The following is a 72,089-nucleotide window of genomic DNA, read 5'->3' as shown; positions in this document are numbered from 1 at the left end:
TGTATGGACATCCAGTGCACACCAGAGGATCCTGYGTTCTGCTCCTCCAGTTCATTATTGTCTAAATTTTTAATTGACTTACTAGAAATTTGGGTGTTTGTGTAATTATTTATACGGGGTGGGGGAGGTTTACTGGTTGTGTATTTTAAACTTCATGTTGGTTGCAGGCCCTGTCTACAGCTGATCTGAACATATCACTGAGGCAAGCCAAATGAAGCCAACAGTTTCGTACTACAGATGTAATGACTTAGTTTCTCCAGCCAGCCTCATGGTCTATCACTTGTCTCTAGCTGGTCCCTAGCAGCCCTCGTGCTGCCAACTAGCCTATCCTGATGTTCAAATAGAAAGAAAAATGTATTAAATGAAAARAGATCTGTCTCTTTCCACTTGCTTTCCTTGTATAGGTTGTAAGTACGCATAGTAGCATTGAGGGCAGGCAGAGTGGGACCCAAAGCAAAGTTACGAGTCACTCAGGTCTGAAGTTTATACATTAGATGATCACCTATTCCAGTAATGAGGACACTGTKAAATTCTTACACAGATATTTCTCAATGAGTGAACAAGTTAGAGTAAGGATTTGTAAGATCAAATGCTTGTACGATACTCTACAAAGGTCATTCRATCCAAGCAGCTTACATTGCTTGGTTATGATCTAAAATTCAACTCCAGAACCTTCATTTATTCACATACGGGCCAGGTTGACAAAATTCATGAATACTTACTATTATTCTAGCAAATTGCAAGCATATTTGTTTCCTCATTCAGTTTTAATTAGGACAAGACCACTGGGGATCCTTTGAAAGGTTCTGGGACCCATTTTAATGACATCCTTTTATTTGTTTTTCCATGCAAGCTTTAGCTGGTCTACTCATGGAAAAAATAATTAGCAAATACCAATACACTTCTCAAAAAGCAAAGTTGTTTATGTTACTTAGTAAAACAAACAAACAAACAGATCTTATTTAGTCATGGCAATTTTCTACCTAGCATGTACAAAAGTGAACAACTGAAGTGAAATGACAGGTATCTCTCTTTCTGATTTCTCACTTACACATGACACAAGGATTGAGGCAAAAAAAGATGCAGAGGGCTCTTACCTATCATGAAAGTGCAACTGTTGCTTCCTACCTGCAGTAGCTAAAATGGAAACAACCACCCAAAGTTAGTTGAACCGGGGTCTCCATTGCACAGCAGGTACATGGCATCCCGTGTCTGCTCAGAGAAATGTCACCAGCTATTGCCCAACTYTCAATTAGCTTTATAAACCAGAACTTTGATCCACATTTCTAAAGTGTTCATGGTTGTGATACACAACAATGCTTTCCGTAAAGAAAAGTGTGTATGTAGGTATAAGTGAATTGAAACTGTTTAGAATGGACCAACCACCTTCGCCATGCCCTCCGGTATAGTCATTGGCCCCATCACATAGTGAAATAAGCTGCTCATTTATCTTTTGTTCAGATAGTTATGAAAGTGTTGTATGGTCATGTTGAACTAAAGGYAGCCAGGTGTGGCTTTTCTTGAACAGAAGTTACAGCCCTGTCAATGCATTTTTCTAAGCATGTTCCAGAAGCAGATGTTTCAATTCCAGACAACAAAGCACAGCCCTGTGTCCTCCTACTTCAAGACATTCTTTATTAATCAGCACAAGAATCATCTGCTCTAGAATAATGTCTTGCTACCAGGGTGGTTATATCCCTTTCCAGCTCATTTTCAAGCTGGTCTGTTACTGTGGTAGTAGCTTAGCATTTCACTGTAACTTTCCCCAGCAGATCTGTTTTATTTTTCTCAATCTTGTGTGCAGAACTATCCGGATAACAATTCTTCCTTGTTTGCTGATGATTCACAGCACTGTTTTACAAGCTAACTTTTCTCGTTATTTCTGCTTTTTTTTCTTTTTTTTTTCTTCCAGCATGAATTGCTAGAATGCAGGAATCACCAAAGTTTTCAAAAATTTCCACTTGGCTGGGGGATGTTCTGCAGGAAGGAGAAGTGAGAGAAGTCACCTTTTATTAGTGGAAGTGTCTTGAATCCAACATAAGAAAAAATTGCAGTAAGTGAAAGCTTCTTTAGCTGCTGATTTTTCTGCAAGAGTGACTTCTTTGTCAAAGGGTCAAAGCGAGCTTTATACAAATTTATAGAAACTTGTTAACTCTTGAAATGCTGGAAATATCCTGAGATGTGTAACAGACTTTTTCTTTGTGATTTTGCACCTCTTTAGATGTCCTCCTATGTTTACATACGACACATATGTACTACATCAGCCCTTTTCTTCAAGCATTATATCAGCCCTTGAAGAGAGCTTCTGATAGAAGCTCTTCCATGATGCAAGTTGACCATCTGTTCAGGCAGGATCCTTTAAATATGTTACTTGTTAGTCATCTTGGAGCCTCAGTGGGAGAAGTGGGAGGCCTGATCCTAATCCCACTGAAGCCAGAGGAAAGACTCCATTAACTTCAACAGGCCCTTGGATCAGTGCCTGTGAGAAGCTGTTTTACGAATGCCAGCTTGCCTTGAGCAGCCTAATGATGCCTACATTTCTTCTGCCTTCCTAGGACATGCTGTGATATAGAGCCCCTTTTTACTTTTCTAGACTTAGTTAGGAGGAAAACATCACCTTTTTGAGCTAAGATTTTGAGTCTTGACGGTTAGGAGGAGAAACTGGTGATAGGACTAGTAGTTTCTTTGATGCATCCCTGATTATTTGTGAAGAAAGAATAGCTCTTTTTTTTTCCTCCGAGCACAGCTGGGATCAAGAGGTTACAGCTTTCTCACTTCTAGCACCAAAAGCTTCCACGCCTTTTAACAAATGCCTGCCCAAAATGCTGCCACAGTCTGACCAYGCAAGTACTCTCTTGTGCAGTCTTTTCCTTTCACTAGCAGTATCTCTCTTGCAAAATCTCCACTGACTTACTATTTCCCTCCTTATCATCTCCTATTCAGTCTCTATTTATGCTGAACATTTATACTTACAGATTTAAGCTTCTGGGGGATGCAACCATTTGGGGGTCTGTGTTTATATATATGTGATCTCTTGGTCCAAGATCATGACAATAATAATAAAAATAAAAAACAAAGCACAGTGCTCCCAGTTTCCTGTTATTCTGCAATCTCTCCAGTACTGCTCTGTTAACTGTGTCTCAGGTGGTTTTCCAGCCCAAAAAGAGCTTAGGGCATGGCTGTTCTCACCATCATATGTTCCAAAGAAGGAGTCATGTGGAAGACGTCAGGAAAGTAAGGAGACGGGACAACAGAAGGGAAGGGCCTGAAATGRTACCTCTGGCCACTTCATTCCCAACTGAAGCCCACAAAAGGCTGAGACACATGATTTAGGTCTGGGGGCAGGAATTCAGGATTTCTGAGAGAGAAGGAGGGAAAAGCCCTGGCCAGTATCTGTAGAACTGTTCCTGTGCATGTGGGCAACTTGTTTTGAGCAGTCAAGTATTTTCTGAGCAGGATCAAGTTATTAATGAGAGTGTATAAAAGAAAATATTTGTCAAGGTTATTGCTGACAGGATTTCCCATCTCAAAGTTTTGTAAGGACGGGGAAAGACTTTCTGGAAACAAATTCTTCTCCTTGAAGAACTACTTGGCATAAGATAGGAATTTTGTGTGTTTGCACTGACCTGTCAGAAGGTGAATTTGGACTTGTTACTGTTGCTTATCCTGCTGGAGCGTGGGCTTGATTTGTGAATGTGCAGTGTTTACAGTGGGGAACGTGAGCTGGGCAATCCAAAAACGAGAGTTACAGTTTGTCAGCATACTATCTCTAAAAAGAAAGATTATATGCAAGCACTAGTAACGTAGCTTGGGTGCCAGCCTAATTCTGGGGGCCTGTTGTGTTCATTATAATGACACATTGCATTCCTCAGTGCTGGGAGATCATTTTATCACAGCATTTAAAATATAAACTGAAGTCAAAATAGAAACTGGCTTTTTTATTGCTGGTGGGAAGGTCACATAATGCACCCTGTAGAAAGCAAGCTTGGAGTGCAGCAGGGGGCACTATTAAATACAGGCACCAACCAACCTTCTGAAGTGACTGTGCAGGCAGCAAAAGTTAATTTAAACCAGGCAATTTCACTGCTGCTTTCCATGTAATTGCTGTGCTAACCAGGACTCCTGCTCCCCTCAGTTCTTCTCGTGGTAGGGTTATGTGACATGGGGCAGTGCCATGCTGAGATATGAGCTCCGAATGAGCTGGCTTGGCTCCTGTGCGGTTATAGGCACGTTGATGCAATGTTTGACCTGAGTTAACTGGCCTTTATGGGAAGCCATATGCATTTGTCCAAGAAGAGATTCTGTGTTGATATATCAGTTTTGTTTCTAGCCCTCACACTACCTTGAGCATCTTTTGCTGAGCAGTACAGACATACTCCTGTACCAGCTGTAAACAAGTCATCCTCTCTGGTCCTGGGTACTGTGAGAGGTGGTTGGTTTCAGCATCTTACAGACATGAACTAAAAACTGTTACCCTTTTCTGTAATTTCAGAGCCATTTTGGCCTATTGATGCTTTGGCAGTATTCTTCTAGCATATTCAAAACTCTGAACATTGGAGGTAAGGAAGAAGAGGATTACACTGAAAATACAGGCCGCTAGAGAACAGCTGTGTTGTGCCTCTCTAGCATTAAATAAAGAATAGAGCTCTAAAAGTGTTTACAGATTGTAAAACAAAAGCAAATTGAATATGTTTAAAATTCTAGGAACTAACCTAAATTTTGCTATAAAACAAATACATGGCTTGCAGCTGGAAACCTGTCAAAACAATCAAATGATTTCTCTGCACTGTCTGGAAAGAGTTTTTGTGCCCAAAGACTTCAGAACAGTAACAGATGTACTATTGCATAAGAGAGACACCCCTGTTTTGAATTTCAGTGTATAGTGCAGAAAGGCATACAATATAAGTAAAGTTTGTTTCATTTTATTCAGGTCTCTCTGTTTCCTCCTTAACATCTTGCTCAATGTACTTCTGTGTTAAAGTGATTAGCAGAGATATGGAAAGATGAGAACGTATATCATTATAAGAAGAGAAAAAGCCATCTGGCTCACTGCTTGTGGCTGGCTCTTAATTCAACCATGTTGTTTTTTTCCATGCCCCTCAAGCCCCTCCTTTTCCAGAAACAATCTATGTGATCCCACATCTCTTCTTCAGTAACTTGTTCCAGATGGTCAGCTTTGCACAGAATAGATTTGCCCTAGCTTCTCAGTTTATTCCTGGTTTCCTTGGTTTTAGATTGCTTCCCCTTTCTTTGAAATTCATCTGGCCATTCATCTAGCTCTCTTTATCTCTCTTTCCTTCTTTTTAAACATAATCTGAAAATAGTTGTGTCCTACAGACATCTTTATCAAGGACACAGTCCTTGCCACACAAGGATAACGAGGCTTTTCTTGTTTTTCAATAAAGACGTGAAAAAGAGGTTGTGGGAGGCTATGGAAGTGGATAGGTTTAAAGACAGCGTTCAATTCATCAATATGAATTCAGCATTTTTGTTGAATATTCTGTTTAATGGATTACATACATAATATCATTAATATCAGTCATCTTCTATTGGATAGCTTGCTTTAGGTGTAGCATCCTCACTTTAGAAAGCTTTATCTCTGCGGTTCACCCCCATCTCCTGGTTTCCTGATCCACATGTCACCAGTCTGACTTCGCTCCTAACCTCTCTTTCGGAGGAAACCAGCTGGTTCCCTCTGAAATAAAATGTGCACGTGGTTCTGGAGGTGAGCCCCACTCTTGGGCCCCCTCCCAGTAGCCAGGAAGGATGATACTCACTCAGCCTGGCCCCCCTTCCCCTTGCACAACCATCCAACAGTCTCCTGAACAGAARCCTTTGCACCAGCAGGCAGCCTCACTTGCTCTCATGCTACAGCCCAGAACATGCAACATCTACCCTTTGCTTCATGCCATAAAAACACATAAAMTATGCAGCACAATCCCCAGAATTTTTTCAACACTTTAAGTTGAAATTTAAAAAAAAAGGGGGGGGGGAAGAGAGAGAGAGAATTTGTCGCTGGGCATCACACTGGGTCCAGTGGTCTGTGTCTGTGCTAATAAATGGAAACCCCAGGGCTTGCCTGTCCGCGCTGAGGGCAGGCTGCACGGCGTGGCAGGCACCGCCAGAGCCCACGCAGCTAAACCGTCCTCCTCCTTAAGCAGAGTGGTGCCACCCAGGCTGGCTCCCAGGCTCCTTCAGGAGAGCATGGTATGGTCTGCTGCACCAGGCTGGCCCCAAAGCCAGCAGGCATTGCCTGGCAGGCGGCTGCATGGCTTGGGCCAAAACTGTGCCAAGCGGACAGCTGAGTGCCAAYGGCCAAGTCCTGTTTAGCCTGTTAGTATTGGTGCAGCAGAGTCTGTTTATACAGAAAATATTAGAAACTGGAAATAATGCTGACAGTACACAGAGGCCTCATAGGCGTTCAGTGATGCTGAAGGTGGAAAAAGAAGGTCTTTTGTAACTGGAGYGTTATACCCTCGATCATCTTAGCGAGGAAGCAGCTGGATTTCCTGGACAAGAAGTAAGACTGGGGTCATTGAGGTAAGATGATTTCCCAGATTATCCATAATTTGCTCCTCAAAGTCTTCCCTGAAAACAGTGTGATCTCTGCTAGGGCAGTGCACTTACCCATGGGTTTCTTGCTGGGCTAAGCATGGAAAACACACTGTCATCTCAGGCACAGCTCAGTTCAYGGCTGCAGTCACTCTACCACGCAACACTATATGATGCACTTAATAGATCATATTATTACAGTAAGATGAAAAGCACTGAAGTAATTGAGCAGCAACATTGTGAAACCACCCCAGGCATAGCAATGGGCAGCAAAACACACTCCTGAGCTTTGTATGCAAAAGCTAAGTTAGTCACCTCCATCTTACCAAGCTGAAAAGGTTCCACTACACCCTCTCTCCACCACATAGTATTTAACATCAATTAAAGTTAAAGGCATAGTAAAATGCAAAATAACAGAATCCCTTCTATAAATACAGATTAAAACAAATACGCTTTTTTAACATGGAAAAATACTAACCTAAACAGTGGATATCCCACAGCTCTTATTGTTTAGAAACAGGGTTTTTATTTTTCCAGTCTGACTCTTAATTTTTCCATTCTGTCTTGATTTGGAGCATAGTGCAAATACAGTACAGCTACATTTCTGCTTTCTATCCTACACCTTGCAGATCACATTGACAACAATTTAAGCAAAAGGATTGCTTGGAGTTACAAGGATCATCTGATTTACGGAACTCTTAGGCTGGAGACATACCATGCTCTCCTGAAGGAGAACAGAAAAGAAAGAATGTTATATAGATTATGTTACCTATTTTTACTAATATCTCTGCCGTCTCTCTGAGTTCATGCCAGTTATGAAGGGGGAAAACTTAATGTGAAATCTTGCTAACAAAAGCTAAGTCAAGCTCTGTTCCACATCCTTAAGCCCAATGGGAAGAGCACTCAGTCAAACCGTCCTTTTACCTTTGTTTTCACATTCCCTGGTGGGAAAACCTTCTGAAAGCTAATTGTGTGTGTTGGTCTTCAATACAGGCATTAAATTAAGACAGCTTCAAATAATAAGGTTATTCATAGTAATTTCATATTCCCGGGTATTATGTGGGCAGCTATATCCAGATAAGTGTGTCGTACGCACACGTACATTTTGAAGGAYTGCCTATGCCTTTTGCTAGATAAGTAACTGAGCAGCAAAGTCTTTCAAGCACATTCATCTGATTTGAAATGGGATCTTGAGTGAACTATGTTTGCAATTGTTTCATTTCACTTACAACAGCTTTTGAGTGACTAAGCTTACCTAGCCCAAATACTCAGRCAGTGTTAATGTTAATCTTACCTGTTAAAACAAAAAGGCAGCTTCAGGAAAACCTTCTGCTCTCCTAATTAGTTTTGTCACTCTGTTGTGGCTGATGAGGATGTCTCCATTCAGCAATGGAGATCTTGTAACTTTGCCCTCTGACCCTCCCTCTACACATTTTGGAGTGTGTCCAAATTGTGAAAAATCCATGACTCGGTTACAGCCAGACTGCACCTAAAGCACTGCAGGATCAGAGTTGTACTTTTGTGTGCTGTGGTAGTAGCTAGGCACCACTATCATGCAATGGTTGCCTTCCAAAGTAGCTGTTTCTCTCATATTTAATTCCTTGATCCACTATAGGATTGTCTCAAGATTCAGACTCTCCCTGGTTTTGCCTTTTGCAGAATTTTTGCCTCCTACACACAGGAGGATGATGGAATTTGCAGCTTGTAAGATGCTAGAGCGAAGCTGTGATCTGCTTRTTTTTTGATCTGCAGTCAAGATCATGGCTTTGCTTTGGGGTGTTTGTCTTGTTACATATACGAGCAATTTTAAAAGGTAAATACCATGATATTTTCTCACAAAAACTAGATCTGTTCTCTGATCTGGCAGTTCAGCTGAAGCCACAGGGATAACTGCTATCTGTTAGAAATGCACTTTTTCCATTCAGGAGGACAAGGAGGTTGTGGTAGGTAGATAAAACTGCCGTCATGCTTCAGGGAGCAGCRAACTGCGTGAAGATGTTTTCCTCTTTTGCCTAGAGGCATGGAAAAATTAAGAGTCCAACTGGAAAAATAATGTACATTTCTTCTAMTAGTTTAAGTAACTAGCTCTGGGGATTGTGCCTCTTGTAAAGTTGTTGCYTTTCCCTAACATCTTTCATGGAGGTGATGAGGGAGTTGCTGTGGACGTGTTGCCTCCTATACCGTTAGCTATCAGCAACACCRGTAGAAGTGAACTGTGGTCACAGATTTGGCATCAGCTTAGTCTGGGGCCCAAGGCAGTGGGATCCAAGGCACACTCTTCAGGGAAAGGGCAGGAGGCAGCAGGTCCGTGAGCTGGGCACTTGGGGGTAAATGCGCTGGAGGAGTGACCAAAAGCCGAGGAGAGGCCAGCGTGCTGCAGCCCACACACACCCACAGGTCTGCTCTGGCGGGACCTGCTGCGGCAGCTCGGTGGCTGCTCTGGGCTGGCAGTGTTGCCACATCCACATGACGTGAAGCTTTTTGGCAGGAAAAGCTTTGTGGAAAAAGCAAAAGTTGCACAGAATCTTGTTTCGATTATTTGCTTCTAACCTCACTGCAAATGGAAAAAATTTCTCTGGCGAGTGTCTGCTTGTTATTTTCCTATTGTTTTATCTTTCTCCCAGCTCACAGTGAGGATGAATAATCCTCAAATGCCACTCTGAAGGCTGACACTTTGGCCAGGTTACAGRGCTGAAATACTGAAAATGGCTCTTTTCCTTCTCTTTTCTTTTATGAACTTCCTTTCACTTTATTCTGCTTCTGCTCCATTCTCTCCTTCTYGTTTTTTTCTGCCATTCCAAAAACAAATTGCAACCATCAGTCCCTTCAACAAACAACCCCCTTCATCTTCCTCACACTTTTTTAAGGAGCTTCTGTTTGGAGGTGACACTATAGGTTGGTTGTGATAAACAACCATAATAAGGACAAATAAGGTATCAGGAGCTCATCCAAACACACAGGCAATCAGTAAAAGTAGAGCATTTGCTGAATGTTTTTCACAACAGCTTTTAGGAGTATCAATGTAATTTGTAGTAAATTTTCACCTCCTGAATCAAACTATGCAAAGATTATATGTAAATTGGCTTGTCTCAAACGTATATGACGTTCTGAATTTCAGAGGCTGAATAGAAATCTCGGATAATCATGGCCAGTAACCAAGGAGAAAACTTGCTATCAAAGAACAGTTTTCTGAGTTCACTAGTTGAAGGTCAAAATTTCACAAGAATATGGGTAATGAGGAGACAAAGGAGAAGGGACCAGGAACAAGCGAGCTTTCCTGCGGCAGCAGTGATGCTAGTGCGACTGCATGGCCCTAGCAAACTAGAGCATGAGCAGTTCTTTTTAAAAGCAAAGATGTTATTKCAAATCCATAGGATTTTCCATCAAGTAGTAAAGTTGTTCAGATTATAACCCATAAGAAATTTACTTGACATTATCTTGAGAATTAAGTTTATCCCAGGCTTACTTCCAGATCATAAGACTTATTTTACAGAGAGTTATGAGATAYGTTAGAATGCATAAGTCATGTGGAAGGGGATTATGTGATACTTAGTTATATCTAGATCTAAATTTAGGCCTTTTTCTTTCCTCACAGTTTAATGTTTCATTTCAATAAAAATGTTTGTTACTCTACTTGAAAACAGAAACATTAAAAATAGACTTTTTTTCTTTGTTTTTTTGTCCTTGTGCTAAATCTCTGTTTGAAAAATTAATTTATAACAAAARCAAATAATGTCACTCCTAAACTCAGTTGCTTCTACCTGTTCTCCACCCGTTGGAAATATAAAATAAGCATCCAACAGTATAAGGAAATAGAACTTACACTTGACTATTGTTACTTTTCAAAGCATCTTACAACACGTGCAATCGTTACTACAAACAGCAACAAAAGGCCACACTGGAAGGAAGCAGCAGAGCTGTGATGATACCCCGAGCCTCCCAGCTTGCCTCTCTGTTGGACCTTACTATTGACTCTGCTACAAGGTGCAAACGTTTAAACTCGTTTAAAGAACGAGTTTAGCTGTTGTTCTTCTCCGGACGCGCTCGCCCAGCCCGTCCCTGACGCTGGCGCCCGGGTGCTGTGAAGTCTCCGGCTGCCTTCGACTCCGGCAAAGCGGTTCTGTTTCAAGCCTGTATCAGCCAACTTTGTTAAAGAGACYGAGATCTTTGCAGTCCTTCTGGATCGCAACTTCCTTTTGAATATCTAAGCTGCAATGATACCAAACCATGCTGGTTTTTACTGTCATTCACACCTGACATGCCGTTTATGTTTTGTTCTTTCAGATGAAGGATGGTGCTTGCTTTGTCATTTACGCTGTGACGTGACTTTGTCGTGTGTTGCAGTGTACTCTTTATCAGCTAAAATCATTCATAAACTGTGAGCAGGGCAGACGGCAGACAGACAAGCAGGACAGAAGGTCAGAAAACCTACGCGTGTGCCTGGAGAAAGGAAGGGGAGAGATCTAGTAGGCRTTTCAAAAAGTTTGTTAAACAATCCACATCTTTTCAGCCAGATCCTAAACACTGAATTTTTTCTGTTTATGCCCAACAGGCAGAGGAGCAGTGTTGGTGCTTCACGTTGCCTGACCTGCCATGGACAGAGTCTCTCACCACATCTCATCTCACATGATGCAGCTTGATGGCTCCTCCGCTGAACCTCCCCGGAGAGGCCAGGGCAATGTCCTGCAAAGTCCAGACCACAGGGAAGCTCCAGCTCCACTAACTAATGTAATACTGTAATAATATTTCAAAATAGAAAATACTTATGGTAAAAATGTGACATGTTTTCTGGTGTTTGGTTGTTTAATGACGTTAACATTTCCCAGTAACCACCTGATTTTTGTGAAGAAGTTTACTCAGTTGAACCCTCAATATTCTCATTAATTTTGGAGAGTAGAAGACCAATTCCAAAATACGTTATGCATGTTTACCATCAGCTGCTTTATTGCTCTTTGTTAAATTTAGAGGGATGAGACTGTTAAAGTGCAAATTCAATCCCATGATTGGATGGCGGCTGCCATACTTCTGCCAGGTTTCTCCAGCCACATCCACTCTGCGTGGATGCCCTGACAGAGCAAATCATGCACGGCTGGTTAGATGGATTCATCCTGCCCTATAGTGTGGAGACCCCACTGCACATCTGCACCAGGTTTATGCATCCTCACTATAGAAAGACATCTTTAGATACAAGGTTTGAGACGAAACCTCCCTACATTTGCTATGTGTCACACAAAATTGAAACACATTTTAGATGAGGAATCTTAACATCATACAAGAGCACTAATGACTCAATGATACTTTTTCTTTTCTCCACTGGGAACAAAATCGTCTCCCCTCAGTATGCCTTTAGACCTCCTGTTCTGCTAGTCTGATTGATTGCAGGAAATTTAATAGAACATCAACATCTTTTAACAGCAATTCCTTTCTTTAAAAAGCAAAACTCTTTTTCTTTTTAACTTTTGCTGTACACTAATCTTGGTAAAAAAAATAGCACTCATAAAACTGCAGCACTGCTTTAGGAATTTTTTACAAAATTGACTTATTTCTTCCTGCTGATCTTTAAAATTAGAAGAAAAATATCCTTTTCTTTTCTAAAAATAGATTTTTTCAATTACACTGAGAAATAATTCTGTCAACAGGTTTCCTGACAGATGCAGCCTTTACCATTATTGGCTGATGAACAATCAGTCTGTCTTTCTAAATCTTCATACAGTAATTTATAAATGGTCTGTTTGTTTTAAATTTACCTAATAAGGCAAGTTCATTGTTCTGATGTCAGATAAGGAATTACAATTTCCTTATATTTTCCACTGTATGTTTTCCCCCAAGATACTGATTTTTGATACCATGGTGAGGGCACTCTTGCATACACCTTCTTAAAAAATACAGAGTTGAAGCTGTATAATTTATATATATAAAATACATATTGACCATTCATTTTATTTTTTTAAATTGCAAATATATAATTAGCATATAAAACATTGTGTTGTCTGAACATTACTATGTTTATATCTTTAGGTAAGATTGATTGTTGCACATGTTAACATCTAGCAACTTCCATTTGCACGCTTTCCTCCCAAATCTGAAATTCCCCACCCACAAGGCTTTTAAATATAGTGCTTTTTCTACGTATTTTATCAAAAAGGGACAATATTATTTGAAAGAAGTATTTTACACGTAAAGAAGGTGCCTACCTGAAACAGACACCGATGTGAATTAGGTGCCATTTGATATTTCATTTCTTCCGCAGAATGTTTGCATTTCTCTGTTCGTAGGGTAGCTAAGCCCGCTCTCTTTCTTTCTGTCTTTCTTTCTCTTCTTTTCCCTCTTTCTTTCTCTCTCTCTCTTTCTCTTTTTCTTCCTTTCTCTTTTTCTCTTTATTTCTTTTTCTCTTTATTTCTTTTTCTTTCTTTGGACAAGGACAAACACTGCAGAGCTGTCAACACTGCTTCGGTCTATTCCACTTGGGAATTACCAACAGGGAAATCTTCAGCTATCCATTTAAGGTAATTAATCATCTTTTTACAATAAATACTTCCTTTTCTTTTTCTTGCAATAAGAGAGAAAGAAAAAGTCAGACTGAGAAACACACCCTGTATGAAGCGACCATAAAATGGTGCTAAGTCACATTTTCATACTCAGTGTTTTTCATCTAAAAAACTGAGGGGTTGTTCTTTATTTTGGGGTGRTGATAATTAAACCAAACAATTTCATCAATTTGCTTCACCTAATTTTTCATCTAAAGATTTTTCCAGAAACTACAAATTGCAAAACGTTTCACAATGCAAAAGGAGGTAGCTTGAAAAATCAATTAAAGCAGTTAAACTGGGCAAGTGTAATGTAAATATAGAGTAGAAGGCTTGGAAATTGGAGGGAGAGACACCTTCTAGGATCTATTGCATCTCCAGAAATGCAAAGCTGCATAAGGCAGACCCTGAGATCAAACCCACCCTTCTTCTAGCTGATTTAACAATCTGGACTTTTAATTGATAATTGAATAAGCCTAAGGGAAAAATGTCATTTTTCTTTGAATAAGAAAGGGGCTTTTTTCTTTATAGTTTTTTAATGAAATCTTTKGGGACTTTTTTCTTTGTAGTTTTTTAGGAGTTCTTTTCGGACAAGTTTTCATTAAAAGTGATTTTTTTAAAAAGCACCTAGCATTAAAAATAGCCTGTTGTGACACACTTGTTGCTTCAGTCTGTCAATATGGGTCAAAAAAGCATATTTCAAYTACACTTTCTTATATGATCAGATATTACAAGGAGGAGCATCAGAAAGATCTGAAAATGCAGACATTTTTTATCCAGACCAAGTGTGAGACAGAGACTCAGATCTTCAAGGGTGAAAAATGTCCCTTAAAAATCTTTTCCTTTCTCAGTTTTGCCTTCATTCTTTTCCAGAGCCGCTCTAAAGATCAAGATTCATAGTTTCCTCCATGACTGCAYAGCACAGGAAAACAATTTTTTGTCATCTGATAAAGCTTATGAAAATGTTGTCTACAGCACTATTTTTAGGTTATTCTTTTTCAGATGCTATGTTACACCCTTCATTTTAAATGATTCCCAGGGGAAATAATGGCCACATTTTTCAGCCGCAGGGATACGAGAGAAAATCTCTCTCATTGCAAGCCAAAGGAGATGATACATTAATCAAAAAACAATGAAAGGGTGGCCTGATTTTCACTAAAATAAGGCCCCTTTTCATTGTTCTTCTTGGTAACAGTATCTGATTAAAGAATGCAAGACTTCGTCTAGTGAACTTCCAATACGTGAACACTTGCACAGCCAGTGACCTCTAATCCAATCTATGTTTCTGAGTATATCAACAGGGGCAGAATAGCCTGGAACTATGTGTGGTTGATAATTTAGCTTAAAAAAGAAAAAAAGAAAAAAAGAAAAGAAAAAAAAAGAAGAAGATTACAAAAGACCAATAAATGTTTTATTATTGGTCTTCAGCCATTTTTACTATTTGAGCCCAAGAAAGTCACTACAAGTGGATTCAGGGGATCCTGCCAACTTGGACCCAGGCAGACTTCAAATGGGATGGGGGGGGAGAGAGTGGGAAGCAAGGTTCCTCACAAGATCCTATTTTGTTAGGTTTTGTTCTTAGACGGTTAAGTCAGAATGTCCTAAAGTAGTGTCTGTTTGCCTTCATTAACATAAGTCCTTGARGAAATAAACTGTGAGCCAGAAAGCTCGTATCCTAAGTGACTTTCTAAAAAAACACCCAAGAACTGAGTGTACAACGCCACTAGTTTTGCAGTCCAGACTTCTAAACTGCAGGTCCCACCACTAAGGACTGGCAAACGTGCACGTGCACTTGGAGCATCCACCAGGCAGCGGAGACCAGAGACAGACTGAGAGCTGGCAAGCCATGGGCACGTGAAATTAGGTATGTGGATCTTATTGCAACAATCTGTGAGAGCCTGGGGAGAGCRAAAAGGGGAGCTCAACCAGATCTCTGACAAAGGACTTGTTCGTTCCAGTGAGATTTAATGCTGATGTCTACCGATGTTGTGGTTTTCATCCGCAAGTGTGTCTTGATCCGGGAATACATTTGGTATTGTCAAGTTTTAATGTCAAATTAACTTGCCTGAAGTCGAAGCCAGGCTCTTGCGGTATCCAGGCAACTGTTCCAAAACAGTGGTTAACAAGAGGCTCGGGTGAGTGAAGCTCCAGGCAGCAAATTACGCGACTGCAGATCCCCCGTCTCACTCGAGCTCTGTTTTGAGCAAGGTCATTGGTACACACGCACCTGAGGGATTATGTGACCATCTTTGGACTGGAGTCAGTGCTCTGCTCACTGCAGCGGTTTTTTTTCTTGTAGCTTCCCGTAACAGCCTTTTCATGACAAAGCACATTTGAGAAACGGTGCTTTAAAATACAACCAGCCACTGAATCTAGGATCAGAAGCTATGAACCAGGAGTAGGTCAAGTTTTTTCAYCGATGCTGTACTCAATTCCTTTGTCCTTTTTCCTGGACGTTGTCATGTTCCTCTCTTCCCTTCAGTTCTCTGCTCAACCAGAAGAGCCAGAAAATACCTATAAACTGTCTCTGATGTTGGAAAGTCAGCTCTCATCCTGACAACCTGGCAGCTGGCACAGCAAGTCAATGCAAGCTTCTTGTTTCAGCATCCTGGTGTTCTCTTCAGAGATGATCATATCGCCTCACTTCCAGCTCCTAAGTAAGGCTGTTTTCCTTAGAGGGAACTGAGGCCCCCTTTTAATCCATAGAGAAGGATGACACCTGCAGAGGGTAACTGAGATGCCCAAACCATGCTGTGGTGCTGGATTCCYCTCCAAAGACAATTGTCTCTGAACATTGCCTGCATAGGAAACCCATTGTGCAGTCTCTGGTGGTCAGTTGAGTTTCCCAGTAAATCCCTCTTGATCTGGTTAGCTGTAGCCCCTGGTTCTCCTTGCTGACTTRTCCTACAAAGGTTCTCCTCAATCCACAAGACTGATGATGAGTTTTATTGTTTCACTTAATCCAGACTTTAAATTGGAAGTGGGWCTTTGATATATATGTGAGGAAGGAGAAATCACTAGCTAGACYATAGCTTGCAGCCAAAATGGCCCTATCTGCCCGTTCAGTTCAAGTAGTCCATCTTCATAGATCATACACAACTGCAAAATGTCATGATATTTCAGACTTTGGCATCTTGGCACTTTATCTGGGTTCAGCAAAGTATTCTTATGTTTCCAGTAAACACAGAAATAAGCAATTCAGAGCTCAGCCTAAATGGAGGAAATAGCTTACATCAATAAAATCTTTCAGGATCATTTAGGAAGGGAATAGGACTAAAAGCTGCAGGCAATTATGCTTTCTACGTAGCACACAGTAATCTTTTCTAATAAGAATATTGAGCTGAAATAGATTGACTCGACACCTGTACTTTGCTCAATACACTGTTTTCCTGCCTGGCGTTTAAAAGAAAACACAACTCTCCTGCAGAATGGCAAGAACACTAAACATGACCATGTGCCATTCCTTACTGCTTATGTTCAAGTTAGCCTGCATGATGTGTTGGTGGATATTAAACCACATGCACCTCCAGCAGTAATTCCCGATGACRTGGCTCAGTGGTGACTATCGTGGCCTCAGCAAGTGCTCCACAAATCATATGTTCCTCATGTTCGAGGAATCTACTGGCAGCAAAGCAGCATGGCAGGYTGCCCCCTGCCACAGGAGCCAGCCGGCAGGCCAGGAGCAATGCAGAAAGGTCCCTGAAAAAGCCTGAGAACAGTGTTTCTCTGGCAAATGTGCCTTTGRCACAGAGGCTGGCCACAAAAGAAGCAGCAGGCAGACTGCTGTACCAGCCTGAAGCATTGCTGTTCCTAGTGTAGRAACTGCAGTAAGCCCTGCTCTTTCTTGCAGACGCTGGAGCTCAAATTTTGCTTTTGAATCTGATTCATCGAAAATAGCTGACAAGGGCAGTAAATCCTAGATTTGTTTTTCTGATGTATTCTCAATGCTGCTGAGTAATTCCCTTTTATAGAGCTGTCTTGTTGAGATATACAAGGCTCGCTCTTTATTTCATCCCCTTCCTACTTCTTCATCTAACTGTTTTCTTATAGAAGATGCAAGTGAAGAAGATTAGAAGAAAGGATGGATAAGGGCATGACTCACAAGCAGAGGTAAAAAACTTCTCCACTTGTTCTAACTGAAAATAACTGAAAGAAAGGACAAGAAACCTGATTTTACAAAGCACTTCTCAAATATTGTTAAGCTCCCACTAGTTAGAGTTTATGGCTGCATTCTTTTTCCTGCTCTGAGTTTAAATAATTTTCAGTGGGAGTCCTTTATAGTGGATACTTCAGAACTGTTGGCACTGATTTTGCTATTAATATATTTTACTCTTACACTTATAACAAAATATCATGTCCTCAAAAAATTTCTAGGTTGTCTGTACCAACTTAGAAATTTCTAGTCTTGACATATATTAGTATCATTTTCACGTATCCTGTGTATTCTTTTCAGTATTTTGCTTCTGAGATCTGAATCTTGCAAACCCCAAATCTGTGCCTGCCTGAAGTTAGGCAGATGAGTAACTCCAGAGAAATGCTTGCAGACCTCAGGCCTTGCTTTTTAAAATGAAACTTTGTTCATCGGCCGTAAGTGATTTTTCTGTGTGTGTGTCTCTTGTAAGGCACTCTCTTTGGTGATCCTAGTCACTAAAGGATGGATCCTAGATCCATCAGGAGCTGCAACATTAGTAGAGCTCATCACATCTGTAACTGTCATGACATGAGCTGGCCTTATGGCTCTGAAGACGTGTTACTGCTTCTTGGCCATCAGAAAGCAGAGTCCGGCTGCCTGAGGCTGTCGTTAACATGATACTCATGTCGCCGCATGCTCATGAATCAAAACCACAGAGAGAACGATGGGGCCTCAGCATCTGGGAGGGTCTCTGGCTTCAACCCCCTTCCAAAAACCCACTTCATTGGTAACATTTTTTTTTCTCAGTGAAAATGCTCAGAGGCCATTTAGGGCTTATAGTTCTGAGTAAATGGTAATACTTTTTGGGCTGAGCTCATAGAAACATTTCAAGAAAACAGCTTTAATCCAGAAGTTACTACTTTGTCTTTAATACCAGCATCATCCTCAGTTTTGCCTTCTGAGCTTGCCCATCCAGCTTCTCTTCGGTTTTTCCCTGTGTTTTGAACACCAATAGCCACATACTTTGCTGAAAAACAGAATTAGGGGTCTGTGTCTCTGAGCACTGAGGACAGGCYTCAGATCATTTTTACCCTTTACTCAGAGCACAAAGAGTCATATTAAGCACAGTAAATGATGCCAGTAATGAAACCTTCACAGAAAATGTTGCATATGAAGGTAAAAAGTACAAAATCTACCATGGACTGACTGTGCCCATCCTTTTAAGGACTGATGTCCCCCAGGACTGTAAGTCTATACTCCTCCCCCCAATTTCTTTCCATATGATGATAGAAAAGGTCTAGTAAAATGTTCTTGTTTTAGTTAATCATTCCTTCAAGCTCTCCCAGCCAAGCTGAGTTTCACTCCATGAGGTCAATATGCTCCTTGTACTCACAGCCAATGTTCCCTTTTTTATTAGTGTATCGACAGTGCAGTTTACTCCAGTAAACTCCAGTGTCAGAGCCTCATTTTCCATGGCATAAAACTATTCCCCCTTCACCTGCTAGTGAACGAGGTTCTGTTCTTTTTCTGAGTAGACAGACTGTTCTTAACACATGTGCCTTGACTGTGTCTTGAAAGCTTCTTCAGACAAGGCACAGTCCAATTTGTGAGTTATTACCCAATCCCCAGCGTGGCTCACTGCCTTTCCCACGGAGAAGAAGGTAATTTAGAAAAAAATGCTCTCAACGCCAATTCAGCTGTAACTGAGTTATTACCTACAATCCTTATTATTAGTTTGTCATATGTGGGCACCCTGTAAAGCTAACAGCAAACTGGGAGGCTGGAGTTTAAGATATGTATGTACTGTCAGTGTCTAATGATTTTTTAAAATATCGTGACGGTTTCGAGACTGTGACCCTCTCAGTCTGTACACTGATTGAGGGAAGCGATGGGACTGCAGATTCGGAGGCGCTTCCAAGACAAGGAGAGCAATACGCGGGGAGGAAACCGAAAACAAGAAGGAATTTGAAGAGCAAAAAAAAGAAACGACACAGGGGATATCTATATTTAGCAACAGAAGGAAAAAGAGATAAAACCCTAGGGGCTCTAAGTAACCCTAGAAATGGAAGGGGGAACAAGAGGTTTGACCCTAGCCCCTGCAAGCTGAAGTACCAGAAGAACTAAAGAGGAGCCCTGCTGCTAAATAGGATCCATAAATACGTTTTCTTACGCAACAGTTCTTGCAGTTGCACAACTAAAATGTCTCCCTTTGCTTGCTGATGCAGAATAAAACTCGCTAATATCCACTGAAACACGTCCAGCATTAAAAGCAACTTCAGGGAAATGTGACCCACACTCGGACTCCCAGGAAGTGATTTACCCGAAACGCCAGCTTTACAGAGGCATTCACAACCAAGACAAGTTTGAGGGTCCCCAAATTGCATGAGGTGTTGCCCAAAAATTGTGCTTGAGAACTGRTGTTGTCAAATGTCAAAGCGAAGGAGAGAAGCTTTTTCCTCCCTCCTCCTTTTCACCCTCACTTGTCATCACTCCTTTTGCTTCACCAAGRGAAAAGTAGAGACATAGCAACAAAAACTTTGGAAATAACCTCTTAGTGTCACACAGTATTACAAAGGAAGAAAGAGAGGGATTTTTTTCCTTCCCCCCCSCCCGCCCCCCCGTCCCAGTGTTTGGGTGCGGGTTGCACGCGCAGCTGCTGCGGCTCTGCCTTTGCGGCGCTCGCCTTTCCCCGCGCCCAGGGCGCCAGCGACGGCGGAAGATGCCGCCCCGCAGGGAGCCGGGCCAGTGCCGCGGCTGGCAGCCACGTGCCCGAAGCGGGGTCAGGACCACGACCACTGCGCCGTTCTGGCTCTGCCCTTGCCAAAAATAAAGGCAAGGAAAAAAAAATGCAGACACTGAGCTGAGATGGAGATGGTTTTAGAAGCCGGGAGATTCATGTGATCCAGAGAGTTTGCAAAGCTGATGAAAATGAAGGCCTGAAAAGAAAGTCATACAATCATAGMATGGTMAGGTTGGAAGGGACCTCTGGAGACCATCTAGTCCAACCCTCAGCGTAGCCCGTAAAGGAYTGAACCTGCAACCTTGGCATTAACAGCACCACGCTCTAACCAGCTGAGCTAAACCTGCCCCCTAAATCATAAGAATGAAACTTAAAAAAATAGGATCTGTGGGGAAATCTGAAATCAAAGAGATGATTGTTAGATTTTTTTTAACTGCATTCCTAATTAAAAGTAATGCAGGAAACTGCCTCAGACGGATGGCAGAGCCCTCTTCAGCCAAAACTCCCCGAAGGAGAAAGATATCATGTTTCCGCAGGGCAAATGTAGAGATTTAAGAGCAGGAACAATGTGTCATTCCTTCAAAAAGGCATGGAAAAGTTACCTAGGGGCAGCCTTGCTTTTATGTCTTCCTTTGAATTTAGTAATGGAATTCAAAGAGCCAATAAATATTGGGAGGAGAAAGCAGAGTATTCTTATGTTTCCAGTAAACACAGAAATAACAAGAACTCCACAACAACCTTCTTCCAAACTAAGCGAGCAGTGTTGAGCATTTTTCACGTGCTAGATAATGAATCTTGAAATAAAGGAAAATACTTGGACTAAGTTTCTGAGCACCCAGTGGGAGGACGGTTGGCTGTTTATGTTGTTTATGTTAAAATTCTTCATATGGGTTAAATATTCCTCCCTCAGCACACTTTCTGTCTGGAGGAGAGCTGAGAGTAGAGTTTTCTACTGTATGTTCTTCTGGGAATGTATTTTCAGTATGGGCAACAGTCTCTTTAGGGAAAGGTGTTGCAAAAGCATGGCAAAATTTAGCAAGATATCAGAAAAAAATCTGCAATTACTTGATTTTGTCATCTCCGTTTTTAAGTCCCCAAATGTGCCCCTAACGTGGGCATAGTGTACAGCGGTGGGGGAAGGAGTTTCCCACCCTCCCACCTTCCCGGCRCCCCTGAGCACGGCGGGGCGCAGGGACCCCTCCGCCGGCGATCGCGCTCCGGTACGTGCCCTAACCCGGGACCGTTCAACCCCCTGGCATGGCGAGAGCCGGCGTGTCTCACCCACCGCCGCGCAGAGAGCAACGTGCGCTAGGCAGCGAGCCGGGCTTGCAAGCGGTGCTAGATGAATACCCAGCGCGGCGCTTGCGTGACTGGTCCCTTTAAGTTCGGTTCAAATTAGTTGTGCGCTGACGGCGGCAGGTCACTAGTTTCCATCGAGATTTCGCTGTTGATCAGTGAATGTGCAGAGTAGCCACAGGGTAATTTCTTCTCCTTATTTAATCAAATGGAAACTTTCAATCCATTTTTGCATTTGCACAACAGCCGTTACAGTTTATTTAAGTAGGTTAAATATGAATTGTCACCAAAAAACACTCTAGCACTGTAACAGCCCCCTCCCTTTCTTTGCARTATTATCTTTATTTTCCTTGGTTTTGCAACTGCCCAGAAATGTTACTTTTGGTGTTTGCTGGCATTCGTTTGCTAGTGCACGGAGCTCTTTGCTTTAAAGGCTTTGACTTAGYGCTGGGCTTTCAAGGGCAGCAGCCAACAGCCACAGATCCAGCACAGGCAGAAGGAAGCGGCATCGTCCTTTCCRTGGTAAAGTCAGCAGCAACGCTCTCCACAGTTTTTAAATGGAGCACGATGAGAACAGTTTTATTTTTCTGCTGAATATACCTAGCACATTCTGGGCTTTGCCTCACTAGAAATAGGCAAAAAGAAGACATTGCTTTTGCAGGCAGCCGCGGTTGGACCCGTTCTGAACGTGGTATGCTGGAAGGAGGAAGGTGATTTTCACAGGAGCACTGAGTAGCTCCCCACATGGGTCAAGGCCCCGGTGTGCATGTCGCAGGAAYGCAGGAGAGGGACACGGTGCCAGCCGGGGGCTTACGCCACAAATACCGTCTCCTGTTGTAACTGGTTTGCATTGCGGTAGCCTGGAGCGACAGCAGCTGAAATCCCGGAGCTTGGTGTGCCAGGGGYTGATCCTGCACAGAGCGAGTGCCCTTCCTTGCCAGAGAGTTTGCGTTTGCATTAACCTGATAAAAAGTGAAAGGGAACCRGTAGCACAGAGCAACAAGGTGGCCTCATGCTGCAGATGAACCCGGGAGTCCCCAGTCCTGCCCTGTTCCCTGTGCTCCTCCAAGCAGCTCCTCTACAGCACTGCTCCCCCATGCAACGCCTAAAATCAGCCCTTCGCTACCGAACACAGATTCCCGCAGCCCGAATACGGCTGGGCCTGAGCTGTGCCCCCGCTGCCGCGCTGCCGCGGTGCTTCCCAGCCAGTGCCCGTTTGGCCAAGGCAGAACCACAAGCCAGTCAAACAGCTCTCTCCAAGGCTTATCAGCTCGGAAAGGATTATACTAAAAGTATAACCTGTAGAAGGGCTGTATCCATACGTGCTCTTTCTCTCACAAAATTTGATGTTTTGAAAGTATTGCTGCCTTTTGGAGTTCTCAGTGCTTCTGCAAGGTAGCACAGATTCRTCGTTAGATCACAGAAATTGTGACCCTGTGATAATTCTTACCTTTGGGCACACTCAGGAGCGATTGCTAATGCAATAGCTGATGCTGGAAGCCCAAAGGCCTCGAAATAGGAGAGGGTATCAAAGACAGCTATCTGACTTCGGTGGCAGTATGCCCAAGTGTTCATACGCAGCTGGATATGTGCTGAGTGTTCATGATATTTTCTCTAAATACACAATTTTATGACAAGATGTCACTCACAAATGACGTTATAATGACATAAATCACATCATAAAAGTTAGCAAAATGTAGAAAGCTGTTGAGTATGCTGCTAAAGTCTACTGACAGAATGGGCAGTATCTGTAATCTCTAGTCTATTATCTGTTGATAAATTAATCTTATCCGAAAGATCTTTATAAAGCATCTAAAACCAGATGTGTTTGTATTCAGCTCTGAAATCTGCAGTCCACAACAGCTTGTGACCACTAGAATTTAATATCCTCAAACACTTGGCACGTTGTGTGCTACACTGGAAAAAGTCCATTAATACAAAAGAGCAAAGTATGAACAAGACTAGACACAGTGACCTCCTTAGATTTGACATACTTTTTATCGAAGAAAAATATACTTTGGATTATCCTGCCCTTCCRTAATATTTTCTTCATCCAACTTCTTGGATATTTATTATCAGTTCCGATATTTTGTAATGAGGATTCTGTGTATACTTTAGAAAGTTTTGCTCTTAATCTGTTAGTAAAATAACAAACTATGTCATTAAGCAAATTATGTTATTAGAATAAAAATTATTAATAATAACATCTTGATATGTGTTAAATAAGTTGTTTTGATAGATATATAATGTATGAACAATCTTAGCAGTTAAATATCTTGCTGGAGAGATCTATGCAATAAGATTAATGGGATAAGTAAGATAAATGATATGTAGTTAGAACTGTACAACTTGCAAGCTTTCACRCAGCCACTAATTTTAATGTAGGGTATAGGGAAAAATAATTATTGTTCCAAACATAGAGATCTCAGGAAAATATAACTCATTTCAAAAGTGACTTTCTGTATGAAAAGATAAACAATCTATGTTTCCTCTTAGTGTTTTTCCATAATGATACTGCAATAGTCTAGAGATAAGGACAGTGTGCTCACGGTATGGTTAACGTCAGATGGAAGGGGGTGAGAAGGAGGAGACTTTTCATGCCAGGTGGTAAGACAGTCAGTGGTCAGAGGAACATTTTAAGGGGCTTTGTAATTCAGCAGGTATTTCTGAGTGGCCATGATGATGTAACTCAGCTAGGGAATGATGAACCCAACTCGATTAGGGGTGGATTTAGGAGGCTGAAGTCAAGCTCTGAGAACTACAGCAACGGATCTGTCARTTCCCTGCCTCAGTCTTTTCTAAGCACTTCTGGGATGTCAGCATACATGACTACATGACAGAGCATGTGACTATGGGCTGAACGGACACTTCTCCCATAGAGGTGAAGACRTGTTTTGGACAATGTTACAAGAATTCACATTCACCCAGTCAAGCAAAGAAAATGTCCCATCCCATGGTGGTATGGAGCTCTTATAGCTTTATACGGTCTGGAAGCTTTATAATAGACAACATGATCTGCTTTGTGAGAAAAAATGGTTTTGTCTACCCATMATCACCAAATCCAGCTTTCTCCTACTTCAAACAGTCTTACCATTCAGTCTCTTTCCTAATCTCACCAAGCTTCATCATAAAATTAGCCAAGCATTTTACCTCTCTTCTCCATCTTCCTCAAACCAAAAAACAGCCATAAGTATATTACCAAAAGCAACCAGCTTACTGTGGTTTAGCAGGTTGCTGTCCCCCAGCTGACCTGAAGTCATAGGCCGCATGAATCTTCTTTGTTATTCTTAGCAAGATATGTTTGATTAAATGGRCACCTACATGCACTAGCAACTGTTTGCTCAAAAACCATCAAGGGCCTAATGAGGTATTTCTCAACTCTAGCAAGCTGAAGACCTACAACTGGGGACCTTCACCATTTCCCCCCTATTAAGAAAGCAGAAGAGTCTCCATGGAGAAACTTCTGCCATGCCTCGTGATTAATGTATGCTTATGATATGACATTCTGGATTGCCGGCTTTTATAAAGACTTGTCAGCTGGCAGCAGCTGCRGTAAGGTCTTTGTAGAGAATAAGCTAGAAAGGAGGCTTGCTACAGCTATAYCTACCTGTTACTATTCTGAAAAGTGACTTTTTCATTTCCTTTTTTTTTCCAATCCAGCTGGAGGCACTGAAAATATATTTGCTTCACTGGATTTGGAGAAAGCTGAAAAACATAGTATATGTCTGAAAACCCCTATAAACTCTTTGAATTCAAACATGTGGCAAAACAGTTCTCATCTGCATGATGTTAATATTGAGCATGTAATGCATCTTCAAACAGTCTGTCTCTTTCTACACCATATGTTAAGTCACCATTAAAAATGATGATCARTAACACACTAATGAGCTACTTATTCTCAAAGTTAATGTGGTGCTGCTGAGATGCTGACTTCAGGAAGATTAAAAGATGAGAATAATGTTGACAGCAACAAGATCCCCTTTTTTCATTCTCTCAAGGCACACATGCATCTGCGTGCTGTGGTACCTCCTGCTTTTCCTGTACTGTAAATAGGATGAGGCAATATTCATCTCTAGGGGTCAGAGGACAATTCGTTCTCCATCTTCAGTTATTCCTTGKCAGCTGTCCCTATAGACATGCCAGCTTTGATGGGGGGAGCAATTTTGAGCTGTAAACATCTATTTTTCAAAAAATAGATTAAGAGCAATGCATCTCTGTTCATTAATACTTCTGCATAGTGATTAAAGTTAACAACTTCTGTTCAACACTACCCTGAGCTCTGTTTCTCAAGGAGAAGGAGGTTGGATGTGTCCTATTTTGTCATCAATCTTGAGCTAACCATCACTTTCTAAACAAAATTTAAATTTGTCCATAAATTGCTTAGAGAAATATAGCAAAGGAGATGAGGGGGAAACATGCCATTCCTGATCCTACTCATAATCTTACACAGCTTCCTCCACTTCCTTGTTGGTTAGTATATTAGGGATAGTTTCAATGCTTCATGGCTGTTCCTGTCCCCTTCCCACAGTATTTCAGATTCTATTTCTTAGCTACTACAGCTTGAAAGCATGATGTTCGAGAAGCTCTGTCTCCTGCTGGCTTTCCATTCCCTCTTGTGTGGCCAAATGTTTTAAATGAGATTAGCTAATTGATTATGGGGAGCACTATGAATTCATACTAAACACCACAACAGCCGGATGATAATATCCAGCTGTATTATAGTCTGCCACTGAGGAGAGGAGAGCTGAATGATGGAAAAGCTCTCCTTCAAAGATAGGGCCTGCTGAATGCTTTGTTAGATGAAATTTTCTAATTAGACTGAGAAACCATTCTCCTCATTGTCCTATGTGAAGAGATGAGAAAGAGCTGAAGAATTAATTTGGTTGATTGGTATAAGCATAAAATTAGACAGAATGTGCTTTCCAATGCCTGCTTTTGCAATATGCTTCCTGTTGTTGTGATTGGTACACTTGACAACACGCAGAGATGTCTGTTGTTCCTCTGAGGCTCTTTGCTCCCTGGAAAATGGTAACCAGATTTGCCTCAGCTGGGATCCCACTGCACTAGGCCCTGTACAAACATGCAGTTAGGCATTCCAAGACCTAAAAAGTTCCTGTTTTAAGTAGATCTACAGAAGTAAGAAGGAAAATAGCAACACAGAGGTGAAGGGATTTATTTTCTTCTGCCCTGTATTGGTCTAGGTTTCAACAACCCACTAACAGATTCCATTTTTTAAAATAATATAGGAAGATGATTCTGCCACGCTTTTTCAAGCAACTAAGCACAATAAGTTAAGCTTGACGTCAGTATGTACATGCAAAGCCTCAATTAAACTCTAAATCAGATTTTGTTTACAAATATTTTTGCATATAACAWTTTCTTGGGTTTTTGTTTTCTTCTTTAAGAATGGGCCACACTGGAAGTATTTCTGGTTCCTTAACGGAAACATGCAGAGCCCCAACACCAACTTGAGGATCAGCAGGCAAAACTCCCTAAACTACCTTGCCTGTGAACAGGGGCTACAGGGCYTGCCAGCAAGTTGAACCACTTTGCAGAGATTTATGTTAGAGGAAAGGTCTCTGCATCTGTCCCCAAGAAACCCAGACCTGGGACATGATGTACAAAGTGACCAAATGGCATTTGCGGTCTGATAGGGAAGAAGATGACAGGTTCTTCTCTTTCTGTGTACATTATACCCACATAAATCAGTACCCCAACTATAAAGCTTCAGCGCCACCTCAACAGTGAGGACTTCTCCCTAAAGCCTGGGCCAGCTGGTGCAGTGTAGCTCGCTGTAGTCCTCACCACCCCCTTACACTGCCATGAGAGCCCAGGGCCTGAGTCAGAGGGAAGCCTRATGGAAGGGAGGCGCACGGCAGGAATCTGTATGCACCAGCACAGCAGGACTGCATGTAGTTATCCACATCAGCCCCAGGAGCCCAGAGCAGGGACATGAGCCATGGCTTTAGCCCCTCTTTCAGGATCTGTGTTTGTATATCAGTGAATTTTTCTATCCCACTGGCAATTTTCTGTTTAGCTTTACTACATTACAGTTCTGGCTGTGCCATTGCTAGCAGTGGTATTTTTCTATCAGCAGCGCACTGAGGATTAATCCTTACCACTTTACAGAACCGAAGAAATTAACAGCCGACATAAGAAGTCCCCAAAATAAAAGTAAACTAGAAAGACAGCAGATATTGTAGTACAATATCTTAGAAGACTCTCACCAGAGGATGAGCTATTTTAYATTAACTGTGTTTATCCAAGCCACAATCCCTTTGTTTGGAGGGGAATTAGAGAATACTTTCCACTTTACACATTATTGTTGGTGTTGGTGAACACACATAGTAGACARGTGCAATATCAGCCTTGTTGCAAAGTCATGGGGAGGATCCGTATTGCTCTTGGTGAGCCCAGTGTTCCTTGTTCTCTTAGGGGTTGGTATGGTTGGACAACAGAGTGGATAACTACACATGCTTATCATTTTGGTGGGTCCACTGGAGATTTTTATACAGGGAACAGAGCACAGCACTACTGAAACATAGTCGTCTCCTATTTGAAGTTGCTGAGCAGATGCAGGAAGCCTAGCGCATTGCGATACAGTTTGGATAGGATATACCCTGGTAATCTCACAAAAAAAGGCCATGGAAGCTTTAAACTTGACRTTAGACAGACAGCACTGGGCTTGATAAACTTTCCAGAACTATCTTGTTATTGCAGAAGGATGAAAAAGCAAGTCAGTGATGACTGGGTGTGAACTGGATGACTAAGAGGGGTCTGTTGCAAAGGAGTCCATCTAGTAAGTGATGGTTGGTGCTGCAAAAGTGCTATGCTAGACACGACCAACAGTCTGATGTTAGCTAGCCCCAGGCACAGGCCAGCATTGCTGTTCCTCTGTGGAAATCACGTTCTATTATCAAAAGGAATATGAGGACAAAAAAAGGAGAAATTAATTTACTACACTTAAGGCTAGATTTTGTAATGAAATGAGCAGGGTGTTATAAAACAGAAATGATCTGATGATGCACAGCAATGATTTGTCTGCTCGACAGAGATTACAAACAAAAGAGACCTCTGACTTCATTGCAGTTGCTGGCCAGGGCCAGGATAAATGGTGATGAACATTTCCGTTGACACAAAGAGAGAAACACTTGTGTAAGGAGRAGGATTTGTAAAGCTTCTTTCTTCTTGCCTGCTGAATGCTCTTGCCAGCAGCTCTGAGTGCAAAGAAACACCACAGGTTTTACCTCTGTGCTGTGCCACTGCATGTGTAATTGCAAATGACAGACATGTAGTTCGGACTTGAAATCACATTCAGGCACTGATGAGCCCAGTACTGTCTGCCAAGAGCTCCTCACAGCCTGTAACCCCGAGCTCTGCCTTGCTGGTTTTGATATTATCCCTTTGGTGGATGATGTCTGTTGCCTGTCAAGAACTGGAGGAATATCTCTTCTAAAGTAGCCATGTTTAAGCCCTAAAAATAACTTCTTCCTCCTCCCAATGGCGAGGATTAAGAGCACCTTCCCACAGAGCAAGTACCCAGTACTTCTTGGAAGAGGTGATTAGTGTCACACAGGATCCCACTCACACAAGCAGGGTTGTAGCATCTCAAGGGCAGAGATCTGGGACACTTTCAGAGTACATGACCAAAACCCTTGATGGTGATGGATACCTCTGGTGCTTGGAGAYGACAATGACTAGGGAGCGCTGCCCAAAAGGAGTGCCTGTGGTGGGGCACCAGTCCTTCAGTGTTGGGCTTGCAGCCAAGTTCCAGCGAGAAGTTACGTTACTATGCTTGTTCTTTCCACTCAGTAAGATTTACAACTCCCTGACCATGGCAGGCACCACCATCCACCACATGCCACCGTGGAGGCACCTCACGGCATACCAGTACACAGCAGCAGCTTGCTGGACTAAGCTGGGCATTACAGCAAAGCATCTCACCCCAAAAAGCATCTCACCCCAAACTTGACCCACCTGCATGTTATAATAACTTGAAGGCAAATAGTAGCTGGAGTCTGAGTGATATTTAGCTATGTTTAATGTTTCAGTAATAGAAGTGTTCAAACAAGTGCCTGYTTTCAATGTAGAGTTGAAGATAGTTTAAATATCATTCAGGGGCACTTAGTTGGCAGGTTCCCTCCTYGCTCACTTGGCTTCTTGGGATACAYGAGGCTCTTTGGCATGAGCTATTTTTCCACTGTGTTTACTTGAACGCCCTCTTCTTCACTGGTGCCTCCTTTAATAAACACAAGTAATAACAATAAATCTTCCTCAGGCCCTGAATTTGCCACTGAAGCTGTGAATTCACCTGTCTTGGGATTATGTAGAATTAATGGCGAGATATAMTGTGTGCAACAACCCTTTTTTCCTAGAAATACCTTTATGCAGAGAGTACATTTATCCACATTTAGAAATCCTCTTCCCATGCTACAGATAAATACCAGCCCTGCCTCTGGCCTCTGTATTCAGTGCTGCTGTCACACAGATAGCAGCACCAGCGAGACCTTCTTGGGTGTCACGTTTAGGCACCTACTGCACATTATTTACTTTTGAGACAGCTGATAAGAGAGGACAGTGAATGTGCAGCATGACAAAATCTACCGTGCTTACTGGACGAGCCACTGCCCGCTCTGGCTGTGGCACTCTCGTTGACCATCCTGAGATGTCTTCTGTGTGATGAGGGGAGTTCAGCCAAGCTCCATATTTTGTTGGACGCAGTGCAGGCTTCTTGCATTATCTTTGCTATAACAACACGGAGCTATGCCAGAGGGGATCCTGCCCATCGYGCTAGTCCCAGGGGGCAAACACAGAGCGGGACGCAGAGGTTGCTCTGAGAAATCTGCAGTTAAGACGAACTAGACTGGTGAAGAGTTGAGGTGAAAGAGCATAGGACATTTACAGCAATGAACAGAAGAGCAACAAACATACTTTGCTTCTTCTTCTGAAGGGTGGAGCTTTTTTGKCAGGAAACTAACTGATCAAAACTGAAAAAAAATATATTGAGAAAAAGAAGGGTGGGGAGGGCTACACAAGAATGGGTCAAAATTTTTCCAGTGGAACTCTTGATTTTCAGTCAAACAATGCCAGGCCTGTCAACATTGAAACTTTGTGTGGAAACATGGCTCCGTCAAGAGCATTTTATTTTGGAAAAAGAAAACCTCAAAAAGTCCTTAAATAGAATGGATTATTCCAGTCAATTTTTTATGTTTAAATAAACATGTCAACTGCAATTTTTAAGAATTAGTTGTTTTTCTTTTACTTCAGAATAATCTTTTTCTCAAAAATTCTCTTTTTTTTCTTATCGAAAAAGCAGAAGTCGGTCTGAGATATTCTCATGGCCTGGAAATGGCAAGTTTTCAACAAATATATTTGCTTTGTGAAAACCTCAAGGTGCTTTATTCAAGTTCCAGGCTAGAAAATGAAGGAAATTTCCCCAAACAGAAATTCCGGTTCCCCCACCAGCATTGAAACACGGAGAGTGGAAGGAAGAAAGCAGGTGTTTAGGGAGCCAGCAGGAATCACCTCTTCAGCACCCCCAAACTGCCTGCTCAGCCCACGGGTGATGAACGGCTCCGGGTTGCTTCTCCCAGTGTTGTTTTTCCTTTTGCACTCATGGGAAGGAGGAAGGAGGAGTGAGTAAATCAGCTCCCAAACTGAAGATCACTAATCGTTACTCCATTACAAATGCAGGTGTTGTCTGGGTGTTCAAGGCATAATATTCTTTTTCTGTTCTTAATTTGCCTTCTGTCCTAGGGTGGGAATTATGAAAGCAATTAAGTTTGTGCTTAATTTAAACCTACTATCTTCAATGCATGTAAGTGTGTTTTAAGTTTAGCGTCTGCTTTGCAGAGTCAGTAAACTGCTTCTTAATATTTCTGTGATTTTTTTGTCTTCTTGTTTCTCTTCCCATCCTATTCCTGTGGGTCAATGCTTGTCTCCTTGAGTAACTATACCAGCTSCTCCTGTATTCACTGTATTTTTATTGCTGCGCAAGCTTGCTCAGCTAGCAGAAGCTGAGCTGCTTCCTCTCCTGTCCTGCATTCTCCGCCACAAGCATTGATTTTCTCTTCTTTATTTCCTGACCCTAGGCCCAGTGAATCCCAAGTTATTTATAAACTTCCAGTGAACAAGGAATTCACCTCAGCACCCTGAGGTTTGGAGACAGCCTCTGAAGCCAAGAGAAGGCAGTCCAGCAGTTATATCTCCTGGGCCGGGGGTGCGTACTTAACCTGGTCAGGGAGCTTTAGGTTGGGTCCTATTCCTGATTTTTTTCCCCTCCCCCCAGGAAAAACCTGAAAAGGCTTCAGTTTTGTCTCAAAGTGGAGTGAAAGTGTTTTAAGTTGTGAAGAATTTCTGAGTACAGGAACGCTGCTCTCTGATCCACTCAGTGCAGACTCTGAGCACAGACTTGCCTTGATTTATGATAAAATAATGTACACTTCGTGACTGAGGATGAAAACAGGAGCTCTGATCAGAATATCTCCAACTGCGCAGCATGCACCCAAAACCTTCGATCAAAGCCTTAACTCTGAACATCTGACTTCTGAGATCATGTGCTCTGACCTGGGCGCTAGAGCAAACCTGGATGTTTGAACACATTCCTGCCAGTGCAAGATGAAGGATTTGCAGTAGTCCCATTCCCTGATGCCAGCAGCGTGTTTGCTTAAAAAGGCACAAACTCTAGGGCAGCTGAAATGTAAGAAAAARTTACACAGAAAGAAAGAAAAATGATTGCTTCCTGTGCAGATTAGCTTCATCCAAGCTTAGACTTCAAACAGATTTTGAAAGTTTTAAACAGAGCAGTTCTACTAATTRTATGTCTATGATAGAACTAGGGTAGCACTTAATCCACTTTATGCTTTGTTTCATTTAGACACTAACTGTAGACTGTATTTATTATACTTCACCCACTGTACTACTGAAGACATCTCCTGTTACAAGCAAAATACATTACAAAAACATGTAACAGCTTATAGCTTTTTTATATAACTCATGGCCTACATATATATGATTTTTATGTAACTTAAAGAGAGATAACCTTCCATCGCAAGAAGTGCTGAAGAGTCTATATGGAAATATATGTTCTTGGCAATCAAGGGAACTGGCAAGCCCAAAAATGGAACACAATATAGGGAATGCATTCTTCTACTATAGAATATTATCAATGATGCATAACTGACGGGTGATATAGTACGATATATGTTAAACAGTATAGTTTATATAGTAATACATAAAGCATAAGAGCCAGATTGATGTGGACAGCTTCTGATTCAAAAGTGAGGAATGAATTACATTGTCAAAGCAGAATTGGAGTGAGAGATGCTCTTGGCTGCGGGAGATGAGTTTCTTTACGTTCACTCTTATAAAACATTTAATTCTACATGCCTGTGGACTAAGGAGAGGCGCAGAGCTCGRGTTAAGCCAGGCTGGTGTTTTGGACCTAGGACCATAGTTTGGACCATAGTTTGGACTGGTTGGCAAACTAGCAGATACRTGCACCTGCCTGCTCCTCCAGCACAAGGGAGTGCTAGGTGCAACCTCCCACTTCTCAGGCAGCCATGCCACGTATTTGCCTTCCCATACTGTGACCAAGCTGTAAGCTGATATTAACAAATTTTCTTGTTCCACTGCTTCTACTGGAGGCTGTCCCACAACTTCACTCTCCTGATTCATAAAAAATGTATTCTGTCTTCTAGATCAACATTTTTTGTAACTAGTTCAGCTATCCATCTTATGCCAATTTCCTTAATATAGCTGTTTTTCTTCTCCTGGTGTTTACTCWTTCTTGATATATCCATAGAAAGCTTCTGTATTCCTTTTTACTCTTTTCTGTTCCTCGCAAAGTAAACTAAGCTCTGTTTCCTCAYGTAGGATAGTTTCTATCTCCTGATAACTGTCTGCATCGGTTCCAGTTTCAACTAATCCTTCTTGACTGGGTATGCAGAACTATCCACAGCATTTCAGGTGAGGTCTCACAGCATCTTGGAGAATGATATTCACACTTTCTTRTCTGTATGAAAGTATTTCCTCTGATACACACTAGGAATATGTTTGCTTTTCTCATAGCTGTATTGCAACTGTGGCTCAYGCTCATCAAACAGCATAGTATTGACCATTACAGACCACTTTGTGTATCTAGCAAATGTCATTAATAAAACTACATTTTTTGTTGAAGTCTCAAAGGAAAATATTTAATTAGAGGAAACCGAGACTGATGTTTGACAAACTGTGCAAATAACATGCCCAATAGCTTCCTTTTCAACATGGTCTGTTTTTTCTTCCCCTTTGGGAATCCTTATATGCCTTTAAATTCTGGTGCTCTCCTCCAACTTCCTCAGTTATATTAATCATTTCCCATTTGACAATGTATCAAAATATTGACTGATGCTCAATAGGATTAGATCTGTTGCATTCCTTTTCCARAAGAAATTTATTCTTCTGTCAGTCTGGGTATGTAAACTTTGTAAACCAGTATTGTCTTTTATCCAATTCTGAATTTGTCTGCAGGTCTTTAATTATTCTTTCTTTCCAGCTATGTTTGCTCTGTAAAACCACACCTACTCCTGAAGTCAAATTTCTGTTCCTGGCCCAGAATGCTACTTTTTACTTCCTGAAATTAAAGGTATCATATCTGCTTTTCTCCATTCATGGTCGTACCATTTTTAACTTGCTACCAAAACTGAGGTTTCATGTACCTAATACTTCCAAATTTAGATGGACCAAAGCCAACTGTTAGCATACCTGAAATTCTGCTTCAGCCTCAAGTTCATAATTTCTTTTAGATGATTTGCCTTTTTCCATGTTCAACTTCATTTTTCTTATTGTAAACTAAGGTAAAGTATGAATTGAGTCAGCCATCTAGTCCTTGCTCTCTTGTGGCTCCACTTTGTTCCTTGTTCTTTTTTCTTTATTATACTGCTTGAAAATGTTGTTTTGTTTTTTAATTTCCTTTGCAGCATCTAAATCTGTTTTGAATTTTGAATTATTCTTACTTTATCTCTGTACTTCCTGATGCACAAAACTTAATTTTCTTTGCTCATAAGAATTTGTTCGCATTCTTTGAGGACTCTTACCGAAGTCTGGGCTTTAGGGCTTGCAAGTTTTAGTTACAGGCCAAATTTTAAATTTCAGTGTTGTTGCTAAAGTTTTACTMTAAAATCAAACCTTGCATAATTTTCTCCCATTTGCCAAAGTCAAGTCTAAAAAAAGATATTGTTTTTGTTTGTTCAGTAACTTTTTGAAGGCATTTTCTGGCCATCTCTTCTTGGAACATCTAGGCTGTACTAGCCCTAGTAGRGTTAATTCTCCAAATTGAACTTGGAAAGTTAGAATATATTTGCATGATTGCATCTGTTTGAGTCACTATGTCCTGAAGATTTATGTTCTGCTTCACTAGGATGGCTGGGACATGATCTGCTGTTACATTTCAGCTCAATTCCTTGAGACTGTAACAAACACACCACACAGCTCCCATGACATCAGGGCTGTTAGTCCAAATCAAAATCTGATTCTGGAGACACAAGACAAGTTCATAGCTCTAACCATATTTTTTCTGATTTTYCCCTAAATGGCTTTAACTGAAATAGATTGCTTTATCCCTTTTATCTCTTCTTGTTTCAGTAGTCTCTTGTTTCATTAGGGCACAGGAGAATATCTGGATGCCACCATTAGACTTTTATTTCTACCTTTACACATAGCCCTCAACATGTATAAGATATTGCTATTTGACCATGCTTCTGCCATCCTGTCACCATAGTCAAGACATTTGACACAGGACTTGGTCAAGGATGTTCCTGGGCCTGCCCAAAATTGTTCTGGGAACATGACGGACTCTACTTTGTTTAGAAACTTAAAAACACAAAACAAAAAAAAAATGCTCAGGGGTGGGAGGGAGAGTTGCAGATATTCTGCAGTATCTTAGATGAACAGATACCTTGCCATTCATAGCATCAGTGGTTCGGTTGAATTAACAATATTAAGAGCATATCCACCTCGCCCCCAYGAATAAACTCATAATACTTTCTGCTAGTGCATCATACTAGAACACTGCCTGAGGGTGCTCTGGAATTTGCTAGTGAAAGACAAAGTTCATACTGAGGGCAAACCCAGGCTTTTTCTCTTTTATGTAAACCACTGRATTCTGAATTCAGTGAGATTTGGGAATTTATATCTTCTGTTCTTCAGAAATGACTTATTTCAAAGACAGCAGAAGGCACATATCTTCATTAAGCGGGTATTCAGTGAACACAGCTACATCTATCAGAGCACTGACTGGGAAACTATATTGTACCTCTGATAYGAGTCTTTGTGCATCCTGAAATACTTAGTCTTTCAATGCTCGAGCAATGTTCCAGGATTTTATCATAACCTTTTAGCAYTGTACCTGTGTATAGTAACATGATACAATGATGATTCCTTTCTTGGAAACATAGAGCAATCCTCATGTTTCCTTTGTCCTGAGACATCTTTATCAAGCTAATCTGTCTATCTAATTGGAAAGTTTGAGTCGTAGTATTTCTGAGTTACGTAACGTCTTTAAAGGGACTGAGTATGTTCCACTTCTGGATTACTGTTTTGACACCAGGAGCTCATTTCTTCCAAATAAGTGAAGAATTTATGCTTCCATGCTGTTTTATATGACAGATTCATTAAAGGCTTCTCAAGTGAGTGGTCTTCCTAACTGCACTCTCCCAGAGAAGCCCACTTTGCTTYGGAGCAGCCAAAGTGGATGGTCCTGCATGGTCACTTCACCCCTACACTGATACACTGAAACCCAGCAGACTCTTCTTTGTAGAGGCAGATGCTTCTAACTATGCTATTAAGGCTGTGCTATCAAAGCAACGGGAGTCATGTTCCTTGTTCTCCTCACTGTTTAGATTTCTGTAACTYACTTATCAGCCAAGTAATCAGAACAGCAAGGCAGATGCCCTGTAAAGGCAAAATACAAGTTATGCTATTCTGAGACCTCCCAGTCTCAACAGTGAAAAAAATGCTCAATTTATAGAGCCCATTCAGCTGGAACTATCCTAGAAAAATCGTTCCAATAAAGATCCTAGTAAAGATCTGCCCTACTTGACAGGCAAAAACAGCTGTCTTGGATTTAAATTAAGTCTTGAAGGCTGTCTGCTCTGTCATAAAAAGGTGAAATTTCATTCTGGAGATACAATTTGAGTTGGAAATACTGGAATATCAGGAATTTCTAGTGGTCAAACATATAAACCTGAGATCTGAAAATCTGTGAACTCACATAAACTCTCACCAGTCCACGAAGGCCCACAGCACTTGGTTGCTCCAGACTTTGGTAACCCTGTCTTTAGCAATATCTCTGACACGCCTTGCTCACAAGACTCTATCTAGCAACCAGTGTCCTGCAAACTAGATGGCTTTCAGGAAGGCATCCCCACTGCCCACTGCTCTTTAGAGCAGCTGCTTCCCTGCAACATCAGTTAGAGACTTTCAGGCTGAGGCACACATTCATTTGTTAATCTTTAGTCCTCCAGATGCCATTTTCAAATCGCTCTATGTAGCTCTGTCAGTTAGTCCTCTGCAAGGGAAACTGCTGTTAGGTAACACCACTGTCTTCTCAAAATTCACGAGAGTAATGTGGTTTACATCTAACTCTTAACCATGCTTGCTCAGGATGACGCCCTCTGTGCCTCCGCATTGCAGGTCTGCTTCTTTGTCCATGGAGGGTTTCATCCCTACTTCCACCCCATTCATGTTGGCTCTGCTGGAATCCTTTCATCAGCCACCACCAAATCAAGCCAAGAAAATTTGACAAGAACTTCTGAACTGTTGCTTTGTGAAAGCCCCTCATTTTTCATCTGACACCTAAGGTACTGGAAGTCCTCAGATTACAGATGACCTTGCCACTGTTACCTTGTTCTCTTTTCAGCTAAAGTACTGACGTACACCATGTTCTCTTGCCCAGCACTAGCAAAGTCCAGGAAAAGTGGTCACTTTTCACTACTTAACTACTTTCTATCTACTCACATCCTCTTCATTTCTCTCCCTCATTAGTCATTATCCTTGGTCATGAGGGGTTAAAACACGAGGGGTTATACACATCTTGAGCCTCAGGAGGTCATGCCACAAATGTTGATGTTCACAGTCTAGGAAGGCTGATTACATGTTGTTTCGGGGGACCAGGAGAAGGTGACCCCTTCCCTGACTTTGTGCATGCCTTGTATCAATAACATAGGGAAAAATGCAGACAACGGATACCCACCATAATGAGCCTGGGCTGCCATGAGCTGTTTCCCAGATAGCCATGGCTCAATTTAGCTGCCTAAACATGGGTGTCTGCTGCAGCTGCACAGTTTGTATGCCCTGGGGTGTCCAGACATCTGCCTGGGTCTTGCAGACGTGACACAGGATCTATGGGGGACCTGCAATATCATGATCCAGCACCTACAGGCCAGGCAGGTTACCCAAGCACATTTTATCTTGTTGGCTACAGACTGGTCAGTCATGGGTTTAGGACTCCAAGGCAGACACTGTGTCAGCATCTATTCAAAGACTCCATGGGAGTTTGTACACTGACTTTACATTTCTTGGGTCCTAATTTGTCTCTGAGATCCTTAGTTCCTCATGTCCCTTTCCTTATCCTCTGTTTTTCAACGTATACCCTTGTGAGTGCTCCTAACCATACTGTTTATGGTGCTTCAGTCATTTTTCCTCTACCCTCCTTGTTTTTGAGTTTTTCTGACATTTTCCTGATTCCGGACTGCACCCTTGCTTCCCTATTTGATGCCCTTAGGTCAAGGTTTACTGATTTTTGGATCATGACTTGGCCTTTTACTATGGGCCTACCTTGTCTATTGAACAGAAACTTCCATAATCTCCCTAGTTTTGACTCTCGCCTATTTTGATGCAAACTCTGCTTTCTACTTCCTTTTACTTCTTCTGCTTTCCTCTGGTTTCAGCCTGGTCCACCCCACATTCTCAATAACACACACCAGCTGCAATATGGTTGCCTGCCTCTTCCTTCCTTCTGAAGACACAGGGACCTTGAGAAACAGTAATGCCCTTGACAGATTCATTATGCTCATTCCTCTGTGAGTTGATATAAACATAAAAATGGCACAAGTAGAGGTGGAATAGGGAACGGCATGATGGCTGAGAACAGCTTGTCCCTCCATTCGTGCTAGTTTTGGGCAGACGTCTCTTGGAGAAGTGGGAAGACTTGCTTTGTTATCTCTAACTAACTCCAGGTAACATTGCCACATGCAAATCTCTGCAGGGGAAGAGCATCTTTAGCATATATTTGAGCTGTATGTACATCACATTTTATTTCTATTGTAGCATGTTCTTGTGGGTACACTTATGTCTGTTTTGGAAAGAGAAGGCTTGTTTTATGCTGTGGTATGAGAAAGGTCGTTTCGCAGTGGGTATTTGCGAAAACTCCATTTTCAGGTAAGTGTTTTAGACAGTTGTAGTGGTGATGGTGGGTAATTCCTGAACAGAAGCTATAGCTCTTACTGTGGGAATTTTAAAATTCTCTGACCACAGTAATACTCTGGTATGCAGTGCAGGAGAAAACTAGCAGTGTTTGTTTAAGACTCTCTCAGTGATATGAAAACTACTGACACTGTTTGAATAGCCACAGGCCTGACAGAGAAGCTTTCTAGCAGCAAACGAAAACACTGCAAAAGGAAATGAATGTGCTTTGCGTGTATGCAGGAATGCACATCAAAGGCAGTCGGAGGCTGGGTGATAGGCCTTTGCAAATTAAACAAGCTCTGGAGATTGCTAATATCAGTAATATTTAAATGTCCCCGGTGTCTTTCACTGCAGATACTCTGGGAAAGTTGCTATCATCACAGCTCCACTGCCGAGCCCCCGGGGATGCAGTCTTCCCTGGTCTGGGACTTGCCTGCCCTCGGTTTCCCACTGCAGCCTGCTTTGGTGTCAGGGCCCTGCAGAGCTGCAGGTCTGTTAGTGCCCAGGAAGGGAGGCAATGAGTCACTCGGGTCTTTCTCCAAATTCCCTCCTCAGGCCAACTGATCCCGGTTCAGAGCTGCTCAGCACTCCCGGAGGCTCTGCTGTGGTGTTGACCCCCCAAGGGCCATGGCTTTACCGCTTTTGCTCACTGCTGTCTGTGTCAGGAGCTTGTTCAATTTCCATAGAGTTGTCCCAGTCATGAAAGCTTGGTGCATCTTTCATGCAAACAGCTCGAGAGGAACATCCTGATGGCTTCAACCAGGTTGAGTGAGCGGGAGGTGGGATCTGCTGGAGCAGGCAGTGTCGCAGCAGTGCTAGTGGAAGCTGGCAGTTCTGTGATGGGGACTTTCCTGGTCATGTCCACCGCTGCTCGCAGATGATAAAATTCTGCATATTGATTTAAAAGGCACTTCTCAGATCTTACTTCAACACGAGACATACTGCTGGCAGAGAAGACATCTGCTTTTGTGCTCCACAGCTTAGAGCATTCAGGCTCTAGGCTTTAGAAAATGAGACAAGCATGTGGGGTTGGTGCCTGAAAAGCAATCGAGTGATCAGCAGCGATGAGACACAGAGGGGGGTGTTGCAGTGCACGCTCTGTGGACACTCAGATTTCCTCTGTCCCCTGGTCACCCTCATCTGCACCATCACAAAGCTCAGGCAAGGTAGCAGAGATTAATAGGTGACCAATCCAGCTGCAAGTCCAACATCCAGGATGCTCCTAAAATACGAGATATTCATAACTAAATGACTTGTGGGTATAAAATGTTTTACTAATGTATGGACACACGTACCCAAAAAAGTGAGCAATTATAGTCACTGCCTAGTGCTTTCCATGTTTACTCTTTTCATTTACTTCTTGTCCTAACCAATTAAGCATCATTCAGCTTCCTTTTGGCCTCAGCTCCACTGATGTAAGCGCGTAGGAAGATGCCCCATCTCTTACTCATTCACACTGTCTGCTAGACCACACTGACAATCTGACTTATGCAGAAATAACAAACTGCTATTAGATGCACTTCACTTGAGAGAAGTGCACTGTGCATCATGGAAAAAAAAAAAAAAAAAAAAAAAGAGCCCAGAAAAACACTTACAACTAGGGCCTAAGACAATAAACGTAAGGCTCTAAAAATTAGACTTGGCAAAATGCATAGCAGATAAAATCAATAAGGAAGGGATAAGAATATATTAACATAAAATATTTCCTGGGGAAATGGAAAATGTTTCGTAAGAGTAGATTTTAACATCAATAGTGTTATCCAAAGGGCAATAAAAAAGTCTGTAGCCTTTCAGACATTGGCCAAAAATGAAAGAAAAACAGGCGCCTTAGTCAGGTCTGGCAGCAGCAGCCACCACCAAAAGGAGCTTAAGAGGGGTGGCACCTGGAAATCCTCCGGCTTCCGAAGCCACCAGCACTTGCTGCCTCTTTCCCTACAAGAGCCGCCAGACCCTGAAGGATGCACCTGCATCCTGAAGTTCAGTAACCTCTGCCCAGATTGGAAAGACAGGCAGTTCAGAGGAGCTTCACAGCCTTCAGGCATGGCCGTTCACACAAGTTTTCATCTGGAGCTTGGAGTACACTTCTGCTCTCACTTTTGGCAAGTCATGCTTGGAACTGCCTTCTTGTTCCTTCTGCACTTTGAYGCTCTCCACTGCCACCTCTAACACTTCCTCGCTTAGATTAAGCCCACCTGTGTTTATTACACTCCATTTGCTGGGACAGGTAAGGTTTTCTGTTCTTACAAATTCACTGAAAAGTTATCTGTAGCTGTAACTCAAGTAAATCAAGCCAATAGATCTTTACTGGCTCCACTTCAATACTGCTAGTCCTCCACTGCCCTCCCACAATTTCCTTTAGATGTAGAGAATGGATAGACAAGTCGTTTTGCTGGGAAGTGGTGAGCAACGTGAGCGAGCTGGTGGCACTGCACGGAGGTGTGTGACAGCCCCCCCAGTGAGTCTCCCCAAGTACATGCTCTGTGGACACCACTGCTCAGGTGTTGCTTCTTCAAATTCAACTTCAGTTTTGCCAAACAAAAGAAATAATTCAAATGTAGAAAATTTAGTTCTGTATTGAAGATCTCAGGGTGTAAAATCTTCAGAGAAGAGGCAGCTTCTTGCAAGCAGAGAAGCAACATGAAGGATGCGTATGCTGACTGTTAGTAGGTGGTAATCCTTGTACTTCATCTGGTGACGGGATCATTACAAGGGTGAGCACCTGTGATTTCTAGCTTCCACCTTCTTTTTTCACTGCTCAGTTCTCCCAATGAGAAATGATGGGCCTACGCTTCCCTAGGGGACTTGCAGGTTAAATGTTAGTCTTGAAAGATAGTATGTTGGAAGAGGACATTCTGGAAACACATTTCTTGACCATACTCAGAGTTAACATACATCCTAAGGAATAGTTTCAGAATGGTGAAATGGGTCCACTTAGGATACTGATGTCATGACTGTAAGAACTGGACGTAAGTACATATGCCGCTCAAGGAAATAATAGTTGTCATCGTCCCAATGGCAACAGCATGACACTTCTTCCCCTTGAGCTAATCTGTGGCGTTATATCCTTTTGCAACAATACTCATCGCTATCTCTGGCCCTCAAGCTGTAAACATAACAGGCTCGACTAATTCATCTCCCTAGCCTGTACAAACCTCCGCTATCAGTGGAGGAACACGCTGTTCAGCAACAAGTTCAAAGATCTATTGCTGTTTTTCTTTTAATCTTCTGTTTTGCTTTTGGAATACGTAATTAACAAACTGCAAGTATTTTTCCTGGCTTAAGATCCTTAACATCATATTGTTGTTTGTCTCTCTGAATGTTTCCATGCATTTTTAACCACACTAATGGATGCATCATTATAACCCTTTGGACACAAGCTGTGATGTCTTGCTTTTCTGAGCTCAGTCCACAGAGGATATTGCCCTGCTGCGACAGTGTCTCATTGCTCTAGGGATTTGTTTTATAGTTTAAAATTCAAGTTTCTGGGTCCTCTGTTCAGTGTCCCAAGGCAACCAACAGAAAGGAGGACTGCCTGGGAGCTGAATGCCATTGGAATAACATCTGGAGACTGGGTACAAGATTTCTGGTGTCTCGAAGGAGCGTTAACTCTGCTAACTATGTGGTTCCTTGTTCTAGTAAGCAATTAGCTAATTTCAGCTCCCAGTTCTGGCAAATCTGGGAGACATAACATCAAAAAGATTCATTTATTCATCAACTGTAAGTGTAAAATTTTCTCAGACTCCTAGGGAGCTGCATCTAGGACCACTTGCTATTCAGCAGGATTGGTAGAGCACCCGTCCTCCCAGGTCCAGTCCCTAATCCCTCCCAGTTCCCTCCGTGCTCCTCCACRCGCTGGTGGGCAAACCCTCACAGTCCAGGGTATCTCACTAAAAAGCTGTTCACAGCTGAAAAGGGAGATCCGCTCACACAGTTCTCCTGGCATTTACCAGGTTTGGGTTCAACCAGCTAGCCGGAGGGGTTTGTCTCCCCACCAGCGTCGGTGGCGTCAGCCGGCCGGGCCACCCCCGCATCCCAGCGGCTCTCCTGGCACACCGCCCCCACCGCCCCCACCGCCGCGCTGCTTACAGCTGCCCTATCTTACACCGCTTCGCAGGCAAAGCAGTAGCTATGCATGATGGATGCAACCTTCTCTGTGTAGTGTTTGATCCTGTGAGTAGGACCGATGAACTATGCTTCAAAACGTGGATTAAGGGCACTTTTTTTCTAGGAGCTGCTGTTCTGTGGCATTTGTTCTGTAAACCCAGATAAAAATCTTGTTCGTATTTTTTCAAGTTTGTATTTACAAAAGGGTTGAAAAATAGGCATAATGACAGTTTAATTAATGTATGTTATTAATTCTGGAGATAATCAAAACCCTGATAAGTCTCTAATCTCATAAAAAAGAATTAGAATGCACTGAAACATCATTTGCTATCTTTGAACCTTGTAATGAGATGTTGCATACTTGAAGGAGGAGCCATGGCAATGAACATTGCCAGAGGACATATTCTCAGCAGATTTCACCACTGGACTTTCTGTGTGATATTATTTTTGGCACAAAGATTGGAACTGAAGTCCAAAGCGACCAACACTGTTTTCAAAATYTGTCCTTCTTCTACCAATGTATAAAGTTGTTCTAATAATTTGTGGGTATGAAGTAGGAGAGCTTTAGCTTTCCTTCCATTTTATTTTAATTATCCTGCATTTAAAGCACTATTTCAGGCTTAATGCTTTGGACCTTACCAATTACTTGGTAATAGACCACACATGTGTGCATGTCATACAGGTATGTCAAACCTACTATTCAAACTTGAGAAATGAACATAGGCCAACATTTCAAAGTTGTTCTAAGAAAAAATAACATGTCTAACTTTAGCAAACTATTTTTTAAAGGTTTGTTCTCCATTCTGTTTTCAGTGCTGACTGTATCTTTACACTGCAGTTTACATCATGTTAGTTCTTACCAAGAAACTTCAGGGAAACTGAAGACTGTGCTTTGGAAGATGCAGTGAGTAACAGACACTGATAGGAATTTTAGGAGCTGAAAGGATGTGCCCATGCTTTAAAACTCAAATTCAGGCCAAACTGTGATCTACAAGGGCAAAACATTCCTGCATCTGTATGCAGTTCCTGCAGGGACCTCTGAACCAGCTGGGGCTGGTGGAAAAGCATGTTGGGAAGAAATATTGCTTCTGCAGAAGCTCTAGAGACTCAGAGAAAACTGAATTTTGCCTCTAGAAAGGATGCTGAGGCAGCAGTTTGCTGGGGGGGGCAAAGCTGGGTGACAGCCCTTGTATAGCTCYCAAAAAAGACTGAACTGACAGAGGAGCCAGAGCAGGACTGGATTAAATAAACCCTCCTAGTACATGCAAAGGACTTTTTGTAGGCAAGAGGAGTGACATCTGCTACAAGGAGGCCGAAAGTCTTCAAGATTTTGAAGAAGTAGCCAAGACTCTGAACAGGGAGGACTTTTTAATTTGAGCTGGAGGCTCTGCTCTCCGTGGGTGTGAGGGGGGCAGGTGGAAAGCCAGGTGAATTGCCCCACGAGATACAGAAACCAAAGCAATGCCTCTGCAGGCTGAGGTGAGGGGTAGGGTCCTGACATCGAACCAGTGACATAATACAGTCTTTTGGTAATGAGATAAATGCAGGTAGAGTAGGCAAAAGATGTATTGCCCTTGCTGCAAAAAAGAAACTTATGAAAATAGGAGATACATTTAGGCAAGATGAGCAAACAGAGGGACATTCGGGTTAGGAAGATAAAAGGGAATTTCTGCATATTTTCCCCATCTTCAGATAAYGCTGCATTGCTATACGCAAGTACAATGACTCCTGAGCTTTGACTCCTTTATTTATAAAACAATATACTGATCCCAAACCCTGGTCACACTGACGTAATTTAATGTCATACTTTCCAAATATAATGGATTGMATCCCCATCATAAAATAAATGCATTCCAGGAGTGAGCCTCACAGCAAGTAACAGAGCTCCAACAGCTGGGTAAGCTGGGGCAAAAGATGTAACAACTGAGCTGTATCGCTGAAGCCCAAAAGTAAAGTTTTTACTGGCAGCATTCTAGGAAAACCTATTAAAATTCAGTGCTACCAAAAAAGTGTTCTTTTCTTTCTAGTTCTGTGCTGCATGYGAAAGTTATTTAAAAAGCCCTACACAAACAAACATGCTCTTTTTCATATGACCTTTTCTTCAATGTTTTTGAAAGTATATTGTCTTTTCAGTTTAACACAATATTTGTCAGTTTTTATTTATTGCATAAAAGAAAAGTCTCCCTCAAACTGTCGTCAGAAATGCCTTTCTATAGGTATGCTGTTAAGAGAAAGTCTTTCCTTCTCTGAGTATCATCCTGAGCCCAAATGCAGTTTACTGAAACCAATATGCCAGTGCTCCCAGAAATCACAGCACTGTGATTCAGATAGCCATGCATCACTCTGACCTGCGAGCCATTTCTAACCTGTGTTATGCAAAACGTAAGGTTAAACAAAACAGGTAACCAAGCAGCAATGGTTTGATCTCATGCACTCTGTCTCACACTCTCTCTCCTTTTTTTTTTTAATAAATTCACACTAAAACCTTTAGAGAACATTTTTATTCTTATCAAAATGGCAAGCAAGTTATCTGCAGCAGTATGATGAAACATCATGTGACCCAATTTCCACATGACTCAACATGTGGGTTTTTAACTCAGAAACTGAAAGCCATGGTGCTTCACAAACTGGTTATACCCAGTGAATATCATCAATGAGAAACCAAAATGTCACACTGTCCCTACATATTGCTAGCATAAATTCACAAACACAACACACACAGGCATGACCCAGGAGAGTGAACAGATTGCACTAAGTTTGGGAGCTGCTTTGCTGAGAGTCAGAAGGATTCCTCCTACTTCGTGGGACATCTTCAATGTAGCCGTGGACTTTACTACACTTTCTGCTATTCAGTACCTCATTGAGATGAAAATAGCCATAGATGTGGATGCATAAAGAGGCAAAGAGCCAGATAAAATGTAGTCCTCTGGAAAGTTCACATTTACTTTAGCTGCCAAACAAAGAAAACTGGTCCCACGCACTGATCCTTGCAGGAGCTCAGCATTTGGTGTCATCGTGAGTTAACACTTGCCAAAGCTGATATTTTTATTAATGGCTGCTGCTGAAGTTTATAGATGGTTTTGGTCTTGTGACTGAATAATATTAGCTACAAACTGAGGACAAAACCATGGGAGCTTGCTTTTGCATGTTCATACCCTCAGTTCATGGTAATACGCTTCTGGGCTTTGGGAGCTACAAAGGTCACTTCTTCCCAGCCCAAACGTCATTTTTTCTCTTGATGAAATAAACAGTCATTTAGTCAGATTATAGAGTTCAGCCTGATCCTTTACATCTTCCTGATGGCTCTTCTTTTTATCTTTCTGTTTGTATTTCATGTGAAAAAACACACCGCCTATAATGGAACCTGAAAAACAGAGGTAACAGGGGGTCAGGAAAGGGCGGAGAAAACTTTCTGAAAAGGTATTTTAGCAAAGGAGCTAGCACTCCCACTGTAATTGTCACATTGCTTTAYATCAAACAAATTGCTTGTATATATTGTTTTTTATATATATATACATATGTATGTATGTATGTGTATATATATATACACACACACACACGCACACATTTAGTACTTTTAAAATCATGACGAACTTGTTATACAGTATGTAAACTTATTTCCTCTTTATCAATGTTGGATTTTCTTTCAATTTCAACATCTCYTTGTTCCAGTAAAATATACTGTAAAATAGTTGTAACATATATGGAAGTGCTCATGTACTCCCCCTCCCCTATTCATTTGTCTGAATATTTGTTCTATTCACTAGTTGTTCTTMCTTTACATTCATCCTTGTACTATCTGAGTAGTGCATCAAGCAACCCGCCTAATATCCACCATATGATGTTTATTCTCCCGTTTTCTCATACATGAGAAAAACACCATACAAGAGAGRGGAAGTTTGTTTTAGTAAAAGAAGTGTGTGGTGTCCTGGCCTGGATGAGGATTTGGAATTGTTCTTTATTTTGTTGGATTTTGTTTTCCAGTTCCTATGCTCTGTACTTCTCTTAAGGAAAATCAGCTCACAGATGCCTTGCTCTGGAAAGGGAAAGGGCTGAGACCTGGCACAGTCCTTAGTTCCTTGGGGAGTCCGTTCTAGCCTTGGTCTCCAGAAAATGCCTGGTTTTATGGTCCTATCTTCTGAGTTTCAAAGTCAAACTCAAAGTTTATAACCTTCCCAGGTTTTTTAAAGTCTTTCTAGACCTCTTTGGGGGATTTTCTTTGTCGACTGCGTGGTCCAAGTATGGCTTCTGCCATTTTAGATCTTTGAATCAGAACTTTTTCATGTTTTATCTTCAAAAGACAAACACATATGMATCACATACGCATCAGCCCTTTCTCTTGCCTTAGGGATTTACACCAAGAAAGTCAGCACAAAGTGTTAGCTTTGTCTTTTTAGGTACTTACTCTCAGGGATTCCTTCTCTTTTCTTTTAGAAATGAAGTAACTTACGTAAGTTCTCGGGAGTTTTCCCTTTTATCCTCTAATTTCAGCTGCCTCTTTTGAATACAAGGTCTGTGATGTATTTTATTCCTTTTCTTTGATTTTCTCCATGTATCTMCCACACACTCTCCCCTCTTCACAGGTGACTCAGAGTTTCCCAGTCTGTTGCTTGTGACCACCACATTCAAAAATCACACGGGACTGCACACTGAATTCCTTAGGGACTGGAGCCCATCAACAGTCAAAACAGTCCTGATTGCTTYGCTCTTACATTTATAAAAGAATGCCAAACAAGATTTTCTCTTGTTTTGGAAAAAGTATTAAGCTATTTGTCGAAGTTGCATCAGCTCACGCCTATAAGAATGTAATTCTGTTCATTACCATTTAATAATATAATCATGCTTTGTTCATACAAACACCAGTTGCCCATAGCTCAAAGCAGTTCTCTCACTGGAAAATGGAAACTTAAGAAGTTGAAGTGGGTGAGTAAAATCATAATTTCTAAGCTATGTTTAGGAATTTAATTTAATTGAAATTTACAGCAAACAGCAAAACATCCTTGGATGCTTCACTATTTTCACTGTAATCTGAAAACCCAGAGTTTTCACTGTTCCTGAGTTCATTCCATTCCCTGACAGGCAAAAGGTGGTAGGTAGCAACAAAGATATTACTACAAATGCAGCCTTTTGCCTTTTCATAGAATCATAGAATAATTGAGGTTGGAAGAGGCCTCTGGAGATCATCTAGTCCAACCCCCTTGCTCAAAGTAGGGTCACCTAGAGCAGGTTGCCCAGCTGTGTGCAGTCAGATTTTGAGTATCTCCAAGGATAGAGATCTTCTCTTTTCATTTACTCTGTAACACTCATGACATCTCTTTACAGAAGGAATGAATCATTGCCGTAAGCGCAGCAGCAATTTCACACTTGGTAGGATTAGCCTCTTATCAACCAGGAGAAAGTTACTTACCAATGACGAGCAAWACCCCAAGAATAATCCCAATTGCCTGACCTGCAGTTGGCCAGGAGTGCTCACGTTGTACCTCTATAAAACATGACCTTTCGCTTGAACACTTGCAGATGTTTACTGCAAAAAGAAATGCCATGAAATTAATGAGAATTTTAATACCTCATTTTCACTATTCATATATATTAATATTCTCTTGAAATTAACAACTGTGCATGGCATACCTTCAAGATTTATTTCTCCTTCCAAAGGTGGTCTTCCGTTGTCATTAATTATTATTGGAACATTATAGACCTTCTCTTCAAAGTTAGTATGTTTTGGAGAAAGATAAGCATGAGTACCTGAACGTAGGAAATGTGACATTTGTGTCAGCACAAGGAAGAAATTTAGCTAGACATTCAGCTGCAATGCCCTGTGACCGAGGTCTCTTAAGGCTGCTTTGCACATTCTGGTAGTTCTCCTCTTTCCCTGTATCTCCCCAGGCCTCACTGGTTGGACATTAAGTCAGAGGGATCACCCAAATGCCTAGTCTGGCCTCCTGCCTAATATGGCCAGAGAATTTCCTTCTTAATTTCTCGATAATCTTGAGGAGTGCTACACCAATGTCATCACAYCTAAACTAAAAATATGATCCCATACTCTCATAAATCATAATTGATTTAAATTGTTCCTAAGATAACTTAATATGTTAGATCATCTTTCTAGTGTGCTTACACTGTGATATCCTTTTAAACATAGCATAGGAAGAACATAACAGCCATTTGGATCAGACCAAAGGTCCATCTAGACCAGTCCATTGCCTCCAGAATAAGTGGTGATTACAAGAAAAGCCAGCATATATTTTATTTTCTCTTAATACTCTCTAAACACTTTCAGCTCAGGGGCTAAGCCAGATGTAACGTCTGTCCATTTAGCAAACATAAGCGGATTTCTCTTCCACAATCTTGTCCAATCTCCCTTTGAATTTTKGGAAACTTTCTACATCCACAACACCCTGTGGCAAGCAGCTCCATGGTCAACTACATACTCTTTTGGATTGCATAGAAAGTAACTCTCACAAGCTTCATTTGAGGCTCCCAAGTCAGTGCATTGCAAAAGAGGATGAATGACCAACCCCTGGCTGTTCTGTACTTATGATTTTACAGACCATATTCTTCCCCGCTACCTCCAAGCCTGAAGCTTACTTTGCTGCTTCCACATACTTCCTTATATGAGGCTATTCCATAACTCTGATCGTCCTTGTTGTCCTCTCTTAAACTTTTTCTAGCTCTAATGTATCTTTTTGAGACTGAGGGACCAGCGTTCAAGATGTGAACAAACCATGGATTTACACAAGGACATAATGACAATGTCTGTTTCTTCTCTGGTCCTTTCCTAATAATTCCTAATATTTGATTTGATTTTTCTGAACACTCCTGATGATTTTATGTGACATTTTCAAGGAACTACTTATCATTAGGCTATAGTATCATTCCTATCTTGTAATGGTCAGCTCAGAACCCATTATTTCCTATGTGAATTTAGCAGAGAGGGGATCGTTCATATGTATCACTTTATGTGTATTCACACCAAACTTAATCTGCCCTTTTATTGTTCAGTCTCTCAGTCTCACAAAGACCATTTGTAATTCTTCACACTTTGTTCCTTCTCGGATAACTTCATATTATCAATGAACTTTGCCTCCTCACTGCTCACTGTCCACCACATCTATTATGGATATATTGAACATCTCAGTTCCTAGCAAAGACCACTTTGGAAATGCTAGTTGTGACCTCCCTTTGTGCAAGAAATGTCTGTAACAGACAATCTGCAAGCTGCTCTATTTTTTTATCAGAAGTGACTTATACTCATTTAGGCACATATGTTTCTCTTCTCCTAAATGCTAGTGAAATTTTACCATGCTAACATGCTAAATGTCATCACTCAAAAAAAGTGACTTAGGCGTTCACATAAATGCATACTAAAATGCATGTAAATTCTTAACAACCTAAACATTTTCTGCATTAAATATTTGACATACATTAGTAAGAACGAAAAGGAATTCAGTATTTCTTTATATTTCCCAAATTACTTAGAGACTGCCATATCCAATTAAGTGTAAGTTTATCAACTTACTGTTGACTTTTGAGATTTCCCAATTATTTCTTGTATTCATATCATCCTTAAGAGAAAAGGTAAACGTTGAATAAAACTTCTGTTCATCATCATCAGTGGCTTGAATCAGTGTTCTCTCTCCTTCACTGAGCGGGTGGCAGAAGAACGGAATATAATCCATAGCTAAGCGTGGAGGGTTATCATTCACATCCTTTAAGTTCATTATGAAGGTTGCTTTGGACTTCTGAGCTACGCTATCTGTAGAATTTAATAGAATAGAGTTATACATCATATCGTGGACATAGAGTCTGAGCTGTTGCATTTGCAGCTATAGTAAAAGCGTACTGGCCCACCATCAGACATGCGGTGGGTAGTGGCAATCTGTCTGCAGGACACAGAGGCAAGGTCTCAGGAGGTCCTGAGGGACTCATGGTATCTATTATCACTTATAAAATAATATAGTTTATTTACCCCCAACTCCTGGTAACTATGGAACACTAACAAATGAAGGGAGACACCTAAACCATTGTTTCTGGTAAGTGATCACATCCATGATCAGAGTACTTTCTCTTTAGAGCACTCTTCTAAGTATGAAACGCCAAATCCTCCTCTCCTCCCTTCTGTAGGAAGGAAATGCAGATCAGTGTTCTGCCTCAGGCCCGAGGCAAGCGGACCAAGAACTTCCTGTTCATTTCTTTTGCGCAGTCCCCCAAGAATGGCCCCGCTCCAGCTCCATGTTTGAGGAAGCATTCCTTTTTTCTGATATACAGTAACTTTGTCCTTATATATCATATCCAGAAAGCAATGGCCAGTGTTATTGGTTATCTGTGTTTAACAAAGGAAACCTAGATTTATTCCTTAGTCAAATACCAAGCAGCTTTTTTAACCTCTATTCAACATAAATCCTCCTCAGATGGACTACCTGAAAGATCCCAGTGGCTGGAACTATGAACTCTAATGTGTTTCAAACTAACTAATGTGTGGGAGGGGAGTTACTCATAATAAAATGAAATTCTATAAAAAATTACAAATTACTTTTGACAGGTGTTTTCAGGAAACCAAAACATATCTACAAGAAGGGTTAAAATCTTTATAGCTATAGAGGAAAAAATGCAGTAGATAATGTTAATACTGAAATCACCGAAGAAATTATGCCCTTCTCTGTACACTGTGTTGCTCTAGCAAATATAATAACATACAATAGCTAATTTCACGAAAGCTGCTTTAATCTTCATTACCTGTAACATCAAGATATCTTTTACAAAAAGTAAATGTTTAAGGAATAAATCCTTCTAAGGACACATCAAAAGTTATATAAGATCATGTGGCTATGGTATTACATCAAATGCACCTGATGATCCCAGCCCAGGAGACCATTTTGTGTAACTCATGCTCCTGTATTTTCATGGGTTCAGTTTTGCTGCCCCTGTCTTCTTGAAGAAAGCATGGTATTGCAAGAAGTACGGTAGTTGCTCATAAGGCAGCAAGGACAGAGGATCCCACTGTGTGTATACRCAGTCCTTTCCTTACTTACTTGACTCTGATGCAACAACCTGAACTTCATACGCTTGTTCTTGTTCTCGATCCAGCGGGGAAGCGGTGTATATCTCCCCAGTGGATGAATCAATCCTCAGCCATTTCTTCACATCTCCTTCTAAGGAGTATCTTTGGAAAGGAAAAGAAAAAAAAAATCACATATTTTATTCCAAATCAGGAAAAAAAATCTTGACGAAGCAAGTACTTCTTCACTGATTACAGGCAAACGGTTTGATTACAGTTGTACTCAAAGAAAACATTCTTGGAAAAGTCCTGATAATACAGCCAGCTAGGAGATACAGACAGAGAAYAGAGGCCAAAATATTGGTTTCTGGTGACGATTAAGTTCAGAGAATAAAAAGTGAGAGTAGAACCCCAGGAACGTCACTGCTGCTCCAAAGAAGAAGMATCCCATGCATATCGCAACTCTGCCTTCCTCCTAACTGGGGAACACCAACCTTTCAGGTAAGAGTGTCCACTGTCCTAACCCAGTGTCCCTCCCTCAACATCACATCCCCCATGTCTTGGTTTCAATGGTGGCACAAGCCAAAGGCCAGTCTGGGTGGAGGCAGCCGCACAGCCAAGGGCCCTGTGTTGGACAACCACGGGACAGGGACCCCAAGACATACTRCAGCGGTCATCTGCTGCCAATCTAGATGCAGTCTGTAATTACCATAGGAGCAGCCTTGCAAYGAGCRTTTTAAACTTCACCACATCARTGTAATCATRGGGTGSTAAGGTTKGAAGCGAYCTCTGGAGATCATCTAGTRCAACTCTCCGCATAGCCCATGCGGGGAYTGAACCCACGACCTTGGCATTAGCAGCACCACACTCTAACCAACTGAGCTAAAYCTGCCCACCCGCYTTTATGTTATTTTTAAAAAACAAGGTCTCGGGGTATTCACATATACCRATTTAACGATGAACATACGACCGAGTTAAAACACAGACATTGAGTATATGTGACCCAACCTTTCCATTCAACACTTTCATTCTTTCAGTACAGGTTGCATTAAAAACAGCATGCTAACGTGCTTATATGTCTTTTATTTTTATACTATTGATTTTATTTCTTTTAACCTACTTTTTTAGTAGAAATGTGGTTTATGTAAACATGAATTCCTGTCAGCTGTTTTTGTCATCGTTCCCCAGAGCTTATGGACTATGTGGCTCACTTTCAAACCAGCTTGACAGAAGGCCAAACATGCTATGTTCCCAACATTTAGGGGAAAGTAAAGAGCCAGATGAAATCCCCTTGGGAACAGAATTCCACGGGAGGCCTAAKAGTCAGACCCCGCAACTCCATTAACTGCTTGGTGTTTTGCTGAAGTTAAGTAAAATTTCAGGGATTGTTTAATATGGTTTTGATTGACCTTTTCAGCATTCTAGCTGGGAATCGTGCAGCAAGAACCACAAACAATTCGTCTGTCGGTCACTAAGATAAAAGACACGTGTACATCGTGCAGCACAGCATGATGCACAGATCATGACCTGACAGGATCTCGAGGTGATTTGACCACACGACACAGCCTCGAGTCACCTGGATGCATCACCTTGGGGCYTCCGGTATCCCACTCACAATCATATGCGTGGACTTGCCAGTGTATCTTGGCATCCATGCTGGAAGCAGGCCTTTTATTCTTTGGCAGTTATGTAGAGAAGACGTAGTTTAAAAGAAAATGAATGAATTATCAAATATTGACTTGAGCTTCTTTCTAAGTTGTGTGTTTTGCTGGATACAAACCCTGTGCTGTTWCCTGAGTAACACGAAACGCAGCCGTGGTCCTACTGATTCCTACGAGTATTCTGTACATACCTCATTCATTGTTAAAGCTATTTGGTAGTATGGATTTGGAAACTCTGTTATTCTCAAACCAGCTCTACCTTTACGCTGGAGAAATATATTGGCCTTTTTTCAATTTCAGTTTCTTGGTTCAAGGGTCCCACTAGGTCATGCTTCTTTCAATACATAAAGATGATTTTGAAAGCACTTCCCAGCAGTTTATTTCAGGTTAAGTCCCAGGCCACCACCGAGCTTTACCTACCCCTTTGTACTATTAGATGAGAAATAGACAACTTTGTTAAAACGTCTTTTCTTTTCCTGTATGCCAAATACCAGGTATGATTTCCTTGTCCCTTTATTACAAAAATTTTCTAAGCCCTACCCCATCTCAAAATTTTAACTGGATATCCACAGTGAGGCCTGGATTAACACTGATAATAACAACCACACTAAATCCTGACTATAATCAATAAATCATAGTCTTTTTTTTTACCGTACAGTATCCCCCTCAGGATCATAGGCTTCCACTGTCATGACCAGGGTATTGACAGGAATATTTTCAAATGCTTCTCCTATATAAGTTTCTCTGCTGAAAACAGGCGGTTCATCCACATCTGTTAGGAAAACTTTGAAGACCGCGATGGAGCTTGAGTTATACTGCACTCCTGGCACCAAAGGTTCAGGGTTTGTGGCATTGATCACCAGGTTGTACACTTGTGTTGTTTCAAAATCGAGAGCCTGGATAAATTAGAAAAATGTTCTTTAAAGAGCTGTCCCAGTGTTTGTTTTAGCAAAGCCTAGACAGACAGGCAGAGGAACTTCTCATTTTGGCATCTCTAACACATCTGTCAACATCTGACCCACGGTGGGGCTTGATGCACAATGTCAGAGTGCCCTCAGTGCTGCTGCTGAACTGAAAAAGAGCTTCCCCTGCCCTTCCCTCCATGGCAAACCAAAAGATGCAAAGCTAAAATCCTCCTCTTCCCAAGGAAGAGATTGTATCTCAAATTCAAGTGAAATAAGGGAGACCTGTCAAGAGCAAATGAATGGAAGAATGAATTTAAATGAAATCGTATGCYCATTCAGAGGCTCCCTCAGCAACTGCATTTCCAAATAATGTTGCCACCTACCTGACAAAGTTTAATAAGTATATCCTGTTTACAGCAACAGTATTTATAGTTCCTGTACAAGAAGGCCTTGGTGACTTCTGGTTGACAAAAGCCATGTGAGGGTGTAAAACACCATGGAGTTTCTCACAGTCGCCTCCTCAGGAAAAAATTACCCTGAGGTTCAGCACATCTGCCAGTCTGCCCTTGGCCTGGCTGGCTGCAGGTGAACTCCATGCAAAAGTATGTCACTACTTAGAAAATGAATGATAATTTTTGGGGGCCCATAATTACAAGTGCCTTTGAGAAGGTTCATTTCAAAGGGAGAACACCTTTGGCATTGAAATTCATAAATGCAATGGAGAATATTCCTGATATTTTTGATCACAATGCTCAGAATGTGTGATTTATTGTCTGCTGCAGTGCACATTGATCTTCACTTTATCTCTGTTAATGTTTGCCTCCACGGGGACAAACTGCCTCTTTGTTCTGGAGCGGAGGCAAGGCAGTCATCTGCACCTCCCATTGCAAAAGCCACTAAGGGCCCAGAGCACCATCAAGCAGGAGGCTCTGCACTGTGGCTGTTCCTCACTGGGACCACAGGATATGGCAGTGCTTASCTGGCTTTCTGTTTTCAAGAGAGACTGCTGTGAAATCATTCAAATAATGCATTTTTTTCCATAACGTGTAAAGATCTATTTCATCAGCCAGCTCCCAGATCACAGGACAGCAGCAGAGCTGGCAGAGGGCAAACAGCTGACGGGGAAGGCAGGAGGACAGGTGTGCCTGGGCATTTAGCACAGACACAGCATGTGAACCTGAGCACTGCCTTCCRCAATCTGCACGCAACTTAGGGGTGGCCTCACAGACCACCAGTCTACTTSTCTGTCTACAAATGATCACCAGTATAGCTACTGTATACGACAAATGAAATGAAATGATAGAAATGAAAAGACTAAACCATATCTCTTCACCTTGTTAATCTTGATGAATCCTCGGTTTGTTTCTAGATCTGTGGCTATGATGAACGTTTTGTTCGGATCTCCTTCCTTAACTTCATAAACAATGTAAGAACTCCCTGTAAGAGGCTCATCTGCATCAGTAGCTTGAATTTCTAATATCACTGTTCCTACTGGGAGATCTTCTGCAACAGTCACATTCTGATACTGAGGAGAGAGAGAGAGATCATTGAAACATGACACATTGAGCACCATCTGGGGATAAGAACTTCAACGTTAGAACAGGCTCATGACCCACAAGCCTTACGGCATTTCAACCCACAGCAGTCCTGTGAGGTAGAGAAGCACTGGCTCCATTTCACAGCAGAGATGTAACAAGGTTAAGGAGAGATGTACAAAAGCATTAATGAAGTGCCTGATAGCAGGAGAGCTGAGGTACCTTGCTGCCCAGGGAAGTGCAGGGCTGCAAGCTGGACTCTACAGTCTCTGCAAACTGCTTTATCCCTTTTTCCAAATTTCCCCCCAGTAGGGATAGCACCTAGGTCTCTTTTGTCCCTGTGAAAGCCCTAGCCACTGAGACTGCTAAATGTTCAATTGTTCCATGTACCATAACCCGTTATCATTCTAGCAGCCCAACTCCATTTATTGCATTGATGTGTTCCCTGACCGACCAGTTTGGTTTTGAGATCGTGACCTGGACTGAGATCTCGTGAGAAGGTTGACAGCCTGCTACATGGGCTGACAGTCTGCACATGTTGAAGCTCCCTTTATAGTCAGCAGAGGGACGATCAATGCAGTCAGTCAAGCCCAAAAAACAATTCAGCTTCCCCAAGAGAGGACACCTACATTTGATCAGTGGGACATTTGATCTCCCGACCACACTGCCAGCGTTGCCTACAAGTGCACGGGAGCTTAGACACTCAGTAGAAGTGACTACATCTGGAGTGGGAGCCTACTTGTAGCTTCCTCGGGCAATGTGGAAATGTTTGGGACCCGCCGTACCCACTGCAATGTCTAAAGTGAGACTTAGGCCAACTAATGGAATTCACTGTAGGTCTGCAGGTCTCTCTGACAGACTTCAGCACCTTCAGCAAAGTAAGAGGCAAGAGCCTAAAACTCTCACCTGAAACATGGGCCAGCAGGCATACATTTGGGCATAGATCAATGGGTCACTCTTTTTGTTTAAAGAAAATAGCCATTTGATTTTCATTCAGATAGAAGCACATTTCACCTTCTGCTGTTTATTGGCTACATTAATACTGTGTTTGGAAGAGAACTTGAGAGAAGCTACGTTAGGTTTGGTTGTCGTGTCCCCCCCCTCCCCACTGAAACATTTTAATCAATTGTAAAGCCTTTTTTTCCCATCCCTTCCCTTCTAGAACTTACATTTCTGGAACAATCTGCTTTAATAGAACCATTTCTTTCTTTACACATATTTTTCCACTGAGCAAATTAGCTTATACTTCAGAATTAACTATGAGTTTGTCCCACTGTTTACTGACTAGGCAGGCCTTCTAAGTAGGTGTTATGGAAACACCTCTTGCTTTTATTTTCACCAGTGGATTCTTTTGTTACCTGTTCTTAAGAGATGGATTCCCATTAATTTCAGGAGACATTGAATATAGACTCAAATGTTTAGTAAAAGTTTGCTAGGGACATCAAAATACTCACATCTGATTTTTCAAAGATGGGAATCTGATCATTGATGTCAATGACATGTATTTGCACATCACAGATTGTTTGGAATGCTGCACGGAAAGAGAATAAAATAACATCAGAGCATGACTCCTGCAGAAAAAACAACTTTGCTCCAGAAGGATTCACAGTGCAGTGAACATTGCCAAATCACCTGACCCTAGAAAAACCCTGCTGTTGTAACTCGATCTCCAGTATTTTGTAGTCAGTGAGAAATTCACTCTCTTTTTGTTCATTTTCTGAGTTCCCTCAACACTGCTCACCTTGTTTCTTTTCATTTCCCTCGTTTTCCACTATACCCTTTTACTGAGGAGAAGACACCTATGAATTATCTTTGCTCTCTCAGTGTGACTTTTGCATGGCAAAAAGTAAACCCCAAGATGTTATTCTATCTTCTCCTCTCAGTGGACCATCAGACAACACCATCTTTTTTGTTAAAGCAGAACTTGAACCTAAGATCCATGTAAATCTAACAGTTTTTCCTAAGCAGAGGTRCCCATAAGGAAGGGATCTGCAAGTCTGCTCTATCTGATCAGACATATCTGGGCTTTGTATTTTCCGCATGTGCTTCATGAACTGAAACTTAGGAAATATCCTAAGCAAAACCATTTGGATGAAGTCCAAATAAGCATCCAAAACAAATCACCACCTTCTCCACCTCAAAGGTTTTCATATCATCTGTTTCAGTGACGCTATTTTTTAAGAGATACGTGACTCCATTATTTACATGCCAGTTCCTGCCAAAGAATAAATTTTGTCTAGCTATAAGAATTCCATTATAAAACTTACTTTAACCTTTAGCATGGAGTTTGATTCCCTTTCCATTTAGTGAAACATTAAGGATCTTGCATAATGGGCAAGGTTATTTTTGAAGATGAATTTAAGTTCTTAATCTTTTAAAATACATTATCTGGACTCTCTGTGCAGCTGCATTTAATTTCTCCTTTTTTTATTTTTGTGAGGCCTTTTAAAGATTTTAGGGGAAAAAATGGTATATAAACCCTAAATCATATGATCACTTCTGTTTTTAGCCTTATAGAAGGAAATCTTTTACTGAAGAGTATTTGTTAGCAAACTGCCCACCCAGTTTTCCTGTGCTCTGCCCTAGAGCTTGTAGTTTTCCATTTATTAACCTACTTGCATCTCTAGAAAAAGAAAGTACACTTCCAGAGAAAAACAGCTCAGTGCTGCTACTCTCTTTAATACATCCTTCACAATTCCTGTAACCCCTTGGGCAATAAACACTGGGGATGTCAGGGTGAACAAAGTTTTTCTGGTGTTTAACAGGCTGAACATACCTACATCTGTCACCAACACTTTCAAGGAATAATTGGAAGCAATACGCTTGTTTAACGAACGGTTAATTAACTGCAGTTTCCCAGTGTCTTGCTGAATAAAGAAGAGATCACTTGCAGGAACTGCCGGAACCTGACTCTCAATTCTGTACTGCAGACGAGAATTCAGGGTGTCTTTCTCATCCATGTCCGTAGCAGACACAGTTCCAATATTACTTCCTGCAACCAAGGAAAGATTGAGTTATTTAGATAATGCAGTAGTCCCATCTCCCCATAGAGGCACACATTGATGACAGTGATACCAATGCAAACAGTAGAAGTCACAATAAAAATACAAGTGCGTGGCAAACGTTATAATGCTCACAATCATTCAACTTTTGGGGAGCTTTTCCTGTAGCATCCCAGCCAACTGTTTTGGGCTTGGGCAGTCCATAGGACAATGCTGTGTGTTTTGATCAGAAGTGATCACAGCAGATCACTTTAGCCTTGAGCACTTAGGGACAGATTTCAGTAATGGTCTAGTGAAGTCAAAAGGAATTATTGTGAAGGAGCACCTGGATTTGGGAAAAGGGGCTCATGCTATTTAGAACAATATTTTTTCCACGATAATAGAGGGATATTTTTCTTTTTACAGTCTAAACAGTTGTACAAAACTCTTGTTGTGGTATAGAACAATTTTATATTTGAAATGAAACATTTTTTTAAATACTGGTTTGTGGTCAGCCATTCTTAGGTTGTTGACATCCTTTTCACATGAATTATCAAAGTGAAAACAAAGGGGCTATTTGCACTAGAAAACTTTCCTCCAGAAGACTAAGTGGGATCAGAATTTTTAGCCTCATTTGTGTCCAGCTGGAAACAATAACAGGACCAAAATGATGTAAATAAAAGAGTAGGGCCTGTTTTCTTACCTGCACCTTCATTCTCTTGAACTTCAAAGACAGTGAGAGCCTTCTGGCACACGGGAGGATTGTCGTTTATGTCTTCCACTTCAACAGAAATCTTCAGAGGCTTGTCCACCAGTTCTCCTTCTTTGTCTTTTGTGATCACAAAGAATGAATACTGCAATGAGAACCTTGCCATTAGATGTGTTGCATTTCCAGAATGACAATATTTTATATTTGAATTGATAACTATGGACACAAGATGTGTACAACAAAATATCCTTCATTGTTTACTTCAGAGATACTCCACGACATCTTACTGCTTATGACCTGGATTCTCTAAAGAACTGAAAAGGCCTGAATACTTCACTGCCCTATGAAATTAGTCTTTCAAAACCGCCAGAAAGGCAGGAACTCAGTTTTGTCATTTCACAGATGAATCTGTCACATACGAAGATGGGGTTTCTCCAGCATAGCTTGGCCTCTCTGTTCCCAAACYTCCTCCAAGAGTAAGACGGGACAGAGGGTTTTCTGTCTGAAAGACCCCAGATGAGAAACTCCGGAGTAACTTTGCAGTTACAACTGCAACTTAAACTCCTTTAATTAACAAAATGCACATGTACACACGTGGTTACAGCTTAACCTGGCACAGGAAGGTCACAGGTAGGAATGTACCAAGAAGCAGAAAGCAAGCACCAGGACTCGGTCACAGCACCTGGTGAGCTCTTGGCTTTCTCTGTTTTGGAGAGATCCCTGTGATCTATATGCTGGAGTAGATTAGGACAATTTGAAACGTCCAAAGCTCCTGCTGCCAGCTACGCCACAGCTCAAATACCTTTAGCTTTGCCATGGCAAGCTCTATGTTGCACTCCAAATATGCAGTGGATAGTGATTGCTACCACAYAGAGAAGTATTGTTAAGTAGCAAGCTGAAGACCGTTAACAGTGTAGTAGATGAATGTGTTTTTGTGTCTATTAAGCCATTCTTTTCCATACAGAAATGACAAGAAATCAAGCTTTTCTTTCCTTTTTTCCTCTATCCTCTCTAGCTTGCTTTTATTTGCTCACACACCAGGTCAGCTTCCTGCTATGGTCTCTCCTGTCAATTAGGTTTATGTTTACTTACAGCATCTTTTTTTTCCCTGTCCAGTGGCTCAGTCACATAAATAACTCCGTTCTGATCGACAGAAAATGGGAGCTTGGGCACCTGTTCTTTTTCAAAAAGCTCATATATTACATCTGGTTCATTTGAGTGCACCTAAAAACAAAAAAGTAAGTCAAAATAGGAAGTCAGAATTGTAGGCTGCGATTTAGCAAGAATCTTTTGTGGGCCACAAACAGAAAAGACTGCTTTCCTATTAGCTTCTCTTTAAGTTATAAATGAGAAAATTAATGGTTAGACAGTGCTGAAAGCAGACCTCAGGAAGCCAGACTGATAATCCACATCTATTCACCAAACTATTCCAGCAAAGCCTTTCTACCTCAGTTTCTTCAGCTGTCTTAGATAGGCCCTAACATTTACCATTGTATGAAAGAATTCTGAGATGTGCAGATAAAAGGTGATACAGGAAAGGGAAATATTATTACGATTTGAATGTTTTGACAATAATTTAGTCCATTTTCTTAAACTATCTATTCATGTCTCTTGATTTTGGTTTAGCAAGCTCACAAATGTGGAATATCAAAGGAAATATCTAGTACCTATCTGCACACATGTGTGTGTGCATGCTATTTACATTCACCAAAGCCTGTGACGAAGGATGTGGGGTGTTTAGATTTAAAAAGAAATGCAGCAAATATAAAGTCAGATACTTCTGAAAGGATGTTTGCCTGTTAGTCAATATTTACTGCTRTCTACATCACTTTTACTGTGCAATTAAAGGCAAAATATTTTGCATTTGCACTGTTAAGTGTCAGTGGTAAATAACAGTGGGAATTCAGGGAACTGAAGTAGGGCATTTAGGTCCTTTTAATATAGCAGGTGTGATGTATCACACAAAACTGGCCACAGCAGATGTCTCTGAAGGTAAGGAACTGATCACACCAGGGTTTCAATGTAGCTGGTCCCYTTACAGCCTCTTTTGTTGGTGGAAGAAGGTAACATCAAAATGACCTTAAAGTTAGTTCTTGATTCATCCAAAGCCTTTGRTTACAGCAAGGCTGGGACTACCGAGAAACCCAGCAAGAGAGAACTGCAGCACACCTGCGGAGGCACACAACTGCRCTGTGTATAGCAGGACATGCTGCTTGTCCTGCCTCCGGCAGGCAGCAACACACCTCCCGTCAGAAGCAGCACGTGGCTTTCCTCTCTCTGGGACACCTACACAAGGGCAAGTCCTCAGGCAAGGAAACTGGGCTAACACATTTACTGTCACAGGAAGTATCACCTATTACTGTCCTCCTGAAATTTTCCACCAGGCTACTACATTTCAAAGCTCTGCTTAAATTCCTAAACTAATTAATTCGATATGTCCTCACCTTTATCTTTCATATTGTGCCAAACAGCCTTGAAAATTACCTATTTTCTTCCAGTCGTTAAGCCGTAAAAAAATTGTCCATTTCATATCACGTTCTCATATATGGACAATGCTAAGAGCCTCTCTAAACCGAAGGGCAGTGCCTAGTCAGTCTGATATTTATATTGATTTAGGCTGCATCTCAGTCACATTTGAGCCATTACTTTCATACTAAAGATGGGTTAATGAGACCTGCACTACTGATCATTTCCAGAGGATGCCACATGGAACAGAATTCAGAGGTGCCAAAGTCCCTTTTCACTCAGATCCAGGCCAGGCAGAGCTCCTGCAGAGCTCGATGTTGAGTGCAGTGAGTGCATCTTCACCCTTCATCGGGAGATGATTCAATGCTGCTCAGGAGATATGCCAGGAGCACAGCCAAGCTGCCAGCCATCACTGTTGCAGCTCCAGGCCCTACCTGGGTGATTCTGACAGGGTGGTCCTGGGTGGAGTTCTCTTGGATGTGGATGGTAGGAGGTGCCTTCCACAGACTCTCCTTCACAGTGATGACCACGTCAGCACTATTGGTGAAAGCGTTTGTTGTCATCCCTGCCATGTCCTTCACAGTGACCACAAGAGTGAAGGTGTCCTGCTTTTTGGGGTCTAAGTAATGGGAGCCTAGAGAATGGAACAAAGAGCCAAAAGTGAAATGGTTGCGGACATCTACACACTCATCTGACCCATCGTCCCATATATGCACCTTGCTTCTGCATCTGCTCCAGGCTCGCTCCTTAGCCGGCCCTCTGTGCTGAATCTCAGCAAGCTGTTTTCTCTCCCTTTTCTGAATGATGCAGCGCTGCATCGTGTGGACATAGCCACTCCACTGGTCCTGGCTAACCTCAGGACGTCTCTGGGCTGCAGTCTCTTTTGTCGTGCATCACTGAACAGGTCTCGTTCTTTTCTTTAAGCATTAGTCCAGGTCAGCTGAAGAGCCTGCTTATTTATGTCATTGCAGTTTAGATAAAAACATGTGGCTGGCCCAATTTTCTCCACATTTTTCATGCTACTGCATTTGGTTTTCTTGATTTCAAGGAACAGAATTTACCCTAAGATCTGACTGCACATTCCAGAGGGCAAGAGGATTTACATCATGTCTCATTGTCCTTTCAGATCCCAATGTCCAGCTCTGCTAACTTCTCTTGAATTTAGTAGGAAACATGAACAAACTGTCCAGAAGCAGGGCCACAGTATAGCATGTCCCATAGACTACTTTTACTCAAAATTTGACATCATAACGGTTGTCTCCATGTTCCTATGCACACAAGGAATTCATGCTTACTTTTTGACAAACATACAAGATCACTTTACATACCTGTAATACTCGGTGAGATTGCTCCAGTTACATTGTTGATCTGGAAAAGCATTTTCGAATAAGGGTTGGGAAAATGGTGGAAAATGCTGTAAGTCAGCTGTGCATGAGGAGTTGAAGGATCATCACGGTCGGTGGCATGGACATACATGAAGGGCTTCCCTGTTCAGATTAGAGAAGGAGCTGTGATAAGAGGAGACTGAAATCTCAACAGGAAGACCAACTGAGTGGAGCTGGGAAGGCAGCTCCTAGGGAGCTGCTATTTTTTCCACAACGTATTACTCATGGCAAGCCATGCTTCATGTGGAGGTTACATTGCCTGTGTACTTCCAGGTCACCCTTCCACCAGTCTTGCTCAGTAGAGTCACGCTAGAGGCAAAGACTAGCAGATGCAGAGGTGACAGAATCAACTGAGAGAGCTATCCACCAGCCAAAGAAGGCCAGCACAGGGACTGTATGCCACTGGCATCTCTCATTCCTTCAGGCCGCTTTGCAGTCCTTATACAAATTAGTTCAATCAAAAGCACCTTGAGCAAAGTGCCTYGCTATTGTGACACAGTTGGGATTAAAGAAACAGTCATACAAACAATCACACACTGCCATTGCACAGTGGAAGATAATGGGGAAAACAGAGACCCATGGCAACATAAATGATTTTTTGTCCTTTGTTGATCCATGCAACATTCAAAACCTTTTTGACTTGGACGGAGTTGAAGAATATACTGAAAAAATACAGAATGATCTTCTGGCTCCATGGGGCCTTACATGTTCATTCTTTAGCAAAAATTTCTTCTTGACTCCATAGTCATAGTGGTAATAGTTGGCCAACTACTTATTTCACTTCCAGGATGTGGATCTTGTATTGCTCTTCTGGACAGGGTTACTGCAGCCCATAATTTAAGACTGTCTGATTCTGAGAAGCATCAGTCACAGTAAACTCACGCCACATAGCTACACTCGCATTTTATTTCACTTCTTATTAACTATAATACTTAATTATTATGACAATTACCTGGACGGGAGTTCTGCCTCACTACTCCAGTGTACTTTAGCTGATCAAATTCTGGTGGGTTGTCATTGATATCCTCAACAAAAATTATAACAGTGTATGGACCTTTCACTCGCTGTCCCTTTTCATCCAGACTTTCCACCTTGAGTTGGAAAAAGGAGAAACAAAGAAACATTTTCAAATACATACATTTGAGTTTAAAGGATCTAAATCAATCAGGATGGCAAAYGTCAAGTCATTCTTACTGTGATGCAAATCTGAGGAGAGCCATCCCTGTGTGGCTCCATCCACAAGGACAAATTCACTCAGTAGTTCACTGAGAATAGTTCATCGCAGTATATAATGCCAACAGCACAGAATAATCTACCCCTGCTTTGGCTGATATTTTTCAGAAAGCTATTTCTGACCTCCAGTCTCAGCAGACTACTGGGACTCTTGCGCAATTAGACCTCATGCTTTTCTTYAAATAGAAATAAATAGTTTCTAAAGAACAAGGAGAAACCCCAACATGATATAGAGGACTTCAGTGTGCTATTGTAAATATCAGCTGCAAAAAACAAGCTGATCCAACTGTTTGTTAGGAACATTTAATTCTTAGTTCTGATAATATTTTTGTTCCAAACAATATGACTTCTCATTTTTCAGCCTTGTGTGATTTTTAGAGAACGTACAAKGCTCTATAAGTATATGCTATGTCTGTCAGGCTTTATTTTGTTTGCACATAATAGATCAAATCATGACTGTTCTTTCCTAAGCAAGCATCACTTTTTASTTCTGTCATCACTTCTTATCTGTAAAGGATTTCCAAGTTTTGGGTTAATAACTTCTAGGGTTAAAAGATTTGTGCTCTATAATACTACCAATCCAAGGGTGCTTTAGAGCTGAGAACAYGAAATCATTAAGCTTGAAGTGCCTGGCATCTTGTTCTTTAAAAGATAGCTAAGGCTAGCTAAAACACCACCGTGTACTTTGCCTTTTCAGATAGTGACCCTTCCATGATTATTTTCTTCTCAGTTGACAGTGTTGCAGAAAAAGGCAGTGCCAGTTTTAACACAGAACAAGCACACAAGGCTGTACTGAGTCTGACAAGGAGATCTCCTGCTCACCACCCTGCTCCCAACAACGCTCCCAGTGAAATGCTTATGAAAAGAACATAATGACAGGACAGACACACAGTGATCTTTCCTCTAATAGCCTCCGATGTTTGTCAAACAGTTTTCTGCCAGAGGTTAGATCTGTGTCTCTCTGTCTGAATGTTATTTAGTCACATCATTTGTCATCAAATAAATTATAATCTTCCTAAATARTTTATACTCATTTATTTTTACATTCCAACCCTGGGGTTCGCACCACCAGTCTTCAGCGATGTTGAGAAGGTCTCATTCATGGTGCCAGATCAATCATTTCACTTCCTATCAAGTTTTCTCCTTATATCCAATTACAGAATTAGTTTTCAGATCAGGGTAAATTTTGTTCTCAACATAACCTTTCTAGGCTAAAGAGCACCCTCATGTTCTAACTGCTCACACTCCACAGCCATCATTAGGTTAACAGCATTAAATATGGAGAAGGTAGCTGTAAACGGAGAGGTAAGAAACAATTTGAAATGTCAGCACAGTTTTCCACTATTTTCAATTTTTTCCAAAAAGAAAGAGTAAACATGAATAAYTATCCCTTCCTGTTTTTTACTGAGTTTTCACCTGCAGGCTGTACTTTGTTTTGTTCTCCCAGTCTAGAGACCCATTGAGGTACAGGACTCCCGTCTCCGGCGTGACGTCGAGTATTCCGTCTTTTTCACCAGTCGCTCTGAAACTCACAGCAGGTGGCTCAGATGTGAACTGGAGAGGGGGGAAAATCARAGGAAAACTCAATGCCTTTTTCACAAATAATTTAAAGAATTTAATGTTTTTGTGTCTTTTAATATTTATTGCCAACAGTGTGTTTGGCTGGAGGAATGATATGCTCAGAGTCTGCTCAAAGCTGCCCTTTTCTGGTCCTCAACAGAGGAGTTTTCACATTATTTCCTGAATGCTGCAGGAAATCTGAGCTGTGGTTTCTCCTCCACAGGAAATGTCTGCCTAAAACAGGGGTTTGTCTGAGCACTGGAATGGAAAATAATGACACACATCCTCMATTTGCCTGGGAGCTGGATCTGCCCTTCTGTGATTATGATTTTGGGAAAGGAACCACAGAGCCTAAWGAAAATGGTGACACAAGTTACATGGAAGTCCATTCTCTAGGATTGCTGATTGTGATAACCCCTGTTTTAGGATACCCTCTTAAAATGCATTTGACAGAAGGGGTTTTCTTCATTTTTTTGGATGAAGACACTTGAATTCTCAGAYTGTGAAAGTCAAAGTTCATTTTAGATCATCTCTGGAGACTGTCCCACCAACACAGTCAGMCACACTGTCTATGAGATGAGTGCGAAAAGTATGAGATTTTTGATCTGAATGGATAGTAAGACACACTGATTACCTGGTATATGAGGCGCACTCCAGATCCCTCTGGAACAGAGAAATTCATGTCCTTCAGAGGTCCAGTTAGATGTAGGTTCCCGAAATTCTGGCACATAGCCTATGTGAGAGATGGAGTGGAGGAAACTGGTGGAAGGGTGTTTAGTGTCATCAAGCACGAACAGCAATCCTCCCTCACAGAGGCTATCATGGATTATTTTGGTGTTGCATAATGGAAGAGATACTTGCTAGCCTACACTGAGCCTCTCCTGGCTCTTAAATGTATAACCATCTTAATTTGATTTCAAAACAAACATGTAGGTCCTGCTCTTTTATAAACCACTACATAAATGAATGTGACTTTATCTATCCTGAGGAGCAAAAACATGCATCAAAGAGCTGAGGGTAGATTGAGAGCAAGAGGAAGCCTATAAAAGCATTTCTGAATACCACCTCTGCCCCCAGCAGGATCAGCCACACCCCATCTAAGAGCTGCACAATCCTGWGGCCACAAGTGTGTCAGAAGACCCAACACCCCAAACAGTGGTCTGGGGATTGGGAGAAATTGGGGCTGYACCCTTTGCAATTTCTTCAGTAAAACCAAACGTGGCCGTGCATTATTTTGTGGAAAAACTGTGCATCCCTAGGTCCCCTGCCCTACTGCCCTCAGCTGCCCTGGCCACGTGAGCAAGGAGTTCAGGCCCTGTCCCTTCTCATCAGCTGCTGCTAAACAGATGCAATAACCTGAGCAAAGCTGTTCTGCTGATCTCTGACTTCCACTTCACRGCAAAAATGACACGTACAACTGTCTCAGCCTCTGTTTTCTTCCTAGTAGCTGGCATTCGGTTCACTGGGTGGCAAAACTTTTGTGAGTTTTAGGAACAAGACCCTCCCTAGTTCTTGAAGATCTCTGAGCGCATTTTAGTGCCCTTTTTGCACTAGCATTTCAGAGCTGCAAATCAAAAAGAGCAAAACCAGAATCAGTCTCTTAGAGCAGCTTTTGCATACACAAGACCATTCAGCCTGTGATTCAGAWAATATATCTGTTTCTTAAAAGGCAAAACCAAGCCCCCTTAAACTCCTACTCYTCTCTCCCTGTTCCTGAGGTCTTGCCAATGCTGAGGAGCTGGCTACCAGATTTTGGGCTCTGTCGTTTGGTTGAGCAGGTAAAACTCCCCATCAASATCAAGTCTTCCAGAGGAAAAATGACTTTACTCTGGTATACAAATTTGAACTGCTGTTGCAGTGATACTATCCAGTGGATGTTCTCTGCTGCATGACTTTTCCCCTGAATTTGTCCCTATTGCTTGTGGGACAGCTATTTGGCCTCTCACAGAAAGGCACAGCGTACATATTACCAAGGGAAAACTTAATTCAGACTATGACAAAAGCATGGCTAAGTTCAGCGTAATTTACCCTAAAGCACTGCTGTGTGCGTGTCACAAGTTGTGTTTGAATAACGGCGGATCCTGCTTATTAATAGCCAAAGATTTTGCCCTCCTTGCCCACAAGGGTTTGCAACTTTTTTGCAATCAGGCAAGCTGTAATATTGTGAGAATTAGAGAAAGAGCTGTGGGGGCAGGAGGATGTTAAGGGTACACTAATGACGAGAGGCGTATTTTTAAAAGCCATGTAGTAGGTAGGCATGCTAGGAAAGTGTCCTTTCTGGCTACACTCAATGCTCGCCACCGGCCTCTGCCAGGGACAAGACACCAGGTTAGCAGGACCAGGATCTGACCCATTATCACTGTTCCCATGCCACACTGGTGGGCACTACCTGGAACTAAGAGTTTTTTCCCAGGGATGTTTTGTGGGGAGCTTTTGCTCTGTCATGTTTTATAGGGCAGGTTGCCTGCCCATGAAAGCCCAAAGGCTGACACCATAAAACCCAGCCGGTTCAAAGTGCAGGCTGTGAAGCACATAAGAGTTATCTCTTCCTGTCGATTAAAATTACTTTATATGGACCATAAATATTTTCAAACGTATGTCTACAGTATGAATCATGACTCAGGGGCCTGCAGGGGAAATAGGATTTTTTCCTTGGGCCACATCCGGCTGACGGCTCTTCTGAAGCTGGCTGTAATGCCTAYGGAGTGACTTCCCAGGTACTGGTGATGCTGTGGTCAGCAAATTTTTGAAATGGTAAGCAACAGCTAGATGTTCACTTTTGCATATGAACCCCACACCCAAGGTCTCCATATTCTGCGGGATTTTTTGTTGGCTTTCAGTTTGACTCTTCCTTCAGTTTTCTTTATAATTTCAAACGTAAAGTAGGAGCCAAACCTGTAGCCCTAGCAAATATCAGTAAATCTACTTAATAATCAGATCTATAAATGACATAATTAATACAATTCAGCTCCAGAAAAAAACCTGAAAACAAATTCATGTAGAAAAATGAAGATAAATAAGTAATAAGCATGATTTAAATCATATGCCACTGTATGTTATAGAATACATATTGAATACATGGAGTACATTTATTACAGAATACAATTTATCGGCACATGTATGGATTATAATACAGAATTCAGTGCTAGGAAGAAAAAATACCTTYATTGTTTGCTGATTGGTTCCAGTATTTTCAACTCTTTACTAGCATGAAATCTATTTATTGGACAAAGTAGCATCTAAGGAGGAACCACAAGAAGCAAAACAGGTACTTGGTTTCTTCCATTTTTCAAGCCTTTCCCTGAATATTGATGTGACTGCTGAACTTTTGACCACGTGTGCAGGGGAACTGGGGACGCACACCCACAGCCGGTGCCCCCAGCCTGCCTGAAGCCCGCTGCCAGTCTGGCTTTCAGCCCTGAGGCGCCTTTTGYGGGTTATAGCCTAGCGGCTCACACACAGCTTTTGCCATTTGTGCCCCGAAGAGTGAAAGAGAAGCTGTAACTCACCAAGGGAATGGCAAGCAGAATTTGAAATCCGCACGGTCTAAACATGCTGAAGGACGTTTCGCTTCTGCTCCTGTGAAGAAGAGGCAACAGACACCTCAGCTCGGTAGAAGGGGCCCTCTCGCTTTGAGAGGAAAGGCTGTGGCTAAGCTTCGCCGAAGCTGGAGGCCAGGAGCGGTGGAGGGGCGAAGCCGGCCGGGACCTGGGCTTCGCTGGGACGGGCGGAGCAGGCGCCGGCCCCACCTTGGCGGCGGCGGCTCCCGCGAGKCTGCCTCATGCTGCGGCAGCCTCCCAGAGCTGACAAAAAGAGGTTAAAACCGGCACAAGCCATCAAGTCGTATAACCTCACTAACGGGCTACCTAGTGTCACGCAACCCCTATTTTTATTTCTGCTTTACTAAAGGCAACGACACGTTCACAGGAAGCATCATAACCACAAAAAGCTGAAGGTTTTATAAGACACCCCTGTCTTTTTTTGAGTACACAAAACAACCATTCGGTGCAAGTTGCAGAGGGCCAGGGGGTCTGTGCACCCCTCACAGAAACCCGGCTACCAAAAGCAGGGCTTCCAGGTGTGCGAAGCACTGCAGCCGTGGCGTAGCCTGAGCTTCAAAAACACCCCGAGCATGCGGAGCAGTGAAAGCCACTGCTGAAGAGCTGCGAGTGAACACCTTCAGCAACACCACAAAAAATTATTACTGCAGCCTCCTGGGAATCAATAGGTTCCCCCAAAACGAAATCTGATGTTCTCTCTGCTTCTCGATGTTAACGTAAGGGGCGAAGAGCGGGGCACAGTGCCGACTGCCTCTGCGCTGTGCCGTGTTACCCGGCTCGGAGCTGCAGGTGTCCTTTGACTACCACAGCTCCATCCCATGGGGGCTCCCGAGGAGAGGAAAACCAGGGGAAGGGCCAGCGCCCTTCAGGTGCCTTCCTGTATGGGCTTTCCATCGTTATTTTTTCCCCTCTCCTTTTCTTTCCCCAGCAGCTGACAAGACAGGACCTGTAAATACAGAAGCTGTTGCCCACGCTGCTGGTCTCCCCAGCGCTCCTGGTACCATGTGCCATAGGGCTTCATCTTGCAAATCCCATTCTGAGCAGGTTTTTATTACTCATGCAGTTATGGCCTTTGAAATTACTGGGCTCCTTCCATGAATAGAAGCCAGCTGCATGGGTACAGGAACAAAATAAAATGGCAGTCCATTGAAACTAGATGTAATCAGGAGATAACTATTTGTCAGGAAACTGGGGCTGAAGGGTGAAACCCTCTGCTGCAGGGTGCTGGTCCTTACTGAGCGAGTCCCTCGCTGTCCTGCCAGGAGCCAGAGGACCTGGCGCATAGGACAGGGCAGAGGGGTAAAGCCCTAGATGCATCCACCCAAAAAGCCAGTCTGAGCCAATTGTTGTTGATATTTCAGTTAGATCCGCTAAGGAAGATCGTTCAGTTCCTCTCTCTGTCAGACAGCCTCCCCCGTGCCCTCCTCCCAGGACTTTTTGAATACATTGGCCAATTTCAGCTGTGTTTAACAACAGGGCAGAAGCCTCTGAAAAATCAGTTCCCTGCTAAACAACCGGGGTGAGAGGCAAGGCTGTGCTGTGCGCCCTGCCATTGCCCTCCATCGCGCCAGCAGCCCAGCAAGGGCAGCCACCTGCCCTCGGCTCTGCCGCTGCAAGGCCAGGAGGAGCTGGAAGTGCTGGGGGCTACCAAGAGGGCAGGAAAAGAGAGTATCGGCGGTGCAGGGTTACGGCAGCCTGGGTTTAGGGAAGAGACGGGGAGCCAGGCCTGTTAAGGCAAGGAAACAGTTTAAGGAGGGGACACTTCTGGCCTTAAAGTAGGGGGACAGTAAATGTTGGACAATGTACTCCTTCACATAGTCTTTTTAGTGTGCTGTGTCCAGTAGCTCTGTCCAGAACTGATGGTGAAATGCRGCAGCAGAAATAGAGCCGTTTTGTAGATCATGGGTTTGGAGGATAAATGTCTTTTGTGTTCTCCTCTCCTTTGAAAGCAAATATAATTCCCTAATGCCGTGTCGTTTGCTTTGCCTTCTGTAAGATGAGAATGAATGGCTTGATCAGCATTTGAAGCTTTATCCTGGGCGTTTTCAATGCCAAGTGTTGAGCAGCTGGAAGCTGCTACTAAATGTCATGGAATCTTATGGCACTGCCAAGAACCAGAGCCCCAAAACACCTTATTCCCTGGCACCTAGTACAGAGTCTAGTATAAAATTCAGATCCCCTGAGGCTCATGCAAAAGTTTTCAATAATAGACAGGGTCAGCTTCAGGATTAGAGTAGGATCAGCTTAACCGAAAGAAGCCTGAGATCTAGCTGAGGACTGGACCCATATTTCCCCTCAGT

The 72,089-nt window shown here is 42.0% G+C and overlaps 1 protein-coding gene across 1 annotated transcript; it reads right to left on the bottom strand.

The window, feature by feature from the left end:
* Nucleotides 1–45,475: 45,475 nt before the first annotated feature.
* Nucleotides 45,476–69,786, bottom strand: CDH17 (cadherin 17). Its single transcript, XM_085302857.1, has 17 exons — nt 69,739–69,786; nt 66,864–66,962; nt 66,086–66,223; nt 64,389–64,527; nt 63,380–63,538; nt 62,486–62,685; nt 60,678–60,809; nt 59,580–59,730; nt 58,672–58,887; nt 57,350–57,426; nt 55,694–55,885; nt 54,107–54,351; nt 51,829–51,959; nt 50,316–50,552; nt 48,425–48,541; nt 48,204–48,320; nt 45,476–46,160 (listed from the first exon to the last, which is right to left on the bottom strand). Exons 1-17 carry the CDS (start codon nt 69,781–69,783, stop codon nt 46,048–46,050), a joined length of 2,508 nt encoding a protein of 835 aa, XP_085158983.1. The 5' UTR covers nt 69,784–69,786; the 3' UTR covers nt 45,476–46,047.
* Between the last annotated feature and the right edge of the window lie 2,303 nt (nt 69,787–72,089).

This window comes from Rhea americana, unplaced genomic scaffold (genome assembly GCF_003343005.1).
Source record: "Rhea americana isolate MKP2758 unplaced genomic scaffold, rheAme1 scaffold_0, whole genome shotgun sequence".
Taxonomy (NCBI): Eukaryota; Metazoa; Chordata; class Aves; order Rheiformes; family Rheidae; genus Rhea; species Rhea americana.
This window is presented reverse-complemented; position numbering and strand designations above follow the sequence as displayed.